We start from the raw sequence: 72,089 nt of genomic DNA, 5'->3' as shown, positions 1-72,089 counted from the left end.
TATATTGTTGTATCTGTATATGTATATGTGTATTATATGTTTGTATGTGTGTGTATATGGATATATGCATGTATATATATATATGTATATTTATATATATATATATATATATACATATTAATCAAAGATAATTAAAGATAATCAAAGATATATAAATTAATCAAAGATCCAGAAGGAAAAGAAATCGAACGGATAAGATTTATGTTAATGAAACAATTTACAACATTTCAAAAAACTCACAAAAACAAAGTACAGTGCAAGAATGATACATCTTACATCTACCGGGACATCATAGCTACAAAAAAATTTCTTCAAGATAACAAACAATTATTAGTGTGTAAGGCAGATAAAGGAAACATTTCAGTGGTTTTGTTAAAAGAGGAATATGATAAAGAAGCAAAGAAGATTCTCAGTGATGAATCTCTATATGAAGAATTGGCATCGGATCCGAACAACTATCACCATAGACAGGTTTTTAAATTTATAAATTTATTAGAGAAAAAGGGACATATTAATAATACCATATCATTAAAGTTAAAAGTACAACATCCTTTAACCCCAAAAATTCTATTGCCTTCCAAAGATCCATAAACCTAATTGCCCATTTAGACCAATTGTTTCCTACATTGATTCGCCATACTATTTTTTAGCAAAATATTTTTCAGATATTTTAAAGAATGTCACCATAGATTCTCCATACCTTTTAAATAACTCTTTCCAGTTAATAGAACATATAAAACATAAAGTAATTCCTCCTGATTGTTCCTTTATGAGTCTTGACGTCATTAATTTATTTAATAATCTTCCGCATGATCTAATTATTACAGCTATAAAGAAAAGATGGATACAAATAGTTGAATTCACTTGTTACCGATGGAAATTTTTATTTCAGGAATAGAATTACTTTTAAAAGCATCATATTTCACTTTTAATAAAAAATATTATACGATGAAGAGAGGTTGTCCAATGGGCAGCCCATTAAGTCCTGTTTGGCGGATTTAGTATTACAAGATTTGGAAAATCATGTCTTAAATTCTTTACCTTCCAAACCTATGGTCTATTTCAGATATGTCGATGACACATTAATATTAATAAAAAAGATATAGATAATGTTTTCAACAAATTCAATGAGTACAATTCTTTTTTACAATTCACTCAGGAACTTGAAAATGATTCGACGTTACATTTTCTTGACGTAAAACTCATTAATAGAGGCGGTGTATGTTATACAGACTGGTACAGAAAAGATAGTTGATCCGGGAGATACATTAATTTTAATTCGCATGTTCCTCTCAATATAAAAATTTCTACCATTCTAAATCTTGTAGATCACGCTATTTTATTATCTGATCCCCTGTTTTATGATACAAACATAAAATTAGTTAAAACGATCCTACTTGGCAATAATTTTCCATATAAGTTAATTTGTCCAATTATTAAAAATAGAGTCGCAAAATTACTTGAACCTTTTGATAAGAAACCGGAAGAGCCTGGCAAAACAAGTGTTCCTGAAAAAACTTTTTTCATTAATTTTCCATATCTTGACAATAATTTTAACCAATTATCAAAAAGACTTTTCAAAAAACACAATATTCGTATTACTTTTTCTCCATTAAAACAATTAAAATTTTTATATTCCAAAATTAAAGAAACTCCATTAACAAAAAAGAAAGATATAGTTTATAAAGTAAATTGTTTGGATTGTAATTGCTCTTATATTGGCCAGACCTGCCAGAACTTAGAAAAGAGACTCAGGCAACATGAATTACAATGTGAAAAAATAGATAACAAAAAATTTAAAAGTACACTTGTGGATCATGCTAACATCAACAACCATAAGTTTGATTTTGACAATCCCCAAATTTTATTCCATGAGAAAGACTTATTTAAACGGAGCATGGCAGAATCAATGTTAATAGTTCGGACTAACAATAGCATAAATCTAAGAACCGACACAAATATTTTACATGACACTTATATAAACATCATTAATAATTTATAAATTTTTTCATTTATCTTATTCTTTTCAATAAATTAATTTGTTTTTTTCATTTTTATCGAATTTTGTATGCGATAGCACTCCTTTTGTTTACATTATAATGATACCCTCTCTGTCTCCATCTAGTTAAGTACTTCAAATTTGTTTAGAATATTTCTGTAAGTGTTGTTTCTTTAGTACTGTGTCAAGCATTGCAAGGAATAGTTGGTGTTTTTTGTATACCAAAAATTAAATGAAATTACACTGAAGATGAGACACACCATGGTCTCGAAACGTCTGTAATCATAAAATAAAGTTGTGTTAAACAAATCTGAGTGCTGTTTTGTTCATATTGAACAATTAATATATATATATGTATATGTGTGTATATGTGTACGTACATATATGTATATATGCGTAAGTTCATATGAGTGTACTTAAATATTTTTGCCTATACTTTTTAATTATTTATTTAATTCTAGTCTCTACTACCTTTCCTATCTTTTATATTTGATTTGTTGTTAAGTGTTGCTATTTGTTAATTTTTCTCTTATTGTATAGTTACTCTACCAATCCACATATATTATAATTACCTAGATATGCTAATTTTCATACTGTTTTTAGATCCACTGATGATGACATTAAATTGAATGTCGAAACGTTTGGAAATAAGATTATTTTATAAATCTTTGGCTTTTCTTTGTTTGATGTATCGCCCTCAAGAACTCACTCATATATTTCAACATCAAAATTAATTACTAAATCATATATATATATATATATATATATATATATATATATATATATATACATATACATATACATACATATACACATATACACATATACATATACATATATATATATATATATATATATATATATATATATATATATATATATGTTTAATTTGAGTTTAATATTCGGGCGTAACATCAATAAAAATAGTATGAGTTTTTTAAAAAATTTTTATTTAAAATCCATACGTTCGGCTAGCATCTTAGCCATCATTCAGTGGTAATCAAGTTAAAATTTTGTATCCTAATATAGCATATGAAACCATTATTAATCCATGGTATGAGTAATTGCACATTGATAAGATATGTATTTTTTAAACACAAACATCACAAATGGTAAAACACACTAATAATCATGATAACTTGACAAGTTGTCGAAACTATGTATTTACTCTTCGGAGTTTAGGATAGAAATGTATTGACATTTCTATCCTAAACTCCGAAGAGTAAATACATAGTTTCGACAACTTGTCAAGTTATCATGATTATTAGTGTGTTTTACCATTGTGTGTATATTACATATAAAATTCTTCTGTAACAGGGTATGAATGGTTAATCCTCCTAAACTATTATTCGGATTTACATAAACCGACCTCGGGAAATTTTCTAGGATTTTTTTTATGAATATATACATACATATGTACATATACATAAACCCGTAACGCTAGAATACTAACATTCATATCTGAATTAGGTTATGCTATGTAGAGCGAAACGAGTGAGATAACAATTTCTCTGAAAAAAAAGTTCAGTTTTCTTTTAAAAACAGTTTTATCTTCAGATTTTAATATTAAATTTCTAGTTTTTTTTTGCTGAAATTGCTCCTTCTGCAATTCATTCAAAAACTATGTACTTTTAATGCACATCAGGGAAATATTTGTACAGTAGTTTATACTGCAAATCAGTTAGTTTTATCGAAAGTAACCATTTCGTTGCCAATATATAACTATATATATATATATATATATATATATATATATATTTTTTATCAACTTTCTAAATAGCAAACAGAACTAGTTACAATTCTATAAGCTATTGTGATGTATGTAATTCAAATACAGTATTTGAGTTCAAAACAAAAATATAAATAATGATATGTAAAAATGAAATTGTTTAGAAAATTCCCCAGTGGGAGTTTCTAAAATCATCATTCAAATTAGGTCAGCTGATTGGTTTTTCTTTAATCTTCTCGCATCCGCGGTGACAAGCAATGGAGAAATAGTAGCGTTCTTGTTCTTGAGAAGTCTGGCAAAGTGGGATGTACTTCTAGCTTTCACATCTTCTTGGACCTTTTCTATATTTAAATCATTATGAATTATCTCGTTAGAAACAAACCATGGTGCATTTGTGATTAGTCTAAGAATTTTGCTCTGTTTCCTTTGAATGACAGATATACGCGTTTGCATGCGCATTCCCAGAGTTCAACCACGTAGCACCATATCGGCTTAATCACTGTTCTGTATATTAGCACCTTATTATCGAGGGACAATTTAGATTTTGGGCCTAACATCCGATATAGGGATTTTACTTTTCTCTCTAATTGTTTACATTTGTTGCTGATATGTAGAATCCAATTCAATTTTTTGTCTAAGTGCAAACCTAGATACTTTACAGTATCTGATTGAGGTATCGTTTTATAATTGATTTTCACTGCCGGACACTTGTCTCTCTTTAGGGTGAAGGTGACTTGGCAAGACTTTGATTCATTAATTTTAATCCTCCACTTCTGGGCCCATGCTTCTATTTTGTTTAAATGGTACTGTAGCTTTGTGCTAGCTGTTACAGGATTAATATGGAATATTGCTATTACTGTGTCATCAGCAAATGTACCTAACATTGCATCTTCTGATTGTGGTAAATCAGATGTAAAAATAATATAAAGAATTGGGCCCACGCAACTACCTTGTGGGACGCCGGCTTTTATGAATCAATAACTGGATAAATCTGTACCAACTTTGGTTCTGAACAGTCTTTTCTCCAAGTACGCTTTAAGAAAATGTGGTAATCAGGAACTAAATTCTTGATTTTAATAAGTAATCCTTTACGCCATACCTTGTACAGTATCTGATTGAGGTATCGTTTTATCATTGATTTTCACTGCCGGACACTTGTCTCTCTTTAGGGTGAAGGTGACTTGGCAAGACTTTGATTCATTAATTTTAATCCTCCACTTCTGGGCCCATGCTTCTATTTTGTTTAAATGGTGCTGTAGCTTTGTGCTAGCTGTTACAGGATTAATATGGAATATTGCTATTACTGTGTCATCAGCAAATGTACCTAACATTGCATCTTCTGATTGTGGTAAATCAGATGTAAAAATAATATAAAGAATTGGGCCCACGCAACTACCTTGTGGGACGCCGGCTTTTATGAATCAATAACTGGATAAATCTGTACCAACTTGGTTCTGAACAGTCTTTTCTCCAAGTACGCTTTGAGAAAATGTGGTAATCAGGAACTAAATTCTTGATTTTAATAAGTAATCCTTTACGCCATACCTTGTCGAAGGCCTGTTTCACGTCCATAAAAGCTGCTGTGCAGTATTCACCATCTTCGAAAGATTTGTGGATTTTGTTTACTATCCTATGCCACTGCTGTATTGTAGGATGCATTGGCCTAAATCCATACTGATGGTCTGGAAATAAATTGTAAAGGTTAGAAATATCAGATAGTATTAGTTTTTCAAAAATTTTGGTTATATTGGACAGAAGCGAGATCTGGCTGTAAGATTCTACTTAATCAGGATTTTTCTCTGGACGCCTACTTGGTCATGAGGATATTTAAATTTTCACTCCTACCACCGCTCTAGTATAAAAATAGGTACTATCATCAATTTAGTAGACTGTGTTATCCTCCTTTCTGACAAACAATTTTGAACTTCCAACTTAGATTTAATTTTCAAAACCCTCACGCACAACTCCTATCCCCCACATCTTGTAAAATCCGTCACAAACAATAGACATACTGTTTTATAAAACAAAAAAATTAACCCCAACCTGAGTTTAACTTCCACAAAGGATAATGATTTTGAAGATACCATTTGCCTGCCTTACATCAAGGAATTTTATCCTTTGTGGAAAAAACTTTTTTACAACGCAAATCTTCGTTTAGTATGCAACAGCGATTTAACGCTTAATTTACGTATTTACTGTCGACGTTTTGGAACTAGATACGTTCCATCTTCAGGACATCTGTCAAAAAACATGATCTTGATAAGATTTAAACAAAAAATATGTTTGGAAAAAGCAGAAGATGGTAGATTTTTTATATAAAATGAATAAAATTGTGGAAAAAATAATGTACAGAAATATGACAATATAATCAAAATGAAAATGATAAAAATAAATGAGTGGATATAACAAAAAATTAGAAAGTTTTAGAAAGTTAAAAAAAGTTAACGGAAAAAAGAGAATTAATTACCTGCATGATTATACACTAACACTTTTTCACCAAAAAAGGATTTTATCAAAAAATGTTATTTTATAAATTTATTTTCAGACTAAGAAACAAATTTTGTAATTATTTTTTTTTCAATTATGTCTTTCTTGAGTTTGTTATGTAAGACAAAAAGTATTATTCCCTCGATGTTAAGGGATGACTATTTGGTTAGAAACTGATTGTTGAACGGAAGAATTTTTAAGAAGAAACACTTGACTTAAAATCGATATGCATGAGTGTGCGTGTTGTTTTTATATATCAGGATGTAAATACTTAAATTATTGATCTTAAATGGATGTCGATATTAATTATTTGTCAAAAAATTTGAATACAAATCATGCAACAGGTTGTGATCTGATCTAATGTTAACACTATTAGGAGCGTTCATAAGTATAAGACAGTGTGTCTTATACTTATGAGCGCGTTTTCTTTCACCGATGGAACGACTGCCACGATCTAAACAATTAATTTTATAAACGGCATCGCTGACTCTGCCTGATGGAGATTTAGATTTTAAAATAGAAAACAGGGAATTAAGTGCGTTGTCAAATATAAAAACAAAAAAAAACTTTAAAATCTTTGAATTAGCAGTAAAATATTTTTCATATAAAACAGAGATAACATTACATCAATATTGGAGTTATTAAGATAATCTAACCTATTTTTGATCATATTATTGATTGAATGCATTTATATATATATATATATATATATATATATATATATATATATACGAGGTGTGTTCAAAAAGTACCCAGAATTTTTAAATTTCGCGGGTCTGGAGTGTCTGATTGTCAAAATTTTTTTTTATTGTGTTGGTATACATGCCCCTAAAGTATGATGAAATTTTCAGCTATATTCACTGTTTACTTTGTCTGTGGTAGTCGCTAAGGTTCGACGTGTTTTTCTGAGCTCGGCGATTTTTACAATGGAAGAATTGAAAAGTCAAAGAATTTGTATTAAATTTTGCGTAAAAAATGAAATAAAGTGTAACAAAGTGTGTGAAATGTTACAAAAAGCCTATGGTGAGTCTGCTATGAAAAAAACAAGTGTTTACGAGTGGTATAAGCGTTTCCAAGATGGCCGCGAAGACGTTGAGATGACGAACGCTCCGGTCGACCCAGCACGTCAACAAACGATGAAAATGTGAAAGAAGTGGAAAAAAATGGTTATGAATGATCGCCGAATCACAATTAGAGAAGTTGCTGATGAAGTTGGCATATCAATTGGCTCATGTCATAACATTTTTTCAAATGTTTTGGGCATGAAACGAGTGGCAGCAAAATTCATTCCAAAACTGCTAAATTTTGACCAAAAAAGCAATCGCAGTGAATATCAAGGGTGCTTCGAAAATTGGCAAAAACGCTGGCATAAGTGTATTATATCTGGGGGGGACTACTTTGAAGGGGAATCACATTAATGTAGACAAATAAATAAATATTTTTTGAAAAAACGAAAATTCCGGGTGCTTTTTGAACAGACCTCGTATATATATATATATATATATGTGTGTGTATATTATATATAAAATTCTTCTGTAACAGGGTATGAATGGTTAATCCTCCTAAACTATTATTCGGATTTACATAATCCGACCTCGGGAAATTTTCTAGGATTTTTTGATTTATAGAAATAGTTAAATTGTAGAAATAAATGGAAAAAAATACAAAAAACCGCTTATCATTGTTTGACCTTGAAAATATTTGAAGCATAGTTTGACATTAAAAATAAATAAAAACTGTCATTTGCCAAACATTTCCATTCACTTATAGGCTAAGACAATATTAAAATATAATATATTCATGATTATAAATATGGAAAATGTAATGCCTACATTATCATCGCCAAAAAGCAGCTGAGATGTGCCAAAAATTAAAATAATATAATAAAATATAGTCAACATGCGTCTGACAGGTGATGCAGTCTGCGCATGCGTCTCATGGTTGTGAATTGTCAGTATATACCCGATAGTAAAATTCAATTTGACATGTTATAATTTTTTAGCTAAACGTTAAAGAAAAATTAAAAGCGTAGTTTGCTTAAATTTTTAGAAATATATATTTTAACGAAAATAATGAAATAAACAAAATTATATAAATTAAAATCTTAATAAATCGCTGTTTTGTAGTATTCTAGGAACAATATTAAGCTAGATATAAAAATAGATTTTTATAGTGCTCAAAATAAGCTTTAAAATGAGTAGTTCTGCGTGTAAAATGAGTGAACTATCATTTTACATTTAAATTTTAGTCACTTATTTTAATTCCTTTATTTCATTTTTTTCATGTTTGTTGATAATACTGTGCAAAGCGCTCGCTCTATTTGTTTACGTTATAAAAATATCTACCCTTATCAGTTTAGCTGTTGATACTCACAATTTTGTATTTAAATATTGAACCAAACATAAATAATCAATGAACGGCCAAGGCTGGGTTAGCCAGTCGTGGCCCAAGTCTCGGTAATCATTGGCATGGCGAAGGCTGGGTTACCCAGTCTTGGATCAAGCATGAATAATCATTGAACAGCCAAGGCTGGGTTAGCCAGTCGTGGCCCAAGTATGGTTAATCATTGGCATGGCCAAGGCTAGGTTACCCAGTCTTGGACCAAGCATGGATAATAAATGAACGGCCAAAGCTCATCATCAATGTAAATTTTACAGGTAAGTATATATATATATATATATATATATATATATATATATATATATATATATTATATATATGTTTTAATTTGAGTTTAATAACGAGTATATATATATATATATATATATATATATATATATTTTAACACATTATAAAATATTTAATTTAAATTTTTTGTGATTATGGATACAAACTACCGACTTTCTGTAACAAAGATTAGCAATATTCTGAATATATAAAATATGTGTGATAATATTTAAATACAAAATTGTAAGTATCAACAGCTAAAAGGATAAGGATAGATATTTTTATAACGTAAACAAATAGAGCGAGCGCTTTGCACAGTATTATCAACAAACATGAAAAAAATGAAATGAAGGAATTACAATAAGTGACTGAAAATAATAGTTAAAAAACTTCATAAATTTTTAATAAGATTGAATAATGTTTTACACAACTATACAGTATAAAATAAAGTTTGTGTGAAAAACGGTGTGTTAATATATTATGTATATATATATATATATTTATATATATATAACGGTGTGTTAATATATTATGTATATATATATATATTTTATATATATATATTGATTGTTTCTTTTCCGAACAGTAAATCCAATAATAAAAAACAATTTGTTTTTTGAAGATGTTTAATACGACGTTTCGGAACTAGGTACGTTCCATCATCAGGTTTATTCTGCCAAATACAATGTTTTTTAAAAATATTGATTAACATTAATTAATGATGGTCAATACAGATTAATTAGAAAAAAAATTTTTCAAGACTAAGACTGCCCAAATCGATTTAGCCGTTTTCGAGTTTTACTAAGACATTTGAAAGAGAGCTCCATTTTTATATATAACATACACACATATATATATATATATATATATATACATATATTGAAAAAATCCAGGACTTATCTATTGAATATATATTTATATATATATATTATATATATATATACATATATATATATATATATACGGATGTATATATATATATATATATATATATACGGATTAGCCAATCGCGGCCCAAGTATGGTTAATCATTGGCACGGTCAAGGTTGGGTTACCCAGTTTTAGACCAAGCATGGATAATCATTGAACAGCCAAGGTTGGGTTAGCCAGTCGTTGCCCAAGTCTGGGTAATCATTGGCATGGCCAAGGCTGGGTTACCAAGCCTTGGACCAAATATGGATAATCATTAAACGGCCAAGGCTGGGTAAGCCAGTCGTGGCCCAAGCATGGTTAATCTTTGGCATGGCCAAGGCTGGGTTGCACAGTCTTGGCCCAAGTCTGGGTAATCGTTGGCATGGCCAAGGCGGGGTAACTAACCTGGCCCACACTTGGACCAATACTGGTATGCCGAAGCTAGGTTTCCCATTACAGGCCCAAGCTCGGCCCCTTTGTCAAGCCTGGGGGTCTCCCACATTAATCGCCGAATATTGTTAAACTAATATTTAAATTAATATTTATTTTATCATGAAATGCCATTTCTGCGAACAACTGTTTTTACCAGTATTTGACTGACAACAAAATTAGCCTTTACAACCATATTTGATAAAATGTCTAGAAAAATAATCTGTAGTTGAGAAATGCTTGGCTGACCGCAGAAAAACCTCGGCGAGCCGCGGGTTGCTCACCCTTGATTTAGAACATATTGGTAATTTTTGCAGATGAAGCTGGTATCGGATCGTTTATTAATAATGTTTTTTTTTTCAAAAAAAATAAAAGCCGATTCCGCAAAGCGTCTTTATTAGACATTCGACTCATGATGAAGAACCTTTGCGTCATAAAAATTTAACGTATGGTTGATGAACGTATGATTTTTGTTTTTTGAATAATTATCGTATTGTTTCAAACATTTAATAAGGTTCTGTCCTGTTTTGCCAATGCGGGTGGAATCACAGCTATTGCAAGATATTTTATAGACCAAATTGGATACTCACTATTCTCACTAACTGGTTCCAAAAACCTACTTTGTTAGGTAGATATTTAGATTTTTACTCCTACCACCCCTCTAGTATAAAAATAGGTACTGAACTTCCAACTTAGATTTAATTTCCAAAACCCTCACGCATAACTCTTATCCCACACATTTTATAAAATCCGTCACAAACAATAGACATACTGTTTTATAAAACAAAATAATTAACCCCAACCTGAGTTTAACTTCCACAAAGGATAATGATTTTGAAGATACCATTTGCCTGCCTTACATCAAGGAATTTTATACTTTGTGGAAAAAACTTTTTTATAACGCAAATCTTCGTTTAGTATGCAACAGCGATTTAACGCTTAATTTATTTGTTTACTGTCGACGTTTCGGAACTAGATACGTTCCATCTTCAGGACATCTGTTAAAAAACATGATCTTGATAAGATTTAAGGGGGTCTTCCTATGTGATGGGTAGAAAAAATCGATTTTTTTTTCATAAATTGCTCCCTTAACATGTCTAGAATACGGTAGTAAAGCGATTTTAGAAAATTCGAAGTCGTTTTAAAGATACAGCAGGTAAAAGAAAGAGCGGTTCGGAAGAAAGAGCCGGCCTTCCTTTTATTTATATATCGGTTTATACAAAGTTTGTTTAGGAGCAGAGACACAAAACAATAACGAATCTTTGAATTCTTTGATTTGGACTTTCGCTCCTAAACATCTTCATTCTGGTCCCAAAATTGTTGAAATTGCTAGCTACTTAGCAGTTATTATCCTTAATGAAGGTTTTCAAGGTATTTTAAAAGTTATGTCGATTATGGGATGCCCTGTTGGTCGTGAAGCCCAAGCGTATGTTGAGAAACGGGATGAAAAGCGAATCTTACGTTCTGAGCGGCGCGTAAGTGATGTCGTTAAACAAGCCAGGATTGACTCAATAGCTAAACAATCTGCTTCAAAAGAGTTTCACGATGAAGAGGAAGGAATACTCTATGGGCCAGGCATCGCCGATTGAGAGTAAGTTGATATTTTAATAGTTTTTAACGGACTTGAAACTTTAAACGCGTTTTTCTCAAAACTGTATTTTTCAAACTTTCCTCCATTGTATCTCAGAAACGGCTGGACCGAATTACTTGAAATTTACAGGGCACACTCAATATATTTGAACGCATGGAATGAACTATTATCAATCAAAAATTTTCAAAACTTCGATTTTTTTACAGCAAAAAACAAAAAAAAAACGCCTAATTTGCAACTTTTATTTCAAATGTCTATCAAAAATCTAATTTTTCTTATATTCATTTGATTATAGGTTCATTCCGTGCTTTTAAGCCTACAAACTAAAACGCCGTTTATTGTTTTTTTTTCTGATAAGCCGATCAGCCGGAATCGTGGAGGAAGTGGAAGCTCTTTTTTTCGAGGCGGGGGTGTTCAGAGCGCTGTAACTCTAGTTTGACTGAATATTTTTAGCTGAAATTTTATATTTATACTGTCCAAATATGTGTTAATAAATGATAAAAAAACTTGAAGCTCTAAATATTTACTGGTCGTAGATAAAAAATCCTAAAATATCCTTAAAAAACAGGCCGTCACATAGGAAGGCCCCCTTAAGCAAAAAATATGTTTGTAAAAAGCAGAAGATGGTGGATTTTTTTATATAAAATGAATAAAATTGTGGAAAAAATAATGTACAGAAATATGACAATATAATAAAAATGAAAATGATAAAAATAAATAAGTGGATATAACAAAAAATTAGAAAGATTTAGAAAAAAAAGTTTACGGAAAAAAGAGAATTATTTACCTGCATGATTAGACACTCACTCATTTCTTTTCAGACGAAGAAACAAATTTTGTAATTCATTTTTTTTAATTATGTCTTTCTTGAGTTTGTTATGTGAGACAAAAAGTATTATTCCCTCGATGTTAAGGGATGACGATTTGGTAACAAACTGATTATTGAACGGACGAATTTTTAAGAAGATACACTTGACTTAAAATCTATGTGCATGTGTGTGCGTGTTGTTTTTATATATCAGGAAGTAAATACTTAAATTGTTGATCTTAAATGGATGGCGATATTAATTATTAACTTCCCGAAGGAGAAGTTTATGTTTTCATCAAAAAATCCGATTTGCTAATTTTATGTTTTCTCGACGTTTCAAGCCATTCTGAATCGAATGAGACCAAATTTGAAAAAAGTATGTGTGTGTGTGTGTGTGAACAGATTTTTTGCCGTAAATCGACGTTTTCTCCAAAAACGGCTGGACCGATTTGAAAAAATTTGAAAGCCATTCGATGTATCTCGATGAAGACTATCCTTTCTAAGTTTTGTGCGGCGATCGGCCGTGCCGTTTCTTTGTAAATTGCAGAAAAGTGAAAAATTTTTCGTTCACGTTTTAGCCCGCAATTCTGAATCGATTCTGAAAATTCAAAAACCATTCGATAGATATTGGTTGAGAATCGTGCTGATTAGTTTTTGGTAAAGATCGGCCGGGCCGTTTTCTTGCAATAAAGTTTTTTAAAAAAAAATTTCGACGATTTTTATGATTTTTTTTTGACGGTAGATACCATAGTTTTCTAGGTCATACTAAAATATTACGGTCCTACGACAACTCTTTTAGCTTTAAAAATTCGTCAAAGTTTGCAAAAATTGGTGTCGTTTTTTTGACATTTTGTCAAAATGAGATCTTTGATCGGCGTTTTCTCAAAAACGCCTGAACCGATTTCAGAAATTTAAAAGCCATTTGATGTATTTCGGTGAGGACTATCGTTTGCCAGTTTTGTGCGACGATCTGCCAAGCCGTTTCTTTATAATTTGGAAAAAAGTGTTATACTTTTCGTCCACATTTAAGCTCATCCTACCGAACCGATTTTAAAAAATCAAAAACTGTTCGAAAGATATTAGTTGAGAATGATACTGATTAGTTTTAGGTGAAAATCTACCGAGCCGTTTTCTTGTAATTAACTATTGAAAAAAAATTTAAGCCGATTTTTATGGACTTTTTTTAGTGATAAATACCATGGTCCTATAGAACTTACTGAAATATTACGGCCTTACGACAGATAGTTTGATTTTAAAAATTCATCAAAGTTTGAGAAAATGAGTAGTTCTTTTGAGATTTGTTAAAATTAAAATTAGACTATTTACTTGGTATAATCATAGAGTACTTGGTCTTGAACACAATAAACCATTAAAGTCCTAAAAACTGGTTCAATTATATAAAATTTGCTTTTAGAAAATACTCGGAGTCAAGGTGTTCGTTCGTTTTCAATTATGTGTAATAAATCCACTTGGAATACTTTTAATGACTCATAAATTAATTTATTTTTTATTGATTAAGTCTATTATTTAAACATATCGGGAAGTTCATGTAACTTGCCTTAAGGCTAAATACCAAACCAACTAGTTTGTCAAAAAATTTAAATACAAATTATGTAACAGGTTGTGATCTGATCTAATGTTAACACTATTAGGAGCGTTCATAAGTATAAGACAGTGTGTCTTATACTTATGAGCGCGTTTTTTTTCACCGATGGAACAACTGCCACGATCTAAACAATTAATTTTATAAACGGCATCGTTGACTCTGTCTGATGGAGATTTAGATTTTAAAGTAGAAAACAGGGAACGAAGTACGTTGTTAAATGTAAAAACAAAAAAAACTTTAAAAACTTTGATTTACCGATTTTGATTGATATAACATTACATCAATATTGAGATCAAGATAATCTAAAATATTTTTAATTATATTATTGATTGAATGCATATATATATATATATATATATATATATATTTTGTAGAGTTTCGAACAAGAATCCAAAAATAATACAAAATAAAAAACAAGAAAAGTTTTTAAAAAAACAATTTCTTTATTTAATTATTTGTTTATTGTCGACGTTTCGGAACTAGGTACGTTCCATCTTCAGGACATCTGTCAAGAAACATGATCTTGATGAGATTTTTGCAAACAATATGTTTAGGAAAAGAAAATAGATTTTTCTTAAATAATGAATTAAATTGTAAAAAATATAATAATGTACAGAAATATGATAATATGTTCAAAATAAAAATGATAAAAATAAATGAGTGGATTATCAAAACAGGATATTAAACATAATAGAAAATTTTTTTGAAAGTTATGAAAATTTTTTAAGAAAAGGTTAATGACAAAGTTGAATTAATTACCTGTATGTTTGAATATTTGTTAGCACTTTTTCACTAAACAAGCTTTTTTAACAAAAATGATTTTGTGAGTTAATTTTCCGCCGAATAATTAGATTTTGTTAAAAAAGCTTGTTTAGTGAAAAAGTGCTAACAAATATTCAAACATACAGGTAATTAATTCAACTTTGTCATTAACCTTTTCTTAAAAAATTTTCATAACTTTCAAAAAAATTTTCTATTATGTTTAATATCCTGTTTTGATAATCCACTCATTTATTTTTATCATTTTTATTTTGAACATATTATCATATTTCTGTACATTATTATATTTTTTACAATTTAATTCATTATTTAAGAAAAATCTATTTTCTTTTCCTAAACATATTGTTTGCAAAAATCTCATCAAGATCATGTTTCTTGACAGATGTCCTGAAGATGGAACGTACCTAGTTCCGAAACGTCGACAATAAACAAATAATTAAATAAAGAAATTGTTTTTTTAAAAACTTTTCTTGTTTTTTATTTTGTATTATTTTTGGATTCTTGTTCGAAACTCTACAAAATATACACAAATCCAAGACTCTACCATTCAATATATATATATATATATATCTTATATATAAAATTCTTCTGTAACAGGGTATGAATGGTTTATCCTTTTAAACTATTATTTGGATTTTCATAAATCGACCTGAAGTTTGTTCGGGGAATTTTCTAGGATTTTTTGATTCATAGAAATATAGTTAGATTGTAGAAATAAATGGAAAAAATAACAAGAAACCGCTTATCATTGTTTGACCTTGAAAATATTTGAAGCATAGTTTGACATTGAAAATAAATGAAAACTGTCATTTGCCATACATTTCCATTCACTTATAGGCTATTAAAATATAATATATTTATGATTATAAATAAGGAAAATGTAATGCCGACATTATTATTACCAAAAAGCTGCTGAGATGTGCAAAAAATTAAAGTAATATAATAAAATATAGTCAATATGCGTCTGACAGGTGATGTAGTCTGCGCATGCGTCTCACGATTGTGAAATGTCAGTTCATTTATATACCCTATATTAAAATTCAATTTGACAGATTATAATTTTCTAACTAAACTTTAAAGAAAAAGTAAAAGCGTAGTTTGCTTATATCTTCAGAAATATACATTTTAACGAAAATAATGAAATGAACAAAATTATATAAATTAAAATCTTAATAAATCGCTGTTTTGTAGTGTTCTTACAATATTAATCTAGATATGCAAATGGATTGTTATAGTGCTCAAAATAGGCTTTAAAATGAGTAGTTCTGACGCATACAATGTTTTTTACATTTAAATGAAATAGTTTACTTGTACCATTTCCACCAAAATTAAAAATTATCGTATTCTATCTAGAATTAACTTGGTTTAAGAAATTTTGATGGATTCTAGAGAATACCACAACTTTAGTACAAACGATTTCCAAAAAACTCATTATTTCATGAAAAAAAATCTATTTTGAAAAAAACAACCAATTTCTCATTATTATATCTTTGAAAGAATAAAAGATACGTATAAAGGTATACTCGTATAGATGAAAATTTAAGGTCTTTTTCTGACTAATAATTGCTTTTTATTGTTTTACTGTTACACAAATATTGATAGAGCTATGATTGTTTAAAGTGTGCGCGGCTGTCCAACCAGAGTGTTTTTCGAGCCCTTTAACCTTTTGCCGTTCCAAAATAAGAGAATTTACGGTAAAGTTTATGATAGAGAAAGTTGTAGGTCATTTAATTGCCTTTAGAATAGTTTATTATAAGTTCTGATAAAATCGGAATTAAATGAGTTATAATCCAATTAATGCCGGGGGTGGTAAAAGAGTGCAAATTGTTTTCACTTCTAAACTTAAGTTTAAGATTAGCCTATTTCCAAAATATCAAGCATATTGAAGCACAGTAAAAAAATTCGCAGGACACACGTTTTTTTCCTCTCTATTTACTGCAATAATTTTATTGATTGTAGGTTGAATAGACATGTGAGGAATTTTGCACTTTGCAACACTTTATTTCATTTTTTACGCAAAATTTAATACAAATTCTTTGACTTTTCAATTCTTCCATTGTAAAAATCGCCGAGCTCAGAAAAACACGTCGAACCTTAGCGACTACCACAGACAAAGTAAACAGTGAATATCGCTGAAAATTTCATCATACTTTAGGGGCATGTATACCAACACAATAAAAAAAAAATTTGACAATCAGACACTCCAGACCCGCGAAATTTAATTATTAGTAATTCCGGGTACTTTTTGAACACACCTCGTATATATATATATATATCTATATATATAAAAGAGGATCGCCTTATGTGCTACCACTTATAACTCACGAACGGCTGAACCGATTTAGATGAAAATTGGCAGGGAGGTAGTTTAGAGTCAGGAGAAGGACATAGGATACTTTTTATCCCTTTATTTCATTCTAATTTAAAATTAATTATTTATAAACTATCCATGTAGTTTATTCAATCTATGATACTATCAATGATTTCATCCATGACATTTGCATTCGATTGTCAAATGTCATTCGGTGTTTCTAACCTCTATTACCTCATGTTGAATATTAGTTAGTGAATGAATATTAGTTCTTGATTTTATATATATATATATATATATATATATATATATATATATATAAATAAGGTGAAGTGAAGTTTCATTAATAATGCCGCGACCAAGACGATCGAATCTTTCCCGACAAAGCAGTAATGCAAGAAGACTGCAAAATACTGTAAATGCAAGAACTGAAGAACAAGAAAGAATTGCACGTGAACAGCAACGCGAAAGAATGGCTCGACTTCGTGCTCGAGGTAACAACATAGATCAACAAATAGTTAACTTGCGATGCAGAAGAAGAAATTTGAATCGAGAAGCATTTCAATACGATTGCAGCTATGATTATAGCTTGCATCCTAGCGTCTGCATTGGCAAAATGGACGTAGTTTGCAAGTATTGTGGTGCATTGAAGTTTTCCCAAGAAACGCCTGGATTATGCTGCCTTAATGGTAAAGTCAAATTGCCATCGTTGACTCCGCCACCTGAACCATTGTATTCATTGCTTTGTGGCGAAACACAAGAATCACGCCACTTTCTTGCTAATACTCAAAAATACAATGGTTGTTTCCAAATGACGTCATTTGGAGCAGATATTATCGAAGAACGAGGATTTAATCCGACATTTAAGGTACTTATTTTTGTACCTATATAGAATGTAGTTAAAGAATAACTTACTTCATCTATTAGCAAATTCTTAACTTTTTCTCCCACCGAAAAAAGATTTTATAACACAGTTAATACTGTCGGGTTTTTATTTTGTAGATACAAGGACAAATTCATCATCGAATTGGATCATTACTACCTTTTGAAGATACACAGAATAAATTTTTACAAATATATTTCATGGGCAACAGGGAAGAACAACTTGATCGACGACTAGAGATCAATGCAGGAATGAAGCGAGCAATTCTTCAAGACTTACAGTGTCTGCTTCATGAACATCATGCGTTGGTCTGGTTGTTTAAGAGTGCTTTAGAGCTCATGCCAAGCGATGACTATAAAGTTGTCATCAGAGCAGATAAACGACCATCTGGAACACACGAAAGGACATTTAATGCTCCAATAGTAGACGAAGTTGCCATCCTGATTGTTGGTGAACAATTGGAAAAACGCGATATTGTGCTTTCACGTCGCGACACTGGGCAACTGCAACAAATATCTGAAACACATCGATCATATGACTCATTGCAATACCCGCTGATGTTTTGGCAAGGAGAAGATGGATATTATTATAATATTAAAATGAAAAATCCATTGAATGGTGAGAATCAGTATCATAATTTATTTCATTTATTTGTGAAAGACTCCGCTTTAAAATAAAGCTTTTTTAAAAAATAATCAATGTCTGTATTGTTTGCCTTTAAAATTTGCCTATAAAATGAATAATTTTCAAATTTTAAATTTCAGGCGAAGAAACTACAAAGAATGTTAGCTCAATGAATTATTACGCATATCGTTTGATGATTCGTCATAATGCTGACAACTATTTGCTGCGGTTTCGTCGATTGTTTCAGCAATATTGCGTTGACATGTATGTTAAAATAGAAACGGAACGTTTAAATTTCATTAGGTTCAACCAAGCCAAACTGCGTTCTGAGGAGTACATCCATTTACGTGATGCAGTTAGTACTGAAGGAAATGCAGCTAATATTGGCCGATTAACTATTCTGCCGGCGACATACATTGGTAGCCCACGACATATGCATGAATATGCACAAGATGCAATGACATATGTTCGTCATTACGGTCGACCAGATCTTTTCATAACTTTTACCTGCAACCCAAAATGGATAGAAATTACTGAATTGCTGCTTCCCGGACAAACATCAAGTGATAGGCACGAATTACAGCACGTATATTCAGGCAAAAAATTCGGTCCCTGATGAACTTTATTGTTAAAGAGCGCGTCTTTGGAGAAACTCGATGCTGGATGTATTCAATCGAATGGCAAAAGCGAGGCTTGCCACACGCACACATTCTTATTTGGTTAGTGGAAAGAATTCAGCCTGACCAAATAGATGATATCATATGTGCCGAGATTCCTGATTATGAAGTCGATCCAGACCTACATGATGTTGTTACTTCTAATATGATTCATGGACCGTGTGGTGCCATCAATCCCCAATCACCTTGCATGGTCGATGGAAAGTGCTCTAAACGATATCCACGGAAATTAACAGCGGAGACTGTCACTGGCAATGATGGTTATCCGCTGTATCGTCGTCGATCACCAGATGACAACGGTCAAACTGTCACAACGAAAGTGAAAAGAATGGATTTCGTTGTTGACAACAGTTGGATTGTTCCATATTCGCCACTCATTTCTAAAACGTTCAAGACGCATTGCAACATTGAATACTGTAATTCAGTTAAGTCCATCAAATATATTTGCAAATATGTCACGAAAGGCAGTGATATGGCTGTTTTTGGATTGCAATCCTCGAATGACAACGATGAAATTTCACGCTATCAAGTTGGTCGTTATGTGAACTGTAATGAAGCGATTTGGCGTATATTCGCATTTCCCATTCACGAACGTCATCCTACTGTTATGCATTTGGCGGTGCATCTGGAGAATGGTCAACGAGTATATTTTACGGCTTCAAATGCTATGCAACGTGCTGAAACACCTCCAGCAACTACATTAACCAGTTTTTTTGCAATTTGTCAAAGAGATCAGTTTGCACAAACTTTGCTTTACTCGGAGATGCCACGTTATTATACTTGGAATGCTTTATCGAAGAATTTTCAAAGACGGAAGAAAGGCAATGCGGTTCCTGGGTATCCAGATGTGCGTTCTACTGAAGCTCTTGGTCGAATGTATACAGTTCATCCAAAGAATATTGAATGTTTTTATTTGCGGCTGTTGCTGGTAAATGTGCGTGGGCCAACGTCATTTGAGTCACTACGAACTGTTAATCATGTAATATTTCCAACATATCGTGCTGCATGTGAGGAATTGAAATTATTAGAAAACGATAGTCATTGGGATACGACAATCGCTGAAGCCATTATCTCTGCATCTCCAAGCCAGATACGCACATTATTCGCTATAATTATTTCGACATGTTTTCCATCAAATCCATGTAACCTGTGGCACAAATACAAGGACAATATGTCAGAAGATATTTTACATCAAATTCGTGTTAGTTCTAGAAATTTCGATATTGAGATGAATGAGGAAGTACACAATCGTGCTTTACTCTTGATCGAAGATATCTGTTACCTCATGTGCGGTAATTTATTAATCAGGTTAGGCATGCCAGCACCATGTCGTGAAATGAATGACACATTTAATCGAGAATTGGAACGGGAACGTGAATATGACCACCAGGAATTAGATTTAGTAGTTCAAACAAATGTTCCCTGTTGAATTGCCAACAAAAGGAAGTTTATGATACTTTAATGAAGGCAATCGATGATGAAAATGGTGGTTTATATTTTCTAGATGCTCCTGGTGGAACTGGCAAGACATTCCTCATGTCATTAGTTTTAGCAAGTGTTCGGGCGAGATCAAACATAGCGGTTGCAGTTGCTTCTTCTGGAATAGCAGCCACATTGTTAGAAGGATGCCGTACGGCTCATTCTGCATTCAAATTACCGTTAAATCTTCAAACTATTGAAGAACCAACGTGTAATATTGCAAAACACTCAGCAATGGCCAAAGTTTTAGCGGTATCGAAAATCATCATCTGGGACGAATGCACAATGGCGCATAAACGTGCATCAGAAGCACTTAACCGAACATTAAAAGATTTACGCAATGACTCAAGATGTTTCGGAGGAGCAATGATTTTACTGTCTGGCGATTTCCGCCAAATACTGCCAGTAATTCCAAGATCTACAGCTGCCGACGAAATAAACGCTTGCCTCAAATCGTCAAATCTATGGCGCTATGTGAAGAAACTGCAACTGACAACAAACATGAGAGTTACATTGCTTAATGATACATCTGCTGAAGTTTTCTCGAAGCAATTGCTGAGTATCGGTAATGGTCAAGTACCTGTCGATGAATCGAGCGGATTAATATCATTTCCAAACAATTTTTGTAATTTTGTCTCATCAAAAGACGAACTTATCAACAATGTATTTCCAGAAATTGTTTCTAATAGCAAAAATAATGAATGGTTGAGTGAGCGGGCAATTTTAGCAGCAAAGAATAAAGATGTAGATGACCTAAACCACATAATTCAAAATAAAATAATTGGAACAATGCTTTCATTCAAATCTATTGATTGCGTCACAAATGAAGATGAAGCCACCAACTATCCAATTGAATTTTTAAATTCTTTGGACGTGCCTGGCTTACCACCGCACAATTTACTCCTAAAGGTTGGCTCCGTAGTAATAATGCTTAGGAACATAAACCAACCAAAACTGTGCAACGGTACGCGTTTGGTGGTTACAAAATTGATGAACAATGTAATTTACGCTACCATAATGATAGGAAAATTTAAAGGTGAGGAAGTTCTCATTCCGAGAATACCGATGATCCCAACCGATCTGCCGTTTGAATTCAAAAGATTCAATTTCCAATACGTCTCGCATTTGCCATGACCATCAACAAATCACAAGGGCAATCCTTAAAAGTTTGTGGTTTGAATTTGGAACATTCATGTTTTTCCCATGGTCAACTATATGTGGCATGTTCACGGGTCGGAAAACCATCTGCGTTGTTTGTTTTTGCGCCTGATAACAAAGCAAAAAATGTTGTGTATAAGAAGGTACTTCAATGAAGAGGCACTAAAATGAATAAATCATTATGAATGATTAATGTTGCTATTTTATTTCTATTTTTATTTTTTCCATTAAAAAAAAAGCTTATTTATTGCCATTATGGCGGAACAAAGTTCGCCGGGTCAGCTAGTATATATATATTGGGTTGGGTTGGGTTAAACTTTTTTAGTGACAAGAAATTGGCATCAAGGGAAGAGTGTGAAAATCAATTGCTGGAGTTTTTAGCTAATAAGGACCAAGACTTTTATGAGAGAGGCATAATGAAGCTACCATTAAAATGGCAACAAATTATAGAACAAAATGGTGCATATTTAACCTAAATCAGACAATGCAAAACATGTTAAATAAAGTCTTGAAGTTCACGTAAAAATAATGGATTTCTTTTTCCCCAACCCAATGTATGACAAATATATTCTGAGTGGATAGATAGATATTAATTTAGAAATATGAACAAACAACACTCTTTTTTGCACTTATTTATTAAATAATAATTTCACAAACGTTTCGAGACTAGGTTTGTCTCATCATCAGTGTGTCAGCATTATGTGTTATCCTTTACAAGTCATTCAATATACTGTCTTCTGCCTCACCAACGATCGTCGGAGCCCGAATTCTCTATTCAATGCGCTATGCGACTTGACAATGAGCTATGCACTTGAGAATGAATAGAGAATTCAGACTCCGACGATTATTATCTGCTCATTTGGTGGCAGCTAATTATGATACCTACTCTGAAATCAATAATAAAATAATGAAAAAATGTGTGTGTAAAAACAAACTTCAACTAGTGAATTCAAGATTAAGTGTTAATATATCAAGATTGTGGTGATAAAATCGGCGCGTTCCTAAATAATAAACAAAATAATAACTAATTATTCTACAAATATCAACCAATAACTAATAACTGTAATAAATAAAAACCAAAACTATGATAAAATAGTACTCCAGTATAAAATACCACAATAATAAAACAAATTATCAAATAAAACTAAAATAATGTGTTAAAACTGAGTAATTAAGTGGTAGTCAAGAAGGCGATTCTATTGTGTATATTCGAGCCTAGCGGATAACCTGGACAAGGATTTATACCTAAGCAAGGGCAAGGAACCATTCAATCACAAGATGCATTTATTGATGCATGTGACTCGTTACATGTAAATTTGTTACCCGAGGAAGCATATAAATTATTTTAAATAGTAAAAAGTAAGTTAGTTACCAAGTAAAGTGTTAGTAAACGTTATCCGTAATAAAATTTCAAATTATTCAGTATTAAAAACACATTTATGTAATATTATGACTAAACTACTGTGTACACTTTATATTCCAAACGTATCGATATTAAGCAATTTCAAAATGAATCAGTTAAATCTTTTGGCGACAGAATTTTGGATATAGTTGATCAAATGTATAGTAAAGACTGCGATTCTCAAGGGCAAGTAATAGCGGAAGGAGTACAAATGTTTATATGGAGATGGCTGTTAGAAGTTTTGTCGATGGTATCAAAATTCCATTAAAAAATTTAATTAAATCATGTAGATTCGATGACTTAAACGATGCTATCAACTTTGCAATAACTAAAGATTTAATTTACTTTCATCTCACGTTGACTTAAATTGTGAATTATGTAAAAAATAGGGCACAACGCTAATAATTGTTTTTTTAGAACAAAATATAACCCAAAATAATTTTTCTAAGACCTGTAGTTATTGTAAGAAAATAGGTCATTCAATTAATGAATGCAGGCATCACAATTGTAAAAGTTTTATTCAAACATCGCATAGACTAGTATCCTCAACCTCAAAAATAAAAAAAGAATCTTGTTCATAATGTCAAACGGATAGTCGGGCGGAAAACGCAAAAACAGAAGTCGTAAATAAAAACGAAATAGTGAGCTAATTTGTTTGTTTTTACATATCAAAAAGAGAACCGAGATATATATATATATATATATATATATATATATATATTAAAACAAGTGTGTTGAGTCAGGCAATATCACCAAGTGAAAAAAACTAAAGCAATTAGGAAAACAGCTTTAATAATCCATACGTTTCAGTCTTCATCGAGACCGACATTTAGTGCAATACTAAAAAGTTTATTTGTAATTAATTTAGTAATGGAAATTGATACAACATATTAGACTTAAAAATAGATACTCATAGACAAAAACAATTAAACACTACACAACACTAATTGACACAATATTAACGCCAAGCTATTTAGTTCAAACATTTAAAACTAATTATGAATTAGAATTAAAAAACTAACATTTTTATTAAAATATGCAAGCTGGTAAAAACATATGGTTACGGAAAGTAGTAAAAAGGGACACGTTTATTCAGTGATAATATGGTTTGAAAAATTGTCGAGGAATATTTTGTAATCATTTCAGAGTGATTAGCTGTCAAGTCTCTTGTTGATTGCTTTGTTGCTTAATGATATTAGACAACCTTCACTAAATCTTCTTTTAAATATATTGGTTTTAAAATGTAAAATACTCGGGTATAGAAAATCAATTTTATGTAGAAGGGTGTTAATATGATCTGAGAGCATTGTTCTATACTGATTTTTATTTTTTGAATTATTTCTATGTTGAGACATTTTTTTTGTAAGTTTTGGCTAGTTTCGCCAATGTAAAATTCTTGGCAATTTAGACAATTCAATTTGTATACTAAATTACATAAAATTTTCGGATCTACTTTAGATTTTAATTTAGTAAATAATGTTGAAAGAGTGTTATTTGAGGTAAAGATTACCTTAATATTATGTTTAATGAAGAGTTTTTTCCATGCGTAGTATAGATCGTTTATAAAGGGTGAGGTAATAGTTCCGACGTACTTTTCGCGGTATGAATAAAAAATAAACATTTACTAAAAAATGGCAATCGTTCAAATCTTAACAACGTATCCTACGCCGATGCCACTAAAAATAATCGTTTCGTTCAAAACTCATCACCAGATTCTTTCACTCCAATAAATGAATTGTTAACCGAGTTCAAAATTATGTACAATATACCAACAAAATTCAGCTATTCTAAATATGCTAACCATTTTAGTAAACAGCTTAAATAATGGTAGAAGCAATTAAAATATGTCATTGGAACGCGAATGGCGTCATTCAACGTAAATACGAATATTTTGGAAATATTTCTGAAACTCAATCTAGTCGATATTCTACTAATTTCCGAAACTCACTTCGATGAGAAATCATATTTCAACATTCACAATTACGTAACCTATTCTGCAAATCACCCGGATGGGAAATGTCATGGAGGAGCAGCAATCCTTATAAAAAAACACATTAAACACCACGCCCTGCCCCCTGTTCAATCAGAGACTATACAAGCTTCTTTAATCTTAGTGCAAACCAAAAATTATAGTATAACACTAGCATCTATTTACTGCCCGCCAAAATATAAAAATTTAGCCGCTGATTATGCATCATTTTTCAACAGTTTAGGCAATAAATTCATTGTCAGAGGCCAGTGACGTCGGAACCAAATTTTTGCTGGGTGGGCTCGTTTTTTTTTTTTTTAGAAAGGCAACTAGTGGTCTCGTTTTTTTTAGAGATATTAGCCCATATAATTTTTTGAAATTGATGGGTGGGCTCAAGCCCACACAGCCCACACGGTTCCGACGCCACTGTCAGAGGCGATTTCAACTGCAAACACACATCATGGAGATCTAGACTAACCACGGCCCAAGGAAAAGAATTACTAACATCAATAAATGAAATAAATGCTTCACATATAACTACTGGTCAACCAACATACTGGCCAACCGATGTCAACAGAATTCCAGCTTTGCTTGATTTCTTTATATTAAAAGGTATTCCAACTTGGCAATTCATTATTGACCCTATTTTTGATTTATTTTCCGACCATTCCTTTTCACCGACCAATTCTTTTAACCTATTTTTCAAGTCCGATTCCAGTTTATCGTCTTTGCAGTTTATTCAATAAATTTACTGACTGGAACAAATACAGAAACAGTATAAATTCAAAAATGTTTTTGAATAAAACTATCATTGATGCATGCGTTGAATCAACACCAAGTATCCCACCACGAAAAAATAATCAAGTAGGGTAGGGCGGGGCTAGTTGAGCAAATTTTTACTTAAACAGATGTAGCACCTCAATGAAAAGTCTCAATAAATTGCTATACGGCTTAATAGATTTGTTGTTTATCGCTTAACAAAAGTATTAATACTAGTTTTTGGTAATAAGTAAAATTTAAAAGCTACAGCTGTTTAAATGCAAAAAGTCAAGTATGCTCAATGTACCCCATAGGTGGGGCAAGTTGAGCACTAAGAAAGTATAATGAAATTATAGGTTCAATGTCGATTATTGATGAAATAAAATAAGTTTTTAATAACCAGTTCTATATTTATAGTCTTTATGGACAGAGAAAACAAAACTTATAGTAATTTGCTTTGAATAATTAACGATTAATTAACCTAGGAATTATTTTACCATTATATTCAGTATTTTTGTTTAAAATCATTATTTCTTTATATCATTACTCATAGACTTAGCTTAAATCCTAAAAATAATAATTAATTTCTGGAAGTTAATGGTAATTGTCTTAGTGACAGAACAAGTATAGCAACTATGCTCAACTAGCCCCAACTCGGAATTTCAAAATAAAAGTGAGTTTCTAAAAAAACCGTGAGATTTATACCCAGAATCTCTGTGCATATTAAAAGTACTATAATTATATGAAAGAATAAAATTTACCTGGTTAAAAATAAATAACATTTGACTAAACTAGACGAAAACTCGTGATGAATTACGTTTTTACTTTTTGGTCTCAAAATAAACAAAACGGCCGTGAGCCTCACTCATTTGTCCAGCGGCCACTAGCGATCGCGGAATGTTTATTTCTCCCAAACCTCTATCTTTCCGCCATAGAATGCCTAAACGGACGGTGAATAGTTTTCGAGATATTTCGATTGCTCAACTTGCCCCTATGCTCAACTAGCCCCGCCCTACCCTAATACCATCCAATATAAAAAGATTTATAGCTGCAAAGAAGAAGGCCAGGCGGAGGTGGCAACAAACTCATTGGCCGGAGGACAAAAGTAGTTTTAACCAAATTTGCAATAAATTAAAGAAAATCATCGTCATTTGGAAGAATGATTCCTTTAATTCATATGTTTCGCAGCTAATTCGCAGCCTTTATTTAGAAATCTATAAAGAACAAACAGAAACCTGTAATGTCAAAATCGCCTCTCAAAGCTTGCTCTCAGAACCACATAACTTGGGCTAAAAGTGCAAAGGATTTGCAGAATACTTGATTAAAATTTTCAAAAAACAAACTTGTCAGCTGAAATTGAAATATTGAATACCCTTCAAGGAAATCGCCAGACGTCTACCATAAGACCTTTTAAACCAAGTGAAATCAAAAATAAAATCAAAGTTATCAAATTAAAATCAGCCCCCGGAAACGATCAAGTCTCTCCTAAAATGTTAAAAGAACTTCCATCAAAATGTTTCTTATTTATCACAACCATTTTCAACTCCATTCTTCAATTTAACTGCTGGACATCTGTTCGGAATAATGCAAAAATCATAATGAACCCAAAACCAAACAAAGATTCATCTGACGTAAAATCTTATAGACTTATAAGCCTGCTTCCATCTCTATCAAAAGTATTCGAAAGACTATTTTACAAAGACTATTAGAAGATCATCCCGAAGAATCCTGGATACCTAACCACAAATTTGGTTTTAGAAGACGCCACTAAACAATACAGCAATGCAACAGAATAACCAACTCAATCCTCACAGCCCTGAATAAAAAAGAATTTTGTGTAGCAGTTTTTCTAGACATCATCCAGGCCTTCGACAAAGTTTGGCACATGGGATTATTATATAAATTAAAGAAAACATTTTCAAAATATTTCACAATTTTGGAATCTTACTTATCAAATAGAACCCTTCAAATTAAAGAAAATGAAGAACTCTCCTCTACAAAACCAATTCATTCCGGTGTTTCGCAAGGTTGCGATCTCAGTCCATTACTATATTTGCTATGCGCCAATGATAAGCCACTCGATCCGACATTAACAATAAGCACCTATGCTGATGACATCGCTATTACCTCAAGTCATAGAGATGTGACAACAGCTACTTCTTTACTTCAAAATTACCTGGCGAAAATAGAACTATGGTTAGATGAACGGAACATAAAAACTAACGTTAAGAAATCTCAGCACCTCATCATTTCACTGAAAAGCCACACAAATCTTGCCTTGTATTTGAATAAGACTATTATACCAAACCAGGATTCCTTAGAATACCTAGGAATACATATAGACACTAAACTAAATTGAAAAACGCATATTTCAAAGAAAAAAAAACAAATAGATTTGAAACTGAAGGAAATAAACTGGCTAATGAGAAGATCATCCAAACTGTCTCTAGAAAATAAACTTATATTATAAAAAGCAATAATAATTCCAATATGGACTTATGGGATAGAGCTATGGGGCTGCGCCAGCAAGAGCAACATTCAAATAATCCAGAGAGTCCAAAACAAAATTCTGAAAGTAATCTGTAAGGCTCCGTGGTTTATGATCAACCACATGATCCATAAAGACTTAAAAATTCCTACAGTAGCGGAAGTTATTAGAAACAGAAGTCTAATCTTTCAAAACAAATTGGATGCACACGACAATCCGGAAATGCAAACAGTACAGACAGCCGAAAAATTAAAACGCTTGAAAAGAAAATGGCCCAGTGATCTACCGTCAACAACATAATTTTCTTTGTTTTGCACAGGAAAATTTTCAAATAAGTTACTTTTAATTATTATTTAATATTGATTATTGTTTTTATTATTAATACTATTATTTTAATTATTATTTATTCATTTATTTATTCTATTTACTTTCTTTAACTCCTTTTATTCTATTTTTTTTCTTCTTGACTTTGATTTTCAATACCATAACTTTCAACTTATAGATTGTATTGTAATCTGATCAGTTAAAATTAGCAGAAATAAGAAAAAGACTTTTTGCGGTTTGGATTTCCCGTTGAAAAGTTATGGCTGTTTTGGAGGTATAGAATTCTGTTTCTAGTTATGGATTGAATCAAATGTTGAGGGTAAAAAATTGAATTGAATTGGAATTGTCCATTTTATAAAATTGAATGAAATTTTCCATTTTATTCAAACAGACGAACATACCTTTTGAATAAAATGGACAATTCCACAGTACATAACGATTTACCCGACTCAGAATCTCTTTCTGGTGTAATATGATTGCCATACATTAAAGAATTGTATGTTACTTGGAAAAAACTTTTTTATAAATCTGGACTTTGACTTGTAAACAATTTTAGTACAACCACTAGTATTATTTTTACCAGAACATTTAATATCGAACGACTTAGAAATCTCGTCTATCAAATGATTTGTCTAGATTGTAATTTAATTTACATTGGAGGAACAAGCCAGAAATTAATTAAACGTTTACAACAACATAAAAACAATTCAAAAAATCCAAGACAATTTAAAACTATGATTCGGAGCATATTTATACTTTAAAACACAATATGGACTTTTCTAGCCCGACTGTACTACAATTCGAATAAACTTTATTCAAACGAAGAATTATAGAAGGATCTTTTTTAACTATTTATAACAATAAAACAATAAATAAACGGAATGAACTTAACACGCTGTGCGACACAAATATCTTTTATCTGACTATAGTTCTAATATACTTTAAACAAATAATTTCAACTTTGCAATTCAGTTTATATAATTCTTATAAATATTAGACAATGTTACAATATTAATAATAATTGATTATTATTGATTGAAAACATCGATTATTGATTGAAAACATCGATTATTGATTGAAAACATTCAGTATTCCTCAAACATTTCGTTACGGTACGGGAAGTATCAGCAATTTGCTTAAGGCACGATGCCATACACCCCACTAGTTTAGATAGTATTTACAAATTTCTCACAAAACAATGAAAACGTCGCGCAAAGGATTTGCAATTCGGTTGCAAATACATGTGTAGAATCTTGGTAAAAATATTTTTTAAAAAGTTTCACCATTATATCTTCAACGAGCCTACGAACAACACACTACCTATTTGTGATTTTTCAAATTAGTATTCTGTAAAAATATTGTGTAATTACAAGTTTAATGTCTATAATACATAGTACTATACCAGTACCAGTAGAAATACATCTGAGCTGGAGATGTTTTTAATGCAAGCTAAATATTTAAACCTGTAGCCAATGTTAAAAATGTTGAGCCCACGTACGCAACGTGCGATTAATATGAGCGGTATATAAGACGGCAAATATTAGATTTACATGAATTTTCCATATTACTAAATGTGGGATAAATATGAGCTATATATGATGTGTTTTGCATATGATTTTTCCATATTGCTGAATGTGGGCGATATATAAAACGCTGAATATGAGTTTTACATGGTTTATTCATATTGCTGAATATAGGCTATATATAAGAGCAATATAATTGTAGGATTTAGAATATAGAATTATTCACATACAAATCATTTACGATTTTGCTAATAAAGAACGAATGTGAAATACGTTTTTTCTTGTATTGCTCAATCGGAATGGAAAATATGGTTTCTCATTTTGTAGAATCGGTATGGAATAAATAAATATACTTTTTTGTAAAATCTGCTTTCCGAAATTATTAATCATATATTATAATATATCTATTTTTAACTTCCCGTAGGGTAATAGGGTCGATTCCTATTGATAGGGAGATGAGCTAATTAGTTTTTGGCAAATGCAGGTCCTGCCGTTACGGAGATACGGAGCAAAGAGTGCAGAAAATAGAAATCAAGTTTTTAAGTGAACAGCATCCGATTTGAATGATCTAAAAAACATTCAATTAGTAATGATTGGGAAAAGTGATTATTAGTTTTTGGCAATGGCAGGCCCAGCCAGTTCGAAGATATAGAGCTAAATATGCAAAAAATGGCAGTTTTTGAGAGAACTAAGCGTCCAATTCAGATGATTCAAAGAACTTTCAGCTTGTTTTAACAAAATAATTGATTTTGGAAAAAAATTGTATAATTTTTTTTTGTATATCGAAAATGATTCAGATTTTATTTTTAATTCTGACTATAGTTCTAATATACTTTAAACAAATAATTTCAACTTTGCAATTCAGTTTATATAATTCTTATAAATATTAGACAATGTTACAATATTAATAATAATCTATTTGAAAACATTCAGTATTCCTCGAACATTTCGTTACGGTACGGGAAGTTCCAGCAATTTGCCTTAAGGCACGATGCCATACACCCCACTAGTTTATATTTTTATTTTAACTTTGTGTTTTCATTCAGTCTTCGGACACGGTACCGATAACATCGAAGCAAAGCCAAACATTCGATATTTAAAGTGTATTAATATTTATCTGAAATAATTTTGTGACAAAGTGTAAACAAAACCTTTTATCAGGTATAAGTTTCAGTGAAATGTCCCCCTTCGGTGGGGACCAAGAGACCAACGGTCTAATAGTACAAACATTTAATGTTCTCAACAATATGGATAAATTAGATGAAAATGAAACAATTAATACTCCAAGTAGCCCAGTTCCGAGCACCAGCGCATTACAAACTGCAAGTACATCTAGCAATAATTCTCAACAAAACAATGCAGCAATACTGAACACAACCGGCGTTTCTTAGCAGGTAATTAGCAACAAAAAACGTAAAATAACACCGAAACCATTAGATTCAATTACCATAACTCAAAATCGATTCACGGCTTTATCATCTATCAATATGGACAATGACAGTCCAGTTCAACCAATTGTAAACAAACCTCCACCTATTTATGTGTATGGCGTCGATAAAATAAACGACATGAAATAAGCAATCAACAAAATCATTCCACGCGAACAATATTTTCTAAGAAGTCTGGCAAATAATAACTTCAAAATTTTTTGCAGCACAATTGATCAATTTTGAAACTTATCTAGTTATTTAAAAATTGCAAACGTTGTCTTCCATATGTATCATTTGAAAGAAGAAAAAGCCTATAGAATTGTGATTGTGAGAAACCTACATTTTACCACTGACATCGACACTATCAAATCGGAATTAGCAAAGCAAGGTCACACCGTTAGGAACGTAACAAACATCAGGCATAGAATATCAAAACAACCTTTGAATATGTTCTTCGTCGACCTCGAACCAGCAAGCAACAATAAAAAAATCTATGACATTTATAAAATATCAAACAATATAATCCGAATTGAGCCTCCAAAACAAAATAATAATATCATACAGTGCACACGCTGCCAATTATATAATCATACCCAGCGATATTGCAACAGACCATATGCCTGTTTAAAGTGCGGAGATGACCACAATACTAAAATCTGCCCCAAAGATCCCAAAACCCCAGCGTGCTGCTGTCTCTGCGGAGGGGCCCGCACTGCTAATTATCGCGAATTATGCGAATACTACAAAGAAATAAATGACCAAAGAAATAATTTTCTCAATAGTAAGTCAACCGAAAATACGAGATACAAAACAACACTCCATAACATAAACAAACAAGACAAACCTCATACATTTCCTCCAACATTCAAATCAAGAAACCCCGACTTATCATACGCAAACATAACAAGAAATTCTTTTACAAATTTCAATAATCCTATTACGGACTCAGAACCTTTATCCCTTTCCTCATTTCTTCAAGAATTCAAATCCTTATTTAATCAACTTATGCAACAAAACAGCATGGTCCTCAATATGTTAGTTTCACTCATGAATAAATTGAACAATGGCAAAGGTAATTAAAATAGCACAATGGAATGTCAACGGCTTAATACCACATAAAAACGAATAAGAATGTTTTCTAAAATTAAATCATGTAGATATTATTTTAATTTCTGAATCACACTTTACAGATAAATCATTTTTCAAAATTCACGAATATACCACTTATAATGCTAATCACCCAAGTGGAAGAGCTCGAGGTGGCTCGGCGACTCTAGTGAAAAATAACTTAAACCCCTATGCTCTTCCAAATATTGAAGAAGAATTTATTCAAGCAACGCAATTTGCAATTGTAACCAATCTTTATGATCTTCATGTATCTGCAATATACTGTCCACCAAAATTCAAAATTTCGTCTTCAGAGTTTACATCATTTTTTCTCAATTCGGATCTAAATTTATTATTGGAGGGGATTTCAATTGTAAGCATTCTGCATGGGGTTCACGTTTAACTACTGCTAAAGGCAAAGAACTTTATACAGCATTAGAACAAAACAACTTATCTTACATATCAACAGACAGCCCCACATATTGGCCCTCAGATTCAAGTAAATTCCCAGATCTCTTAGATTTTTTTATCTTTAAAGGCATTTCCAAATTTCAAATGAATATTGAACCAAGCTATGACTTATCGTCAGACCATTCCCCAATCTTATTAACATTTAGTACGCTACCGATTCCTGCCCATTCCATTCAATTTTTACATAATAAATTCTCTGACTGGGTCCATTACAAAAAAATTCTGAACTCTAGAACACTTCCAAATATAAGGCCAAAAAACACGACCGATATAGAAACTCAACTACAATTTTTTACAGAAATCTTATGCACAACAACAGAACAAATTACTCCCACCCCAAAGGCAACAAAAGAAAAAATAACAATTCCTATTGAGATCAAAAATTTATTATTGGCCTACTGCTTGGAAGACAGCCGAAATTATTATGATAGCAAAATCAAACAAGGACCCTTACTTCACTTCTTCATATCGACCAATCAGCCATTTGCCAATTCTCTCCAAACTAATGGAAAAACTTCTACATCGCAGATTGCTCGAAGATTATCCTCATACAAACTGGCTACCGAACAATCAGTTCGGCTTTAGAAGAGAACATTCCACTACACAACAGTGCAACAGGATCGTGTCTTACAGCTTGGAAGCCTTAAATAAAAAGGAACACTGTGTGTCTGTATTTTTAGATGTTAGCAAGGCGTTTGACAAGGTGTGGCATTCTGGACTTTTATACAAAATCTTTATAACATTTCCCTCTTACTTCAAAATCCTAAAATCATTCCTACATAACAGAAAATTTTGTGTAAAAATAAAAGGAGAGACCTCTGCCATCAGAAATATAGAATGCGGTGTACCACAGGGCAGTGTGCTAAGCCCATTATTATACCTCCTGTATACGCATGATATGCCTACTGATGAGTTAGTAACTATCAGCACATTTGCTGATGACATAGCTTTAATATTAAAACATAAAGATATTTTATTAGCCAATTTACAGGTCCAAAAATACTTACAAACACTTCAAGAATGGTTCGCAAAATGGAATATTACAATCAATGCCGATAAATCCCAACATCTCATTATTTCCTTAAAACATCATAACAATCCAACTCTTCATTTAAATAACAAAATAATTCCTTCCTCCAATAGTGTGAAATACCTTGGACTACATATTGACTCAAAACTAAATTGGAAAACCCAAATTGAATATAAGAAAAAACAAATTCAAATAAAAATCAAGGAGCTGTATTGGCTTATAGAAAGAAAATCAGACCTTTCTCTCGAAAACAAATTACTCATTTACAAAACAATAATTATTCCTATTTGGACTTACGGTATAGAATTGTGGGGTTGCGCATGCAACTCAAACATCAAAATTATACAAACATGCCAAAATAAAATTTTAAGAATCCTCACTGACGCACCGTGGTATATATCCAACTACTGCCTCCACAAAGACCTAAATATTCCAACCGTTGCAGAATACATAAAATCAAGAAGCATATCCCACATCAAGAAATTAGAACGCCACACAAATCCCATCATCAAATCTCTGCCCAATCCAACAAGAAGACTGAAGAAGAAATGGCCCGATGACCTTCCTCATCTACCATCATAGAAGCATTCATCACTCGACAGAGTAGTTAATGCTTAGTTCCAGCCATAGTTGATGTTAAGATTATTATTTCAATATTTTGTAATTTTATTTTGTTAATATTCTGTTTATTATTTACATTTATATTTTTGTATTTATGTTTAATTATTTGTTTTTTATATACTCAACAATTTCGTATTATAAAACTTGAATAAAGTTTTGATTGACAAAAAAAAAAAAAAAAAAATGTGTTTTATATTGTTACATGAAACTTTCATGCACATACATATTAGAATATCACATGCACAGACATATTATCATAATAATATATTTATATCTTTATAAAGTTATGTTCAAAGATAATATTATAAAATATGTTTTGCCATTGATAAAAATTAAAATAGTAACAATATAATACAAATATTATTACTACAATAATCAAATACAATATTAGCCGTAGTTATATTTAAATTATTATCGAAAATAATTAAATAATTAAAAATGAATTTGCGCTTGACAAAATATTGTGTATTCATTCGACAAAATATGGTCGATTATTCTTAGCGCGTATCCTTTTTATCAAAGTGTGCGTGGCACGCAAAGGGATGCTAGATGCCAGCTAGCCGACAAGATGCGAACGTTTGTGCCTCTTGTGCAGAAATGTCGCTCTCTCTTTCAGCCCAGCTGCGTTCAGTTATGTTCAAATACATCAGTTATGTTTGGTAAATAAATCGCTAACGATTTATTAACCAAAATTAATAAATTTATTAATTTTTAAACTAATACACTTCGTAAAATATTCGACAGAGATTGTGACCCTGATTTTTGACTCACTAGCCTAGCATAAAAACTTTGCTGTTTATTATATATATATATATATATATATATATAATATATCAAGATATATATATATATATATATACTAGCTGACCCGACAGACGTTGTTCTGTACCCACGTCTACAATTTTACAATATTTTATACTAATATTTACTGCTTAGTTAAAAATAATAATTACTGTTTTTTGAATTACTATTTACACCAATATATGAGTGATGTTGAATGTAAAACTGTTTCAAATAAAATGATTCTTCTCAATTCCCACAGTTAACACTTTAATTATTCATTTAACAAATATTAAAAAATGTTCAATAAAATTGTATATTGAAAATTATACACTGCGATTTATAGAATATATATGCGGCATAATACTATATAGCATAACTTTGTTGATCGTAAGTTGAATAGAGCACATGTGAACAGGATTTGACAAATTAATTCACTTCAAATATAAACTTGAGCAATAATGTATATTGATTTATTAGTGAAAAAAATGTGATTTAGATATTAAAATTACTAAAAGCCAGTTAAAATATGGTTCAATATTATAAAAATTATAGGCAACATTATTGAAGCAATTATTTTGGGTAGAAAAATAAAAGGTGGTATTGCACCTTTGCCGCGAATGCTATATAGTAATTCTTTCTGAATTTGTTGTACTTTTTAAAAGATTTCAATTTTCAACACGTTTATCTTAAGCTGTGACATAAATCACAAAGGCAGACGATCATTTTTAGTGTGATAAATTTGGAAAATCGATGTTTTAGTCGTGAATAAACAAAAAATCATTCATTTATACATCCACATCTACAGGTATGACTAAAAATACTATATAACCCTTAAATGCAATAAAATAAATTGAGCTATTGGAAATTTTGTTCTATAAATCGCAGTGTATAATTTTTAATATACAATTTTATTGAACATTTTTTAATATTTGTGCTCTGTGAATTTTTTTACTGTGCTCCAATTTACTTGATATTTTGGAAATGGGCTAATCTTTATTTTAAGTTCAGAAGTGAAAACAATTTGCACTCCGTCACCATCCACCGCATTAATTGGATTATTACTCTTTTAATTCTGATTTTATCAGAACTTGTAATACACTATTTTAAAGGTGATTAAATAAGCTACAACTTTCTTTATCATAAATTTTACCGTAACTTCTCTTATTGTGAAACGGCGAAGGGTTAAAGGGCTCGAAAGACTTCTAGTTGGACAGCCGCGCACTCCTTAATTAATACCTCTATCAATATTTGTATAATGGAAAAATAATAAACAACAATAATTAGTCAGAAAAATACCTCGAATTTTCATATATATATACTTTTATACGTATTCTTTCAGAGATATTATAATGAGAATTTGGATGTTTTTTTTTAATGTTTTTTTTTATGAAATCATGATTTTTTTTTAAAATCGTTTGTACTAAAGTTGTGGTATTTTCTAGAATCCATCAAGATCTCTTAAACCAAGTTAATTCTAGATGGAATACGATTATTTTTAAATTTGGTGGAAATGGCACTGAAAAACTATTTTATTTAAATGAAAAACCATTATATGCGTCTTTTATTTGCATGATAGTTTACTCATTTTACACGCAGAAGTACTCATTTTAAAGCTTATTTTGAGCAATATAAAAACCCATTTTCATATCTAGCCTAATAATGTTCCTAAAACACTATAAAATAGCGATTTATTAGGATTTTTATTGATATAATTTTGTTCATTACATGATTTTTGTTAAAATGTGTATTTTTGAAGATATTAGCAAAAAACGATGAAAAATGCAAAAAAGAAACAAATTTTCATTAGCCAGTAACTTGAAAAGTAATTGCTTTTTTGAAAAACATTATTAAACATTTTTCTCTTATAATTAGTTCTTTTATCGATACCCAACGTTATTTTGAAAAAAGTAAAATTACACCACTGAAAAGAAATGTTATCCACCCGAGAAGTGGTAAAGGAGTCTAAATTGTTTTCACTTCTGAAGAGTAAGATAAACCTAGTTTCAAAATTCCAAACGAAATGGAGAACAGTAAAAAAAAGTTCAGACCGAAAGCGCTCCATTGAGTAAATATTCCGTACCCAATGACAAACATGAATTTTTGACACAATGAAACTTCTAAATAATTTTTTTTTGTATTGTAACATAGTATAGTAAGGCAAAACGACCGCAAATTGAATATTTTTGAGCGCAATCACTTATGGCTCGCTCCTTTGCACGAATTCGTACGGCGAATCTGTTCGCAAAGTGCGCAAACAAAATTATTGCAAGCAAAAGCAAACACACGCGCACGTCAGACGCATGCGCAGACTGCATCATCACTTGTCAAACGCATGTTATATTATTTGCATCTTATATTAATTTAATTTTTGGCACATCTCAGCTGCTCTTCGGCAATAATAATGTAGACATTACATTTTCCTTATTTATAATCATGAATTTATTATATTTTAATATTGCCTTAGCCTATAAGTGAATAGAAATGTTTGGCAAATGACAGTTGTCATTTGTTTTTAATGTCAAACCATGCCTTAAATATTTTAAAGGTCAAACAATGATAAGCGGTTTTTTGTATTTTTTTCCATCTATTTCTACAATCTAACTATATTTCTGTGAATCAAAACATTCTAGAAAATTTCCCGAACAAACTTCAGGAAGATTCATAAAAATCCGAATCATAGTTTAGGAGGATTAATGAAACTTACATTGTGTTACAGAAGAATTTTATATATAAGATATATATATATATATATATATATATATATATATGTATATATGTATATATATTATATATATATATATATAATATATCATTAATAATTTATAGATTACGTTTTTAGAGGAACGTGAAAACAGGCTAACTATCATTAAAAACGCTGGAAAAAATGTTATGAAAGATGTACTGCCTGATATCTATTTACGGATATCTATTTCCGCATAAATAAATAAATAAATAATTAAATAAATATATATAATACACTAATTAACTCATATTTTTAACTTCCCGTAGGGTAAGTTATAGTAATCGCAAAAAAATCGAAAATAAAATTTTTTATATATCTTTACGTTTCAGAGGTTTCTGAACATTTTGGCATACCTTAGAAAAAATGGATGTATGTGTGTGTGTGTGTGTGTGTGTATGTATGTGCGGATACAAATTTTCGTCGACGATTTCGGGAACACGGATCAACCGATTTGAATAATTAAAAAAAAATTGGATTTGTATTGATAAGGAGACGTGCTGATTAGTTTTTGGCGAAGGCAGGTCTAGCCGTTCCGGAGATACGGGACAAAAAGTGCCGAAAACGGTAACTCAGTTTTTAAGAGAACGGAGCGTCCGATTTTAATAATTCAAAAAACATTTTACTTGTATTGACAAGATAAAGAATTGATAAAATTTTCATAAATGCAGGTCTAGCGGTTTCGGAGATCTAACAAAAAAAGTAAAAAAAAATGCTATTTGGCGGTCAAAAATGATCATTAGACATATGCACATCAAATTTTCAGATATTTTATAGAGATTTTAACAATAAGTATAAATTTTGTTTATTTTTCTATGGGTTCCGTATCAATGTTTACCCGTTAGACAGCGACGCCACGCTTACGTGCTTTATATTTTGTCTCTATGCAGTTAAAGCAGTACGATTGCTTTGAAAAACAAGTTCAGATCTTCCAAAATATGTCAAAATGAAGAAAACATTTTTTGTTCAAAAAAATTTTTTTTTAAAAAATGATCTTATTTTTTCGAAGTAAATTTTTTTCAGAAATGTTAATTGTTTTTAAAAAAAAAAAATAATTTTTGGTACGGGAAGTTCCAGCAATTTGCCCTAAGGCACGATGCCCTAATTGCCTTAAGACAGAATTCCACTTACAGCTAGTTATTGTATTGAATATAAATACTTCAACCGCACATTAATCATCAGTGTCATGCGGTGTTATACCGTTATACGAACTATCGAAATTCGACACACGCACGCGTCTTCGTTGGCACAAGAAACTTCTCGAAGCGTTGTTCCAGAAATTTGTTAAATCTTTAAGTAACTAGCTGTAAGTGGAATTTTGTCTTAAGGCAATTAAGGCATCGTGCCTTGAGGCAAATTGCTGGAACTTCCCGTACCAAAAATTATTATTTTTTTAAAAACGATTAACATTTTTGAAAAAATTTTACTTCGAAAAAATAAGATTTTTTAGAAATTTTAAATTGGACAAAAAATTACTTTTTTTGAAAATAAATTTTTTTTTTAAAAAAAATTTTTAAACAATTTTTTTTATAAAAATTTTTTTTTGGAAAAAATGTTATCTTCATTTTGATATATTTTGGAAGATCTGAACTTTTTTTCAAAGCAATCGTACTGCTTTAACTGCATAGAGACAAAATATAAAGCGCGTAAGCGCCGCGTCGCTGTCTAACAGAAAAACAATGGTACGGAACCCATAGGAATGTAAACAAAACTTATACTTATTGTAAAAATCTCAATAAAATATCTGATAATTTGATATGCATATGTCTAATGTCTAATGATTATTGTTGACCGCCAAATGTTATTTTTTTTTAGTTTTTTTTACTAGATCTCCGAAACCGCTAGTCCTATCTTCATGAAAATTTGATCAAATCTTCATCTTGTTAATACAAGTAAAATGTTTTTTGAACTATACAAATCGAATGCTCCGTTCTCTTAAAAACTAAGTTACCGTTTTTGGCCCTTTTTGCCCCATATCTTCGGAACGGTTAGAATGTTTTTTGAATTATTCAAATTGCTTTATCCGTGTTCCCGAAATCGTCGACGAAAATTTGTATCCGACCACACACACATGCACGCACACACACACACATACACACACACATACATCAATTTTCTCCAAGGTATGCCAACATATTCAGAAACCTCTGAAACGTGAAGATATATAAAAATTTTCATTTTCGATTTTTTTGCGATTACTTACCCTATGGAAAGTTAATTATAAATAAATCAATTTATGATCTCCAGAACATTAACAATCGTCATTTCATTTCGAATCAAATTCCAAAAAAAAATAGTTGCCAAATTTACACAAAATTGAAAAAGTGCTCCCGCATAGTCACAGTCTAAACGCATTTGCAAATAATTCTGTGCGACATTTTCACTTATACTGTGCTCAGTTTGGCGGCATTTTCACATTTTTCAATAATTTTCACAAAATTGGAAAAGTGCTCCAGTACACAAACAGTCTAAACGCACTTGCGTAAACATTTCTACCAGAGTGGCGCTTAGACTGTGCTTAGCTTTGGTGATTTTTTGAATTTTTAGTCCAAAATTACAAAAAAATTTTTTTGAAAAAAAATTAGAAACAAAAAATTTTTTTTCCAAAATCAATTGTTTTGTTGAAAAAAGCAGAAAGTTCTTTGAATCATTTAAATTGGACGCTTAGTTCTCTCAAAAACAGCCATTTTTTTTAAATTTAGCTCTGTAACTCCAAAACCTCTGGGCCTACCTTTGCCAAAAACTAATCAGCACATCTCCCTATCAATAGGAATCGAATGTTTTTTAAACCATTCAAATCGGTTGATCCGTTCTCTCAAAAATTCGCTTTCTATTTTTTGCACTCTTTGCTCCATATCTCCGTAACGGCTGGACCTGCCTTTGCCAAAAACTAATCAGCACATCTCGCCATCAATAGGAATCGAATGTTTTTTAAACCATTCAAATCGGTTGATCCGTGCGCCCAAAAACGTGGACGAAAAAACGCGGACATACAAAAACACACACACACACACACACACATCCATTTTTTCTGAGGTATGCCAAAATGTTCAGAAACCTTCAAAACGTCGAGAAATGTAAAAATTTTTGATTTCGATTTTTGGACGATTACTATAACTTACCCTACGGGAAGTTAATAAACAATAATAATAGTGAGTGTGTAAACTGCGATAAAATTAATAAAAGTTAATGTGTAAATAAAATATTATTTTGTGAAATTAAAAACAAAACTTGGTGTGTGAAATTGTAGTGAATAATAGAATCAATGGCGTATAATATAAATATAAATAATAATTTGTATAATATAAATAATAATTTGTTATAACCTCACTAACATGGAAAATCAAGTGAACAGACAAGTGAACTCTTAATATCTCAAATGATTAGTACTTATACACAAACAAACATTAATTATAGCACGAAAAGTTATATCATAATATTAAATATATTTTTAATATTTTATATCCTATAATCATATTTTTTTTTTAATTTCAATAATTATTACAACTGCTAAATTATTAACATCTAGTAATATTGATAAATAATAACATAAATTTAAATAAATAAAAGTGCAAAGGATAAAAATTACATGAAAATAATATCCGTAATATGATTTAATATAAAATATAAGCAAATAATAATAAAAATAAAATTAATAAATAATATAAATAAAATTTCTGAATAATAAAATAATACTAGAAAAATAATAAAATATAACAAAATAACAATAATAGAAATAGTAAGATAATAATAATTGTGTGCCAAGTAATTTGGGTGTTCGTCTATTCTTTTTTTGTAGTTGTTTGTTTTTTGTTGAATTTCTTCATTTACTGTCATCATGTTGCTGTCCTGGTGAATCAACCAGTTGGGTTGATTCACCAGGACAGCAACATATGATCTTGTTCTGCACTCGCTGAATAATCTGTAGATTGGTTTTTTTGGCGGTGCCCCATAGTTGAATCCCATAAGACCACACTGGTTTAAAAATACATTTATAAATAATTAGTTTGTTATTCGTCGACAGTTCGGAACGTTTATTCAGTAGCCAGTAATGTTTTTTGAATAGTTCATCAATCTGCTGTTTTTTCTTGTTAATGTGAACTCTCCAGTTCAATTTTGTGTCCAAGTGTATTCCGAGATATTTTACGCTATCTTTTACTGGGATTTATAACGAAGAATTATAGAAGGATCTTTTTTAACTATTATAGCAATAAATCAATAAATAAACGGAATGAAATATGAAATAATAATTTGTTATAACCTCACTAACGTGGAAAATCAAGTGAACAGACAAGTGAACTCTTAATATCTCAAATGATTAGTACTTATACACAGATAAACATTAATTATGGCACGAAAAGTTATATCATAATATTAAATATATTTTTAATATTTTATATCCTATAATCATGAAAAATAATATGTTGACTGTAATAAAATTAATTATGGCACAAAATGTTATATTATAGATACTAAATATATTTTAAATATTATATATCCTAAAATCATAAAAAATGATTTGAAAATTGTAATAAAATTGATAAAATTCAATATATTGATTTTTTTAAAAAAATGTATATATTTACTCAGAATACATAATTTTTTTTATTAATGGTGTTTATTCAATATTAATTCAATAATTTTTAATATTTCAGAATATAGGGTCAATAAAGACAGGTCCAGCCGTTTCGGAGATACGGAGCAAAGAGTGTAGAAAATAGAAATCGACTTTTTGAGAGAACGGAGTATCCGATTTGAATGATCTAAAAAACATTCAATTAGTAATGATTGGGAAAAATGTTTATTAGTTTTTGGCAAAGGCAGGCCCAGCTATTTCAAAGATACGGAGTTAAATATGTTAGAAATGGCAGTTTTTGAGAGAACTAAGCGTCCGATTTAAATGATTCAAAGAACTTTCTTCTTGTCTTCACAAAATAATTGATTTTGAAAAAAAAATTTGTTTCAACTTTTTTTTTTTTAAAAAAAATTTTTTTGTATATCGAAAATAATTCAGATTTTATTTTCAATTCTGACTATAGTTCTAATATACTTTAAACAAGTAATTTCAACTTTGCAATTCAGTTTATATAATTTTTATAAATATTAGACAATGTTACAATATTAATAATAATCTATTTGAAAACATTCAGAATTTCATTCCTCGAACATTTCGTTACGGTACGGAAAGTTCCAGCAATTTGCCTTAAGGCACGATGCCATACACCCCACTAGTTTTATTTTTAGTTTTATTTAGATTATAGTCGATGGATTTAAAATGACTTTTTGAAAGAAATTCTTGTTTTTTAACTTCCCGTAGGGTAAGTTATTGTAATGGGCCAAAAATCGAAATTGAAATTTCTTACATTTCTCGACGTTTTGAAGGTTTCTGAACATTTTGATATACCTCAGAAAAAATGGATGCGTGTGTGTTTGTATATGTACCTATGTATGGACACAAATTTCCAGTCGCGTTTTCGGGCGAAATCGGATCAACCGATTTGAATGGCTCAAAATACATTCGATTTTTATTGATAGGGAGATGTGCTGACTAGTTTTTGGCAAAGGCAAGTCTTGCCGTTACGGAGTTACGGAGCAAAGAGTGCAAAAAATACAAATTGTGTTTTTGAGAGAACGGAGTATCGGATTTAAATGATCTAAAAATACGAGGGTCATGTAAAAAGTAAGGTTTCCACATTTTTTTCTGGGTTTGGGCATTTTTTATTGCAATAAATATGTATACAATCGGAAAGCTTGTATTTCAAACTATTTTTCTACATAGTCACCAGATCTTCCAACGCATTTTTTCTGACGAATTATCCACTTTTGAAAACCCGCTTCAAAGAACTCCGCCGCTAGGTCGCCAATGTACTTGTTGACCGCTTCCATCACCTCTTTATCTGTACTGAAGCGTTGTCCACTTAAGTGTTGCTTCAATTTTGGGAACAAGTGGAAGTCGCTGGGAGCAAGATCAGGGCGGTAGGGGCCATGATCAAGCAATTTCCACCCGGATTTTTCTAGTTAGGCGGTGGTCTGTCGAGAGACATGCGGTCGCGCGTTGTCGTGGTGCATCCTACCGCCCTTGCTCAATCTTCCTCTCCGGCGATTTTGGATGGCTCTTTTGAGTTTTCTTAACGTATCGCAGTACATGTCCGAATTTATTATGGTCCCTTTAGGCATAAACTCGGTAAGCAAGACGCCTTTTCGGTCCCAAAACACCGTAGCCATCACTTTTCCTGCGGACAGCGTCTGCTTAAACTTCTTCGGCTTCGGCGACCTGGAATGGCGCCATTGTTTTGAGTCTTCTTTTGTTTCCAGAGTAACGTAGTGACACCACGTTTCATCTCCCGTAATAATGGAGTCCAAGAATTCTTCAGTATTCTCGGCGCATTCTCGAAAAAACCACTCGGCACACTTGACACGATTGTCTTTGTGGGTTTCTGGAAGCATATGCGGGACCCACCGCGCACACACCTTGTGATAACCAAGTTTTTTGGTCAAAATGTTGTTGATGGATTTTAGACAAATTTCAGGAACCCGATCAGCCAGTTACCGAAGCGTTACTCTTCGATCCTGGAGTAGAGAGCTCTTCGCCACAACATCGTCAGACACCGACGGTCTCCCGCTCTTTTGCTCGTCATGAACGTATGTTCGTCCTTTGGCGAACTCCCTGCACCATTTGCGGACGTGCTGGATGCTGATGCAAGGATGCATTTGCCATAAACTTCTTCTAACTATCTATGAATATCAACAGGTGTAAGCTTCTTCGCGTTTAAAAATCGAATTACGGAACGGATTTCATATCTGGCGGAGCCATCGCGGATGGCTGTTACACTCGCACTAATATTCGCAGTGAATTTCTATATATTTGGAATGGAGTGGGAGGGATCAACAATGAAACTGGCGTTGCCAGATTTTTCCTAGCATCTCGCACGACGAATGTACAACATTGGGAACCTTACTTTTTACATGCCCTCGTATTCAATTTGTAATGATTGGGAGAAGTGTTTATTAGTTTTTGGCAAAGGCAGGGCTAACCATTTCAAAGATACAAAGATAAATGAGTAAAAAATGACAGTTTTTGAGAGAACTAAGCGTCCGATTTAAATGATTCAAAGAACTTTCTGCTTATCTTAACAAAATAATTTATTTTGAGAAAAAAAAAATGTTTCAACTTTTTTGTTCAATTTTTTTGTATATCGAAAATAATTCAGATTTTATTTTTAATTCTGACTAGAGTTCTAATATACTTTAAACAAATAATTTCAACTTTGCAATTCAGTTTGTATAATTCTTATAAATATTAGACAATGTTACAGAGTATTTGTAATAATATATTTGAACACATTTAATATTCCTCGATCATTTCGTTACGGTACGGAAAGTTCCAGCAATTTGCCTTAAGGCACGATGCCATACACTCCACTTGTTATTGATGTTATGCCCAATTACTAGACTTTATCAATACATATGTCAACATCAAATTCAGAGTCATATAATATATATTTATATATTTTTAATATCGAACGACTTAGAAATCTTGTCTATCAAATTAATTATCTAGATTGTAATTTAATTTACATAGGAGAAACAATCCAGAACTTAATGAAACGTTTACAACACCATAAATACAATTAAAAAAATCCAAGACAATTTAAAACTATGATAGCATAGCATATTTATACTTTAAAACACAATATGGACCTTTCTAACCCGACTGTACTACAATTCGAACAAAATTTATTCAAACGAAGAATTATAGAAGGATCTTTTTTACCTATTTATAGCAATAAATCAATAAATAAACGGAATGAACTTAACACGCTGTGCGACACAAATGTCTTTTATTTAGATAGTATTTCCAAATTTCTCACAAAACAATAAAACGACGCGCAAAGGATTCGCAATTCGTTCCACACATGTGTAGAATCTTAGTAAAAAATATTTTTTATAAAGTCCTTTTTCCATTATATCTTCAATCAGTCTACGAACAACACACTATACAATTGTGATTTTTTAAATTAGTATTTTGTGAAAATATTGTGTAGTTACGAGTTTAATGATTATAATACATAGTCTAGTGCAGTGATTCCCAAACTTATTTCACCTACCGCCCCCTTTCCAGAAAAAATGTTACTCAGCGCCCCCTTACAAACTTTCCGAAGGAGAAGTTTGTTTTCATCAAAAAATCCGATTCGCTAATTTTATGTTTTCTCGACGTTTTAAGCTATTCTGAATCGAATGAGACCAACAATTGACAATTAGAACTTTCAACGATGTTTGCTTAAAAACGCATAAACCGATTTTAAACATTTAGAAGCCAATCGATGTATTTCGATGTATTTCGATTATAATTTTAATGTGAGGGAAGAGGAATGACGGGGGGTGCGCTCGTACCTACGGTAAATTTGTTCGCAAAAACTAATAAAGGGAGTCGCGTTAAAATTCAAGCAAGATTGGATTTAGACTCGAAATTTAATACAATATCAAAATTGCTATTCCGAAAATTACGCGTTAAATCTCAATACACGAGCCTTAAGCTCCACGGTGTTGTTGGAATTTCAACGAAATCCAATAATTTTACAAATTTAGAAATATTTAATGAATATGGTACATTTGCAAAAAATATAAATGCATTTGTGCTTACGAAAATATCGAGTCTACTACCCGCGCAGCAAATCCAAATTTCTTAACTAAATCTTCCTAATAGATTAAAACTTTTGGATTCACACTTAAATATTCCGCGTGAAGTAGATATGTTGATAGGCGTTGATACGTTTTTTGAAATTTTAGGTAACGAAAGAATTATACTAGGCCCCGATAAATCTATTTCACATGACGCAGCATTCGAGTGGATAGTTACGGGTAGATATCAAAGAAATATAATTAATAGCACGACTAATAATGATCATATATCCGCCAATCTTACAGAATCTCTTACAAAAAAATTCTTAAAGAATCTCTTACAAAATTTGGTAAAGTTACACGCTTTTGAAAAATTACACAAATTATTGACACACAAAGAAACGTATGAACCATTCTTTTCATTAAACCTTTTGCAAAACAAGAATTGGCGGTGCACAGTTTTAAAACGGATGTATTTACTAATACACCTATGCAGATATGTTTGAATAACTTTAACTAAAATATTATCTTTATATAATTTAGTGTTAATTTTAATCATTTATTTAAATATAATATTAATATTATAATATTTTTTAGTTTTGTGCTTTAAACGCCCCTTACACTAAGCATCGCCCCCTAAATACACAAAAGCCCATCACCGCCCCCCAAAATCGCCGCAGCGGTCGCAAGGGGGCGCTGGCGCCCACTTTGGGAATCACTGGTCTAGTGCATTACCATATCCTGATACCATGGATTATTAAAATTTTCCAATTTAACACTAAGATTAACTAATTGTAAGTACTATTTACTATTTTATATTTTTTTCTTTTTACTCCAATTCAATTGTCTTAGTTTTTAATTTTATTTTTAATTTCCACTGAATGAAGGCTAGGATTATAACCAAAACGTTTGGATTTAAAATAAATTTTTGAAAGAAATTCATGTCTTTTATTGATGTTATGCCCGATTATTAGACTTTGTTAATATATATGTCAACATCAAATTCAGAATCATACAATACACACACACACACACACACATATATATATATATATATATATATATATATATATAAATAAACAAAACAATATAAAAAAATACATAATGACAGATAAATATACATAAACACATGTGAAAAAGCATAAATCTAAAGCAATTCAATAAATTTGTTTTATAACTAATATATATTGTGAAAGTATATATGAAAAACAAACATAGAATAAACAAATATGAAGAAACTCACCATACAAATAAATTTGAAAAAAAAAACACAAAAACATACGAAACTGTACGAAAAAATTATAAAACAACAAATTGATAAAACGTCTAGTTATGATAAATTTTAAATAATTGTAAAATTAAAATAAACATAACATAAACTAATGCAGGAATGCACATTTTAACATCAAAAAAGAAAAATGTTTGTCTACATTCGTGGTAGCGTCCACACTGCACATACAAGTTCAAACATGAACGAACAATTCTCTTTGATGTACCGACAAGTTGCGGAACATTGCTCGCCATGTATGTTTGTATTCGTTCGTGTTCGTTGTGGCGTCCACACTATGCTCTTTGCCCTTCGTTCTTGTACGCAATTCTTGCTTGTTCATGTGAGTTCGTTAGGTGTGGACGCAACTTAATTGTAAAATTTGTGCGTGAGTGTTTGCGGAAAATTGTGGAAACTGTATAGTCATACTAGGCATTAAAACATGCTAAGAATTTGACATGCTGACTAACAATTCAGCCTGACTTCTATGATTTCAGATGTCAAAAACGCGTCAGCCATATTGTTACTTTTTATCACAGCGATTCGTCGCCGTATTGCTTTTTTGTCAAGAAGGCTTGTTTTATATTTAATATTAATATTAATAGTAGTAGTATTTAATATTAATAGTTTTGCTTTGCTTTTTATTATAATTCATTCTTTTTATCTCGATTCCAGTTTATTCGTTTTGGCTTTTTTTATTACACGGCAATTTATTTCTTATTTATATATTTACATTTTAGGGTTATGTTTAATGGATTCTTTTCTTTTACATTTACGCGTAGGTTTTAAAGATCATTTTAGTCGGGATTAAATTTTATAGAATGTTTTAATCTTTATATAATATTTAAAGCTTACGTATACATAGGATTGCATTTCATGAATACGCTTTTGTTTCATAGATAATTCTAGTTAGGCTTATAGTTTATTGTGTTTTATTGTTATCTTAAATAAGACTGTGCTTGTTTGTTTTGATGGTGAAACTCATATAGTTTTCAAGCTTCCATCTAATTATTATTAATTTTTCAGCCTCTATTTATTTGTGTTCGGCTTGTAACAATATGTTTCTAATGTAGTTCTTATTGTTTTGCGCTTATTATCTAAGTTATTATTTTTATTTGTTTTATCAATCTATACATGTTATATATTATTATTCATGTTGTAAATTTTATATATATATATATATATATATATATATATATACATTATTCAATTTCTATTACTTTTCTTAATCTTAAAATAAATGTTCTTTGACGATTTCACTGTAACTTATAAATAAATAATTATTAAATATTAATTAACAAATATTTATATATATATATATATATATATATAATATATTATATATATATATATATATATATATATATATATTAGGTTGTCAAATATCTCCCTTCCGCTTTTTGGATTTAATACAAAAAGGCGGAAGGGAGATATTTGACAACCTAATATATATATATTAATTATTGTCATATAATCAGACATTTCACCAAGAAAACTTATACAAATTTGTATGTTCCTTTGCAATTATTAAGTTTGGCTACGGTCCGAGCTTTAATTCAGTGGAAGCTAACTACACTCAAATAATACCTACAGCAAAATTAAAACTCAGCAAACAACAAATAGCTGATTCAGTCGATGAAATAATAAAATTAAAACACTTTTGATGCTATACTAAATCAAAATATTTCATACTGTCTTGGAACAGGTATGTTTCCTTTTTCCTGCAATATTTGCTATAAGAGAACAAGATATATTGTGTTTTAAATTATTATATTATTTAAGGTAGACTATCATCTTGGTCCTAGACAATATAATAATCACTTGCTTGGCTGTGATAACAATGATCTTGACAGGTTTTATCTGTCAAAGTTATAATTCCAATACTTTTCAACATGACAGCTAACCTCTATTTCGTCGCCAACTTAATGCTGGCTGAAATGTTAGCAAATTCTTAGCATGATTTAAGGTGGTGTGTATAGTCATTGGATAAAAGAACGGGATAGAGAAATTTTTAGTAAATTTTTCTATTTCTATTTTTCTTTTCACTGACGCTCAATGAAATTTGTCACTATTATTTTCTTAATTGACAGAGATATTTTACTCAGCGATGAAATCTTTTGGAAAAAAAATTTTAATTTAATTCGTTCAGTTCTTTGTAATTCTTACCCTTTACATTTAATAATTAATATGATAAATAACAGGTTAAATTTTCTAAAAAATATATGTTTCACTTTACAGTCTGATAATTCTATTTTTGATGATTTTTCAAAAATTGCCATATTTAGGTAGTTTTTCACATTTTCTAAAAAAAATTGTTTTTAAATGAAGGTTTTCTGCTAGTTTTTTCTTTTGAAAATACTTTAAATTCACTTTTTACTCCCATAAAGTCTAAAACTCCAGTTGAGCGTGTTATTGATGTTGTTTACAAAGTGGCAATGATTGTAATTGTTGTTATATTGGTGAAAGTTCGCAATATATTTACAAGAGAATGAACCAACATATTTGCAACTCAAAAAATAAGAATCAGTTTAAGACAACGTTTTCTGAACATGTGATTAGTTTAAACCAAGGATGAGCAACCCGCGGCCCGCCGGAGGTTTTTCTGCGGCCCGCCAAGCATTTCTCAATTACAGATTATTTTTCTAGATATTCTATCAAATACCCCTGTAAAGGTTAATTTTGTTGTCAGTTAAACACTGGTAAAAACTGTTCCCATGTAGAAATTAATATGGTCTGAATCTACAAGCAATATAAAATCTACATTGGTCAAATTTGAAACCAATATCGGCTGGTCATAAAAATTGAACATTTTTTATATTGAGGCCATATAGGTAAACCAACATTGGTCTATATTGGTCTATATTTGGAAATTTGGAACCAATGTTGCCTACAAATTGTTGAATGTTGGTAAGGTAATATACAATTAGACAGAGAGCTGGTGAACATTTAGAATTATTAATTATTGAATTATTCTGAAACTTATAACTGATGTTGAAATATTACACAAATATTTGAAGATTTGAAGTTGAAATAATATAACGCATAAATCAATGTCATTTATTTAACAATAAAACACCTGAAATGAACATTAACATAAATTTATTAAAAATGTTTTTGTGGAAATTCATTTATTAAATATAAACAATGATACAAATATATAACTGCATTAAAAATATGATTATTCATAAAACACAAAAGTGTCATGAATATTGATTATTTTTAATGGATATTTATTAATACATATCAAGTATTTTTTTTTATAACAATAACAAAGGCAAATTAACTTTCCTATTTATAACATCGTCACTCGATAAAATATTGTACAGCATCTGAACATATTTTATTCGTTGTTAATATATTTATTATCCATTATGAAATATTTATTTCTTCCTTCTGTGTTCAAAAACATTTTCAAATGAAGCAATGAAGCCCTCAAGATTTCAAGATCATTTGAATAGAATGCATCCGGATAAGAAGGATAAAAATGTTGACTACTTTCGAAATCTGGAAAAGAAGTATATTGCTCAGCCTAGTGTGTCAAAACTTTTTTCAGTAGCTGCTAAGCAGGACGATGACAGACTTCGAGCGTCATACAATATCTCTCGGTTAATTGCCCAAACAGGTAAACCACACACTATTGGAGAATCATTAATTTTGCCAGCAGTAAAAAAAGTTATAACTACTGTGCTACATAAACCAGCAGCAGATATAATTCGCAAAATTCCTTTGAGTAATAGTTCTGTGCAAAGACGAATTGATGAAATGGCTGAAAATATTGAAGAATTATTATGCAATCATTTGAAGTCTTGTAAATTTTCACTCCAATTGGATGAGTCTACTTTACCAAATAATGAAGCGTTGTTGTTGACTTACGTGAGGTTCATTAAAGATGAAGAAGTATGCCAAGAACTTCTATTTGTTAGAAATTTAGAGACAGATACAAAAGGAGAAACCATATTCAAAACATTGGAGAAGTTTTTTGATGAGAAAGATATTCCATTGAAGAATATTATATCAGTTGCTACTGATGGTGCTCCAGCTATGAGGGGTTGTCAAAAAGGATTCATAGCCTACCTAAAAAATAAAATTCCCAATGTTCTTGCTGTGCATTGCGTGATACATCGACAGCATCTAGTTGCCAAAAACTTAAGTGAACGATTGCATCAAGCATTGCAACATGTCATCAGAGCTATTAATAAAATCCGACACAACTCTTTAAATGAGAGATTGTTCAATCAGCTGTGTACCGCTAATGATGAAGAATTCAACAGATTGTTATTTCACACAGAAGTGCGTTGGCTATCAAAAGGAAATTGTCTGACCCGTTTTTACAATCTGTTTGACTCCGTTGTAGAGTTTTTAGAAAATAAGGACACACAGTTGTGTAAAGACCTGATATCATCAAAAAATGATATAGCATATCTCACAGACCTTTATGCATTACTCAACAATATGAATCTACAACTTCAAGGCGATGGCTTTAATTTAATAAAAACAAAAAATATCATCGCTGCTTTTATAGCAAAACTGTTATTACATAAGAAAAATATTGGCAGACGGGAGTTTCATAATTTTCCAAATTTATCGGTATCGTGCAACGAAGACTTGCTCGTGTACTGCCAACATTTGGAAAATCTTCATGGAAATTTTATTGAAAGATTTCAAGATATTTTGAATTTGGAAATACCAGGCTGGGTATTAGACCCTTTTTCAAATGCATATGTAGAAGCATCAGCCCAGCTAGAAGAAGACCTTATAGAATTAACAACGAATGAAGAATTAAAAATCAAATTTAAAGATGGTTATCAACAATTTTGGCTACAGAAGTCAATTCAGCACTTATATCCTGGCTTGTGGTTGGTTGTTCAAAAATTTTTACTAGCATTTCCATCGTCATATTTGTGTGAACGTGGATTTAGCACTGTGACAATGCTACTTACTAAAAACAGAAATCAGTTGCAAATTACCAAACGCGGTGACTTACGACTGTTTTTGAGTGAAATGGAACCTGATATTGACAAACTTGTAAAAAACCATCAAATTCATCCTTCTCATTAGAGTTTAAAAATAAAATTTTATATACTGTATCAATTTGATTATAATATATAAAATATATGATTAATGTCATAAAGTTGCGTTTTATTTGCTTTCACTGGTAAAAATGTCTAATTTAGAATGTAAGGTTGCATCAACTAATCACACTATAACTATATTAATAAAAGTAATAAAAGAAACAGTTTTCATATATTGTATAAAAAATTTGGTAGGGGGGCGATACAAAAATTTTGATCTTCAAAGGGGGCGATGGAAGAAATAAGTTTGAGAAACGTTGGTCTAGAATCTTGCTATGCAAATGTACAGATTTATTGACATTCCACATTGCATTTATTATTATCAAACATTATGATTATTCTGTCAAAATTTATATCTTTCCTTTCTATAACTTATTTAGTTACAAACTTTTGATGAAAACCTTTTCGATAACATTTTATTACTAAGCAAACCAGTTTCCTTTCTTTCTGCGCTTACAACAATATTACCTGAAAATAAATAAGAAGTTTTAAAAGCAGAAAGAAATAATTATATTATAGCAACTATTGAAGCTTACCTTTTATAAATATGAAAGTGTAGAATTTTTTTCTCTCTACTATATTATTATTTCCTGAAAATAAGTAAGTATAAGTTTTAAATGAATAGACAGAATAATATTGAGGAATATTATATGCCTTTACCTGATAGTTGCAGCGCGTAAAATTCTCCTTGCCAGAAATTAGGTTATGTTATGTTTGATGTCTATAAAATATTTCACATAATATATACGGCAGATTTCTCAATGCTGTTAAACTCCTGATCAAATTAGAAAATCTTAGTGTAAAAAGGTTATTGAAGACATGCAAATCTTTTTGAAAATAATCTCGAAAATTCCAGCTTCAGACATATAATTAAACATGAGACACGGCACAACACAACACAACACAGTTGTTTATTTACAATTTATAACTCATAACACAATCTACACACATACGCACATTATCACTATTCTTTTAATAAAAACATAATTTGACTATTTACAATCGAACAAATAATACATTTCGTCAAGCGACGCTCATGATGCCTATTGAAGAACCACTTTGTTGTATTAATGCGCTTAAGCCATGGAATATTCTGGAAACGATACAAATCGTATTCATCCGCGCCAAAAAATAGAAAACTCATAACTTTATTAAATTCAAGATATTTAATAAATTCGTAAAGAAATCACAACATATATTATTATATATTATTAAATTCGTCTTAGAAAGTTTTTCTTTCATACAACTAAACTTCGTATTGTAAACCGTCTGGAAAATAAGCTAGTCAGACTCCTGTAATTTAAGAAAAAAATCCAAATTCATATTGTCATAAATAAACCATATAAAGTATTATACATTGTTAGAATCGTCTCAAAATTTTTAATTATTCTTTCATATATCACAATTCCGTATTTCAAACGGTTTGGCCTATGGGCGAGTTGCAGTGCTAAAATTCAAGAAAAATTGAAAAATCTGAAAATAATTATATGAACACACATATTGAATTATATATCATTTTATTCGTAATTTTATTCCGCATCTTTCGTCCGAATAAACTTTTTACGTATCTTTTACATTTTAGCTTGTAGTATTGAATATTTGTGAATAATCACATGGTTAAATATTTAAAGCCTTATGTGGCGCGTATATTGCTCTCATTCTATACGAGTCCTTGGCCAAGCGGTAGCGTTGCTGCCTCTTAGCCTCGTAGTCTCAGGTTCGATCCCAGACAAGACTTTTGTTTTTTATTTTAAATATAATAACAATAATTAGGATTTTTTTTAAATTTGGGCTAATTTGATTCAGAATGACAAAATTCGACAAAACATATTATTAGCAATGTGGATTTTCCCAAGAAAACAAACCTCTACTGTGGGAAACAATATTTATTATTAACATGAGAACAATATTTAATAGTCAATTATAAAAAAATGTTGCATCAATATTTATTTTTTATTTTGAGGACAATATTTATTAGCTTATGATAAAAAATTTTGTACCCGATGATAAAATTTTTTGCATAAATATTTATTTTTCAATTTGACGATAATATTTTGTACCTGTTGATAAAAAATGTTGCATCAATATTTTTATTTCAATTTGTGGACAATATTTGTCAGCTGATGATAAAAAAATATTGCATCAATATTTATATTTCACTTTGAGAACAATATTTTTTAGCCTATGATAAAAATGTTGCATCAATATTCATATTTCACTTTGGGAACAATATTTTTTAGCCGATGATAAAAAAATATTGCATCAATATTTATATTTTAGTTTGAGGACAATATTTATCAGCCCATGATAAAAAATATTGCATCAATATTTCTATTTTATTTTGAGGACAATATTTATCAGCCGATGATAAAAAATATTGCATCAATATTTCTATTTTAGTTTGAGGACAATATTTATCAGTCGATGATAAAAAAATATTGCATCAATATTTATTCTTCTATTTGGGGACAATATTTATTAGCCGATGATAAAAAATATTGCATCAATATTTCTATTTTAGTTTGAGACCAATATTGGACAAGGCCATTTATAGAGATTATTGCCTCAATATCGGCTGACGTTGGCCTGGTCGATTAGTTGACATCATCACAGAACCGACGTTCGCCGATATTTTTGCAATATAGGTAATCACGGCCACAGAAAACCGATATTGGTAATATATTGTACCGATATTAATTTCTACATGGGTTGTTTGCAGAAATAGCATTTCCTGATAAAATAAATATTAATTTAAATATTAGTTTAACAATATTGCAAGAAAAATCGAGAACTTGTCGCTAGGTTTAAATCATTGTGAATTTGAAAACTTCCTGACAATTATGGCCTGCCGTGAATATGGCAATATGCTTTTCAATACCAAAGTACGTTGGCTCAATAGTGATGCAATGCTTAAAGGAGTATACGACCCAAATTTATACAACTAACTTGTCAACACTATGCATTTTTTATAATTTTTTGTATGATGTAAACAGAAAAATGATAGTTTTATTGAACAAAAATGTAAGTAGAATTATGTAATTTCTGCCACGACTTCTGTACTTTGCTAGTACCGAGGCATGTATCATAAAAATTATAAAAAATGCATAGTGTTGACAAGTTAGTTGTATAAATGTTAGTGCCAATCTCTAGTGCTGTGTACACTTCTCTATATGTAACCAACCAACATAATATCCACTGATGATGACATTAAATTGAATGTCAAAACGTTTGGAAATAAAGATTATTTTATAAATCTTTGGCTTTTCTTTGTTTGATGTATCGCCCTCAAGAACTCACTCATATATATATATATATATATATATATATATATATATATATATGTTTGGATGTATTGCACATATTGAAAAAAATTATTCGAATCATCACGGTAGATATTGCAAAGAGAAGCCGGATCAAATCGATTGTTAATCTCTTGTTTTTAGTTTTTTCTCTTTGCAATATCTACCGTGATGCCTCGAATATTTCTTTCAATATGCGCATACATCCTAACTATTTTATGTATATATATATATATATATATATATATATATATATATATACATATATCATATATATATAAAAATGGAGCGCTCTTTCAAATGTCCAAGTAAAACTCGAAAACGGCTGAATCGATTTTGCCAGTCTTAGTCTTGAAAAATTCGTGCCAATCCAGAGAAAGTCCAAAATGTGAGATATTATTCCAAAATTGCGTAGAAACTTTACATTTTTAATTTGAAAATTTTTGTAGAAGCGTAATTTGAATAAAACAATGGACGGTGGATAGTACGTGAAATGTCAAACGATATTGACAAATGATGTTCAATTACATTTAATAGGATGTTTTACGTGAATATTATTTAATTATGATTAAATAGTGGTAAGTAAGTTTGTTTGTACTTATATTTATGTACAAGAACGTTAGTAAACGGGCCGCATGTGTTACTAGAAACTAAATATCAACTTTTTGAAATATTAATATGAAAATGCAATTTTTGGCATATTTTTCTCAAACACGGTGCTCTGAAAGATCTCATTTGTATAATTATACACTCATTGGTATTTATAAAACATTTTCTAGGTAATATTATTTTTTATTTATGTTATTTAAATTCAGAACCTAAATTTGGTATCGACCAAAAAGATATTTTGTCGAATAACATTTTCCTAGTTATATTAAGTGTACAACTTTGCGTTCGCCGTTTTTTTCCAAAATTAAAAGCTTTATTGCGAAAAAGTGCTTACAGATGTATTATTCAAAGTATTGTCCGTCGCTAGCGACAACTTGCTCCCATCTTTCCTGCAATTTTCGGATCCCGGCTCGAAAAAAGAAGTCCTCTTTTGACGCTATCCATGAAGCAATCCATTTTTCCAATTCTTCGAAGAATTGAACATGTTAATCTGCCAGGCCGTGTGCCATCGAACGGAATAGGTGGAAGTCAGAATAGGCGACATCTGGAGAATACAGCGGGTGGGGTAAGACTTCCCATTTCAGCGTTTCCAGGTACTTTTCGACCACTCTTGCGACGTGAGGCCGAGCATCGTCGTGTTGGAAGATGACGTTGTCATATCGCTTTTGATATTGTGGCCGCTTTTCTTTCAGCGCGCGACTAAGGCGCATTAGTTGCATTCGGTAGCGATCTTCTGTGATGGTTTCATCCGGTTTTAAGAGCAGTTGTTCATCTTTGAAGGTTTTTTTTCTTTCACCACCCTGTTTGTCTTCGACATCGAAATCACCATTTTTAAAACTTTGAAACCACTCCCGACACGTTCTTTCACTCAGAGCAGCACCACCGTAAGTTTCTGAGAGCATTCGATGCGCTTCAGCTGCATTTTTTTCGAATTGTAACAGAAAAGTAAAACTTCCCGCAAATGGCGAGAATTGGGCACATAAACGTACATTTTAGAGCGTGAATAATACGAAAACAAGAACAACTGTCACTGAAACGGAGATGACAATTCGTTAGGCACTGTCCACACTCACTTTAAAGGCATTATCATTTATGTAAACAACCAGCCTCAGCCGGTACAGCCACATATCGGAAACGGCGGAAGCAAAGTTGTACACCTAATAATTTTCCAGAATTTATCGAGAAATAGATAGTAATATATGAAGGTCCGGGGATAAAAAGATCCACCAGCGATGTGTCAAAAACCAGTAAAGTTAAGTATTGTTGAACAAGGAAAAGTAGAGGGAAATAGATGTATAACCAGCTATAACCTTGATTCTTATGACTTTGCTATCTGGAGATAAATTGTAATCTTTAAAAATCCATAATAAGAGTATTTTCTTCCGTTGGTAGTTTTTTAGCATTAGTTAGACCTTTAAAATTAAAATAAGACATTAAACCTCTTCGCCACCTGGCCGTTCCAATTTACTCTGTCTATGTGGTAAAAAGGTCTAGATAACAATTTTTTGAAAGACAGCAAAAAGCACATTTCTACAATGATGAAGTGCTGGCAGTTTTACTGAACGTAATCAGATAATTGTTCGTTTGAAATGTGTTATTTGTTTTGACATAATTAGTTTGCTTTTCTTAATATAGTTTATATTTGCTCAAAGTCAAATTGGACCTTTGTGCCTCGCCCTGCTCTACATATATATTATACTTTTTATTAAATTTACTTCAATTCATCGAATGTTACTTGAAACTTTTAAACAGCAGGTCAAAGAAGAAATACTTAATTCATTTTCTATCTCTCCTCTCCCCTCGCAAAAATTTGAAAATTTGGTATAAGCTCAGTAGTATTATTTACAATTATACATAAAATCCTGAATCAAAAAAGAATCTGAAAAATGTGAAACGTAATCAATAAGTCGAAAAACCAAAAATGACTTGGATTGGATTAAACCATGTTTTCTATAGGAAGTGTATAAAACTTCCAGTTTAATTGTATTGATAAAATATAGACAAACTAATAGTTTTTATAACATTCAAACAACACATCCTTATACACTTAAAGTATGAATTTTTTTGATTCTCTAGAAATTGTTTAGAATATACCTTACGTAGCAAAACAACTTTTGCCGGGCCAGCTCATATATATATATATATATATATATATATATATATATATAAGTGGGATTTTCCTTCCTGACGATATAACTCAAGAACGCACAAACCGATTTCGACAATTTTAAATTCGTTGGAAAGGTCTCGGGCTCCGCAAGATTTATAGCTAAGAAAATTAGTCGTGCATGGCATCGTACCTTATTGCAAATTGCTGGATATTCACGCACCGTAATTAAAAATTCGAGTAATAAAAATAATCAATAATTGTTTTAAATAATTTCAAATAGATTATCTATCTACATATATATAAACTAGTTGGTATTGGTATTTTGCCTTGAGGCAAGTTATATGAACTTACATGTATGTGTAAATAATCGACTTAATCAATGAAAAATAAGTTAATTTATGAATGATTAAAAGTATTCCGAGTGGTTTTATCACACATAATTGAAAACGAACGAACACGTTAACTCGGAGTATTTTCTTAAAACAAATTTTCAAAAATCAACAATTTTTATAATTATACAAGTATCCATAGGACTTTAATGGTTTAGTATGTTTAATAAAACCAGGTACTCTATCATTATACCAAGTAAATCGTCTAAATTGAATTTTAACAAACGTCAAAAAACTACTCTTTTTCTCAAATTTTGATGAATTTTTAAAATTAAACTACTTGTTGTAAGCCCGTAATAATTCAGTAAGTTCTATAAGGCCATAGTATATATCGCCAAAAAAAGTTCCATAAGAATCGGCTCGGAAGATTTTCACCTAAAACTAATCTGAATCAATCCCAACTAATGTCTTTCGAACAGTTTTTGATTTTTTAAAATCAATTCGGTAGTATGAGCTTAAATGTGATCAGCATCATAATATCTTTTGAACAGTTTTTGATATTTTTAAATCGATTCGGCAGTTTAAGCTTAAATGTGGACAAAAAGTTTAACACTTTTTTCCAAATTACAAAGAAACGGTTTGGCAGATCGTCAACAATAGTCCTCATTTAGATACATCAAATGGTTTTTAAATTTCTGAAATCGATTTAGGCGTTTTTGAGAAAACGTCGATCAAAAGTTTAATTTTAACAAATGCCAAGAATTTTTAAAATTAAACGACTTGTCGTAGGACCGTAATATTTTAGTATGATCTACAAGACTATGGTAAAAAAAACATAAAAATCGTCGATTTTTTTTTAAAACTTTATTACAAGAAAACGGCCCGGCCGATCTTTATTAAAAACTAATCAGCACACAAGAGATTAACAATCGATTTGATCCGGCTTCTCTTTGCAATATCTACCGTGATGATTCGAATAATTTTTTTCAATATGTGCAATACATCCAAACATATATATATATATATATATATATATATATATATATATATATATATATATATATATATGAGTGAGTTCTTGAGGGCGATACATCAAACAAAGAAAAGCCAAAGATTTATAAAATAATCTTTATTTCCAAACGTTTTGACATTCAATTTAATGTCATCATCAGTGGATATTATGTTGGTTGGTTACATATAGAGAAGTGTACACAGCACTAGAGATTGGCACTAACATTTATACAACTAACTTGTCAACACTATGCATTTTTTATAATTTTTATGATACATGCCTCGGTACTAGCAAAGTACAGAAGTCGTGGCAGAAATTACATAATTCTACTTACATTTTTGTTCAATAAAACTATCATTTTTCTGTTTACATCATACAAAAAATTATAAAAAATGCATAGTGTTGACAAGTTAGTTGTATAAATTTGGGTCGTATACTCCTTTAAGCATTGCATCACTATTGAGCCAACGTACTTTGGTATTGAAAAGCATATTGCCATATTCACGGCAGGCCATAATTGTCAGGAAGTTTTCAAATTCACAATGATTTAAACCCAGCGACAAGTTCTCGATTTTTCTTGCAATATTGTTAAACTAATATTTAAATTAATATTTATTTTATCAGGAAATGCTATTTCTGCAAACAACAGTTTTACCAGTGTTTAACTGACAACAAAATTAACCTTTACAGGGGTATTTGATAGAATATCTAGAAAAATAATCTGTAATTGAGAAATGCTTGGCGGGCCGCAGAAAAACCTCCGGCGGGCCGCAGAAAAACCTCCGGCGGGCCGCGGGTTGCTCATCCTTGGTTTAAACTAATCACATGTTCAGAAAACGTTGTCTTAAACTGATTCTTATTTTTTGAGTTGCAAATATGTTGGTTCATTCTCTTGTAAATATATTGCGAACTTTCACCAATATAACAACAATTACAATCATTGCCACTTTGTAAACAACATCAATAACACGCTCAACTGGAGTTTTAGACTTTATGGGAGTAAAAAGTGAATTTAAAGTATTTTCAAAAGAAAAAACTAGCAGAAAACCTTCATTTAAAAACAATTTTTTTTAGAAAATGTGAAAAACTACCTAAATATGGCAATTTTTGAAAAATCATCAAAAATAGAATTATCAGACTGTAAAGTGAAACATATATTTTTTAGAAAATTTAACCTGTTATTTATCATATTAATTATTAAATGTAAAGGGTAAGAATTACAAAGAACTGAACGAATTAAATTAAAAATTTTTTTCCAAAAGATTTCATCGCTGAGTAAAATATCTCTGTCAATTAAGAAAATAATAGTGACAAATTTCGTTGAGCGTCAGTGAAAAGAAAAATAGAAATAGAAAAATTTACTAAAAATTTCTCTATCCCGTTCTTTTATCCAATGACTATACACACCACCTTAAATCATGCTAAGAATTTGCTAACATTTCAGCCAGCATTAAGTTGGCGACGAAATAGAGGTTAGCTGTCATGTTGAAAAGTATTGGAATTATAACTTTGACAGATAAAACCTGTCAAGATCATTGTTATCACAGCCAAGCAAGTGATTATTATATTGTCTAGGACCAAGATGATAGTCTACCTTAAATAATATAATAATTTAAAACACAATATATCTTGTTCTCTTATAGCAAATATTGCAGGAAAAAGGAAACATACCTGTTCCAAGACAGTATAAAATATTTTGATTTAGTATAGCATCAAAAGTGTTTTAATTTTATTATTTCATCGACTGAATCAGCTATTTGTTGTTTGCTGAGTTTTAATTTTGCTGTAGGTATTATTTGAGTGTAGTTAGCTTCCACTGAATTAAAGCTCGGACCGTAGCCAAACTTAATAATTGCAAAGGAACATACAAATTTGTATAAGTTTTCTTGGTGAAATGTCTGATTATATGACAATAATTAATATATATATATTAGGTTGTCAAATATCTCCCTTCCGCCTTTTTGTATTAAAAACCAAAAAGCGGAAGGGAGATATTTGACAACCTAATATATATATATATATATATATATATATATATATAAATATTTATATATATATATATATATATATATATATACATAGCTGGGCATTAACTCGTTAATCCGTTAATCGTTAATTAACGAAGTTAACATTTTGATTAGCGGATTAACTTTTAAGTTAACTTTTAAAAATGTTAACGGACACGTTAACTTCCGTTAAAATGCGAGAAGTCCGTTAATCGTTAATCCAATGCCTACTATTTACCGCACGGCACAGCTTTAGCCAATGCCTTATTAAACGGCATAGAGAAAAGATTTGGACTACTCCTGAATGATGAACAGTGCCAACTTGCCGCGGCATTTCACCCAAAGTTTCGGTTAATGTGGCTGGAAACGTATGACAGCAGTAGAGAGGAATGCAGAAACTATAAACTATTGGACAAAAAATTAATTTTTTTTGAAAAAAAATGTTTTCTTTATTTTGACATATTTTGGAAGATCTGAACTTTTTTTCAAAGCAATTTTACTGCTTTAGGACTGCATAGAGACAAAATATAAAGCGCGTAAGCGCCGCGTCGCTGTCTAAAGGATAAACATTGGTACGGAACCCATAGGAATGTAAATAAAATTTATACTTATTGTTAAAATCTCTATAAAATATCTGGTAATTTGATGTGCATATGTCTAATGATCATTTTGACCGCCACATAGCATTTTTTTCTACTTTTTTCATTAGATATCCGAAACCGCTAGACCTGCCTTCATGAAAAATTGATCAGTTCTTCATAATTGTCAATACAAGTAAAATGTTTTTTGAATTATTAAAATCGGACGCTCCGTTCTCTTAAAAACTGAGTTACCGTTTTTGGCTCAATTTTGCCCCATATCTTCGGAATGGCTAGACCTGCCTTTGCCAAAAACTAATCAGCACGTCTTCTTATCAATACGAATCGAATGTTTTTTGAATTATTCAAATCGGTTGATCCGTGTTCCCGAAATCGTCGACGAAAATTTGTATCCGAATACACATACATACACACACACATAAATCCATTTTTTCTAAAAATATTCAGAAACCTTTGAAACGTCGAGAAATGCAAAAATTTTCATTTTCGATTTTTTTGCGATTACTATAACTTGCCCTACGGGAAGTTAAAAAAAACTCTTTCCCTTTATTTAGAAAAAAATTCTTGTAAAAGCAATATGCAATCATAAAAACGGAAAGTTGACCAATAGGCGTTATCACGGTATGTGATAATTGTGCCATTTTCCTTATACACACGGAAGTGTGCATAAAACGCGCGAGGGGTTAAATTACACATTTGAATTATACAAGTATTTTGTTTTATTCATAACCTGTTAACTTCCAGAACCTAAACTAATAAGTTTTTTAAGTTCACTAACGCAACGATATAAAAATGTAATTTTACACATATTAACGGATTAACGATTAACGTTAACTTGCGTTAATTCTTCCGAAATGTAACGCTTTAACGTTTAACGAAGTTAACTTTTTTTGTAGCGGATTAACGATTAACGAAGTTAACTATTTGATTAACGGTGCCCAGCTATGTATATATATATATATAAATATTTGTTAATTAATATTTAATAATTATTTATTTATAAGTTACAGTGAAATCGTCAAAGAACATTCATTTTAAGATTAAGAAAAGTAATAGAAATTGAATAGTGTATATATATATATATATATATATATATATAAAATTTACAACATGAATAATAATATATAACATGTATAGATTGATAAAACAAATAAAAATAATAACTTAGATAATAAGCGCAAAACAATAAGAACTACATTAGAAACATATTGTTACAAGCCGAACACAAATAAATAGAGGCTGAAAAATTAATAATAATTAGATGGAAGCTTGAAAACTATATGAGTTTCACCATCAAAACAAACAAGCACAGTCTTATTTAAGATAACAATAAAACACAATAAACTATAAGCCTAACTAGAATTATCTATGAAACAAAAGCGTATTCATGAAATGCAATCCTATGTATACGTAAGCCTTAAATATTATATAAAGATTAAAACATTCTATAAAATTTAATCCCGACTAAAATGATCTTTAAAACCTACGCGTAAATGTAAAAGAAAAGAATCCATTAAAAATAACCCTAAAATGTAAATATATAAATAAGAAATAAATTGCCGTGTAATAAAAAAAGCCAAAACGAATAAACTGGAATCGAGATAAAAAGAATGAATTATAATAAAAAGCAAAGCAAAACTATTAATATTAAATACTACTACTATTAATATTAATATTAAATATAAAACAAGCCTTCTTGACAAAAAAGCAATACGGCGACGAATCGCTGTGATAAAAAGTAACAAGATGGCTGACGCGTTTTTGACATCTGAAATCATAGAAGTCAGGCTGAATTGTTAGTCAGCATGTCAAATTCTTAGCATGTTTTAATGCCTAGTATGACTATACAGTTTCCACAATTTTCCGCAAACACTCACGCACAAATTTTACAATTAAGGTGCGTCCACACCTAACGAACTCACATGAACAAGCAAGAATTGCGTACAAGAACGAAGGGCAACGAGCATAGTGTGGACGCCACAACGAACACGAACGAATACAAACATACATGGCGAGCAATGTTCCGCAACTTGTCGGTACATCAAAGAGAATTGTTCGTTCATGTTTGAACTTGTATGTGCAGTGTGGACGCTACCACGAATGTAGACAAACATTTTTCTTTTTTGATGTTAAAATGTGCATTCCTGCATTAGTTTATGTTATGTTTATTTTAATTTTACAATTATTTAAAATTTATCATAACTAGACGTTTTATCAATTTGTTGTTTTATAATTTTTTCGTACAGTTTCGTATGTTTTTGTGTTTTTTTTTCAAATTTATTTGTATGGTGAGTTTCTTCATATTTGTTTATTCTATGTTTGTTTTTCATATATACTTTCACAATATATATTAGTTATAAAACAAATTTATTGAATTGCTTTAGATTTATGCTTTTTCACATGTGTTTATGTATATTTATCTGTCATTTTGTATTTTTTTATATTGTTTTGTTTATTTATATATATATATATATATATATATATATATATGTGTGTGTGTGTGTGTGTATTGTATGATTCTGAATTTGATGTTGACATATATATTAACAAAGTCTAATAATCGGGCATAACATCAATAAAAGACATGAATTTCTTTCAAAAATGTATTTTAAATCCAAACGTTTTGGTTATAATCCTAGCCTTCATTCAGTGGAAATTAAAAATAAAATTAAAAACTAAGACAATTGAATTGGAGTAAAAAGAAAAAAATATAAAATAGTAAATAGTACTTACAATTAGTTAATCTTAGTGTTAAATTGGAAAATTTTAATAATCCATGGTATCAGGATATGGTAATGCACTAGACCAGTGATTCCCAAAGTGGGCGCCAGCGCCCCCTTGCGACCGCTGCGGCGATTTTGGGGGGCGGTGATGGGCTTTTGTGTATTTAGGGGGCGATGCTTAGTGTAAGGGGCGTTTAAAGCACTAAACTAAAAAATATTATAATATTAATATTATATTTAAATAAATGATTAAAATTAACACTAAATTATATAAAGATAATATTTTAGTTAAAGTTATTCAAACATATCTGCATAGGTGTATTAGTAAATACATCCGTTTTAAAACTGTACACCGCCAATTCTTGTTTCGCAAAAGGTTTAATGAAAAGAATGGTTCATACGTTTCTTTGTGTGTCAATAATTTGTGTAATTTTTCAAAAGCGTGTAACTTTACCAAATTTTGTAAGAGATTCTTTAAGAATTTTTTTGTAAGAGATTCTGTAAGATTGGCGGATATATGATCATTATTAGTCGTGCTATTAATTATATTTCTTTGATATCTACCCGTAACTATCCACTCGAATGCTGCGTCATGTGAAATAGATTTATCGGGGCCTAGTATAATTCTTTCGTTACCTAAAATTTCAAAAAACGTATCAACGCCTATCAACATATCTACTTCACGCGGAATATTTAAGTGTGAATCCAAAAGTTTTAATCTATTAGGAAGATTTAGTTAAGAAATTTGGATTTGCTGCGCGGGTAGTAGACTCGATATTTTCGTAAGCACAAATGCATTTATATTTTTTGCAAATGTACCATATTCATTAAATATTTCTAAATTTGTAAAATTATTGGATTTCGTTGAAATTCCAACAACACCGTGGAGCTTAAGGCTCGTGTATTGAGATTTAACGCGTAATTTTTGGAATAGCAATTTTGATATTGTATTAAATTTCGAGTCTAAATCCAATCTTGCTTGAATTTTAACGCGACTCCCTTTATTAGTTTTTGCGAACAAATTTACCGTAGGTACGAGCGCACCCCCCGTCATTCCTCTTCCCTCACATTAAAATTATAATCGAAATACATCGAAATACATCGATTGGCTTCTAAATGTTTAAAATCGGTTTATGCGTTTTTAAGCAAACATCGTTGAAAGTTCTAATTGTCAATTGTTGGTCTCATTCGATTCAGAATAGCTTAAAACGTCGAGAAAACATAAAATTAGCGAATCGGATTTTTTGATGAAAACAAACTTCTCCTTCGGAAAGTTTGTAAGGGGGCGCTGAGTAACATTTTTTCTGGAAAGGGGGCGGTAGGTGAAATAAGTTTGGGAATCACTGCACTAGACTATGTATTATAATCATTAAACTCGTAACTACACAATATTTTCACAAAATACTAATTTAAAAAATCACAATTGTATAGTGTGTTGTTCGTAGACTGATTGAAGATATAATGGAGAAAGGACTTTATAAAAAATATTTTTTACTAAGATTCTACACATGTGTGGAACGAATTGCGAATCCTTTGCGCGTCGTTTTTATTGTTTTGTGAGAAATTTGGAAATACTATCTAAATAAAAGACATTTGTGTCGCACAGCGTGTTAAGTTCATTCCGTTTATTTATTGATTTATTGCTATAAATAGGTAAAAAAGATCCTTCTATAATTCTTCGTTTGAATAAATTTTGTTCGAATTGTAGTACAGTCGGGTTAGAAAGGTCCATATTGTGTTTTAAAGTATAAATATGCTATGCTATCATAGTTTTAAATTGTCTTGGATTTTTTTAATTGTATTTATGGTGTTGTAAACGTTTCATTAAGTTCTGGATTGTTTCTCCTATGTAAATTAAATTACAATCTAGATAATTAATTTGATAGACAAGATTTCTAAGTCGTTCGATATTAAAAATATATAAATATATATTATATGACTCTGAATTTGATGTTGACATATGTATTGATAAAGTCTAGTAATTGGGCATAACATCAATAACAAGTGGAGTGTATGGCATCGTGCCTTAAGGCAAATTGCTGGAACTTTCCGTACCGTAACGAAATGATCGAGGAATATTAAATGTGTTCAAATATATTATTACAAATACTCTGTAACATTGTCTAATATTTATAAGAATTATACAAACTGAATTGCAAAGTTGAAATTATTTGTTTAAAGTATATTAGAACTCTAGTCAGAATTAAAAATAAAATCTGAATTATTTTCGATATACAAAAAAATTGAACAAAAAAGTTGAAACAATTTTTTTTTTCTCAAAATAAATTATTTTGTTAAGATAAGCAGAAAGTTCTTTGAATCATTTAAATCGAACGCTTAGTTCTCTCAAAAACTGTCATTTTTTACTCATTTATCTTTGTATCTTTGAAATGGCTAGCCCTGCCTTTGCCAAAAACTAATAAACACTTCTCCCAATCATTACAAATTGAATACGAGGGGCATGTAAAAAGTAAGGTTCCCAATGTTGTACATTCGTTGTGCGAGATGCTAGGAAAAATCTGGCAACGCCAGTTTCATTGTTGATCCCTCCCACTCCATTCCAAATATATAGAAATTCACTGCGAATATTAGTGCGAGTGTAACAGCCATCCGCGATGGCTCCGCCAGATATGAAATCCGTTCCGTAATTCGATTTTTAAACGCGAAGAAGCTTACACCTGTTGATATTCATAGATAGTTAGAAGAAGTTTATGGCAAATGCATCCTTGCATCAGCATCCAGCACGTCCGCAAATGGTGCAGGGAGTTCGCCAAAGGACGAACATACGTTCATGACGAGCAAAAGAGCGGGAGACCGTCGGTGTCTGACGATGTTGTGGCGAAGAGCTCTCTACTCCAGGATCGAAGAGTAACGCTTCGGTAACTGGCTGATCGGGTTCCTGAAATTTGTCTAAAATCCATCAACAACATTTTGACCAAAAAACTTGGTTATCACAAGGTGTGTGCGCGGTGGGTCCCGCATATGCTTCCAGAAACCCACAAAGACAATCGTGTCAAGTGTGCCGAGTGGTTTTTTCGAGAATGCGCCGAGAATACTGAAGAATTCTTGGACTCCATTATTACGGGAGATGAAACGTGGTGTCACTACGTTACTCTGGAAACAAAAGAAGACTCAAAACAATGGCGCCATTCCAGGTCGCCGAAGCCGAAGAAGTTTAAGCAGACGCTGTCCGCAGGAAAAGTGATGGCTACGGTGTTTTGGGACCGAAAAGGCGTCTTGCTTACCGAGTTTATGCCTAAAGGGACCATAATAAATTCGGACATGTACTGCGATACGTTAAGAAAACTCAAAAGAGCCATCCAAAATCGCCGGAGAGGAAGATTGAGCAAGGGCGGTAGGATGCACCACGACAACGCGCGACCGCATGTCTCTCGACAGACCACCGCCTAACTAGAAAAATCCGGGTGGAAATTGCTTGATCATGGCCCCTACAGCCCTGATCTTGCTCCCAGCGACTTCCACTTGTTCCCAAAATTGAAGCAACACTTAAGTGGACAACGCTTCAGTACAGATAAAGAGGTGATGGAAGCGGTCAACAAGTACATTGGCGACCTAGCGGCGGAGTTCTTTGAAGCGGGTTTTCAAAAGTGGATAATTCGTCAGAAAAAATGCGTTGGAAGATCTGGTGACTATGTAAAAAATAGTTTGAAATACAAGCTTTCCGATTGTATACATATTTATTGCAATAAAAAATGCCCAAACCCAGAAAAAAATGTGGAAACCTTACTTTTTACATGACCCTCGTATTTTTAGATCATTTAAATCCGATACTCCGTTCTCTCAAAAACACAATTTGTATTTTTTGCACTCTTTGCTCCGTAACTCCGTAACGGCAAGACTTGCCTTTGCCAAAAACTAGTCAGCACATCTCCCTATCAATAAAAATCGAATGTATTTTGAGCCATTCAAATCGGTTGATCCGATTTCGCCCGAAAACGCGACTGGAAATTTGTGTCCATACATAGGTACATATACACACACGCATCCATTTTTTCTGAGGTATATCAAAATGTTCAGAAACCTTCAAAACGTCGAGAAATGTAAGAAATTTCAATTTCGATTTTTGGCCCATTACAATAACTTACCCTACGGGAAGTTAAAAAACAAGAATTTCTTTCAAAAAGTCATTTTAAATCCATCGACTATAATCTAAATAAAACTAAAAATAAAACTAGTGGGGTGTATGGCATCGTGCCTTAAGGCAAATTGCTGGAACTTTCCGTACCGTAACGAAATGTTCGAGGAATGAAATTCTGAATGTTTTCAAATAGATTATTATTAATATTGTAACATTGTCTAATATTTATAAAAATTATATAAACTGAATTGCAAAGTTGAAATTACTTGTTTAAAGTATATTAGAACTATAGTCAGAATTAAAAATAAAATCTGAATTATTTTCGATATACAAAAAAAATTTTTTTTAAAAAAAAAAAAGTTGAAACAAATTTTTTTTTTCAAAATCAATTATTTTGTGAAGACAAGAAGAAAGTTCTTTGAATCATTTAAATCGGACGCTTAGTTCTCTCAAAAACTGCCATTTCTAACATATTTAACTCCGTATCTTTGAAATAGCTGGGCCTGCCTTTGCCAAAAACTAATAAACATTTTTCCCAATCATTACTAATTGAATGTTTTTTAGATCATTCAAATCGGATACTCCGTTCTCTCAAAAAGTCGATTTCTATTTTCTACACTCTTTGCTCCGTATCTCCGAAACGGCTGGACCTGTCTTTATTGACCCTATATTCTGAAATATTAAAAATTATTGAATTAATATTGAATAAACACCATTAATAAAAAAAAATTATGTATTCTGAGTAAATATATACATTTTTTTAAAAAAATCAATATATTGAATTTTATCAATTTTATTACAATTTTCAAATCATTTTTTATGATTTTAGGATATATAATATTTAAAATATATTTAGTATCTATAATATAACATTTTGTGCCATAATTAATTTTATTACAGTCAACATATTATTTTTCATGATTATAGGATATAAAATATTAAAAATATATTTAATATTATGATATAACTTTTCGTGCCATAATTAATGTTTATCTGTGTATAAGTACTAATCATTTGAGATATTAAGAGTTCACTTGTCTGTTCACTTGATTTTCCACGTTAGTGAGGTTATAACAAATTATTATTTCATATTTCATTCCGTTTATTTATTGATTTATTGCTATAAATAGTTAAAAAAGATCCTTCTATAATTCTTCGTTATAAATCCCAGTAAAAGATAGCGTAAAATATCTCGGAATACACTTGGACACAAAATTGAACTGGAGAGTTCACATTAACAAGAAAAAACAGCAGATTGATGAACTATTCAAAAAACATTACTGGCTACTGAATAAACGTTCCGAACTGTCGACGAATAACAAACTAATTATTTATAAATGTATTTTTAAACCAGTGTGGTCTTATGGGATTCAACTATGGGGCACCGCCAAAAAAACCAATCTACAGATTATTCAGCGAGTGCAGAACAAGATCATATGTTGCTGTCCTGGTGAATCAACCCAACTGGTTGATTCACCAGGACAGCAACATGATGACAGTAAATGAAGAAATTCAACAAAAAACAAACAACTACAAAAAAAGAATAGACGAACAC

At 30.9% G+C, this 72,089-nt stretch overlaps 6 protein-coding genes across 6 annotated transcripts; 5 read left to right on the top strand and 1 right to left on the bottom strand.

Annotated features, from left to right (window-relative positions):
* Positions 1–17,656: 17,656 nt before the first annotated feature.
* LOC113371383 lies at positions 17,657–19,442 on the top strand. The gene is made up of 3 exons (XM_026612011.1): positions 17,657–18,187; positions 18,322–18,820; positions 18,967–19,442. The coding sequence occupies exons 1-3, from the start codon at positions 17,669–17,671 to the stop codon at positions 19,440–19,442; spliced, it is 1,494 nt and encodes a 497-aa protein (XP_026467796.1). The 5' UTR covers positions 17,657–17,668.
* Positions 19,442–20,932, top strand: LOC113371382. The gene has a single exon (XM_026612010.1). The coding sequence runs from the start codon at positions 19,442–19,444 to the stop codon at positions 20,930–20,932; it is 1,491 nt and encodes a 496-aa protein (XP_026467795.1).
* A 32-nt stretch (positions 20,933–20,964) lies between these two features.
* On the top strand, positions 20,965–22,116 carry LOC113371381 (ATP-dependent DNA helicase pif1-like). The gene has a single exon (XM_026612009.1). The coding sequence runs from the start codon at positions 20,965–20,967 to the stop codon at positions 22,114–22,116; it is 1,152 nt and encodes a 383-aa protein (XP_026467794.1).
* A 22,689-nt stretch (positions 22,117–44,805) lies between these two features.
* On the bottom strand, positions 44,806–45,234 carry LOC113371380 (histone-lysine N-methyltransferase SETMAR-like). The gene has a single exon (XM_026612008.1). It carries the CDS (start codon positions 45,232–45,234, stop codon positions 44,806–44,808), a length of 429 nt encoding a protein of 142 aa, XP_026467793.1.
* Positions 45,235–52,072: 6,838 nt separating this feature from the next.
* On the top strand, positions 52,073–53,759 carry LOC113370660 (protein ZBED8-like; the record flags this gene model as incomplete). Its single annotated transcript, XM_026611357.1, has 1 exon — positions 52,073–53,759. A coding segment is annotated over one exon (1,662 nt), but the record flags the coding sequence as incomplete, so codon positions are not given.
* Positions 53,760–69,417: 15,658 nt separating this feature from the next.
* Positions 69,418–69,846, top strand: LOC113371379 (histone-lysine N-methyltransferase SETMAR-like). The gene has a single exon (XM_026612007.1). It carries the CDS (start codon positions 69,418–69,420, stop codon positions 69,844–69,846), a length of 429 nt encoding a protein of 142 aa, XP_026467792.1.
* Positions 69,847–72,089: the final 2,243 nt, after the last annotated feature.

Source organism: Ctenocephalides felis, unplaced genomic scaffold (genome assembly GCF_003426905.1).
Source record: "Ctenocephalides felis isolate EL2017-DRISC unplaced genomic scaffold, ASM342690v1 CF-g0.4_SCAFFOLD_01492, whole genome shotgun sequence".
NCBI classification, from domain to species: Eukaryota; Metazoa; Arthropoda; class Insecta; order Siphonaptera; family Pulicidae; genus Ctenocephalides; species Ctenocephalides felis.
Note: the sequence above shows the minus strand (reverse complement) of the source record. Positions and strands in the feature narration are given on the sequence as shown.

Excerpts from the sequence above, each read along its gene's own strand:
- LOC113371381 (XM_026612009.1), top strand. The coding sequence starts at position 20,965 with ATGAAGGCAATCGATGATGAAAATGGTGGTTTATATTTTCTAGATGCT.
- LOC113371383 (XM_026612011.1), top strand. The coding sequence starts at position 17,669 with ATGCCGCGACCAAGACGATCGAATCTTTCCCGACAAAGCAGTAATGCA. Across the intron at positions 18,188-18,321 it reads GATTTAATCCGACATTTAAG|ATACAAGGACAAATTCATCA; the intron begins GTACTTATTTTT and ends TTTATTTTGTAG. Across the intron at positions 18,821-18,966 it reads AATGAAAAATCCATTGAATG|GCGAAGAAACTACAAAGAAT; the intron begins GTGAGAATCAGT and ends TTTAAATTTCAG.
- LOC113371382 (XM_026612010.1), top strand. The coding sequence starts at position 19,442 with ATGAACTTTATTGTTAAAGAGCGCGTCTTTGGAGAAACTCGATGCTGG.
- LOC113371380 (XM_026612008.1), bottom strand. The coding sequence starts at position 45,234 with ATGCTTCCAGAAACCCACAAAGACAATCGTGTCAAGTGTGCCGAGTGG.
- LOC113371379 (XM_026612007.1), top strand. The coding sequence starts at position 69,418 with ATGCTTCCAGAAACCCACAAAGACAATCGTGTCAAGTGTGCCGAGTGG.